Here is a 72,089-nt window from a genome sequence, read left to right on the forward strand (position 1 = left end):
TCCTAGTAAAGTCTTAATAGCACAAAATATGTAACTTATACTCCAAATATTTCTTAGTCCTAGTAAGATACAACTATATATTGTATTTTCCAAGAAAATAACACAATATTATGCGATAAGTCATAGCATTATACTAAAACATTCAATAACAAATAAAGATAATAAAATTGCATAAAGCAAATATTGCTAATTAATAAGCCATAATGAAAATTTACATATATATGTCATGCTAAAATAAGTAGAGCTAATAAGTCTATATTACATAATTAAGCACTAAAGAAAAAGATAAACTAAGTTATGCATTTCATTACAAACCAACGCAAAACAAAAAATAGATGTCCAACAATATTATCATTCCTAGTGTTGAATTAAATTTCTTTTGTTAGCATTAGTAGTGATTAGAACTTTGTTTGAGTTACTACATTTATGGGCTATAAAATTTATTTACTATTCAAGAATGTTAAGTCTCAACTTGAAATAATGCGTTAAAAGATAAAACTATGAAAAAGTTTAAAAATCATCTATAAATTACATTACAATAAATATTTATATGTATAAAATACTTTTAAAAATTATATAAATGTAATATCAGGTTGATTTGGTTTCAGTTTGACTTTTTAAGTTAAAACCAAACAAAGCCAATTATGGTCAGTTTTTTTTTCCTCTAATACCAAATCAAATTAAACCAAATTACAATCGATTTTTTTGTTTCGGGTTTGACTCGGATATCGGTTTGGTGCGGTTTATCGGTTTTCTTTGTACATACCTACTCACGAGACATAGATAGGGTGCTATTAACATGCAATGTTCATGCATATGAGGGCATGCAAGCAAATGCGGACCAAGAATTTGAAAGTGACCAATGCCCTATCGAATTTTTGATCTTAAGGTTTTCAGGCAAAATATATAACCTTTTTAATATACATACACATATCCAAAACATTTGCTGAGGTTAACCGGGGGTAATGAGATGCTAGTGTTGAACAATGGAGACATGCTCGAGCATTGACACATTATTCGAAGACTGGTTGCGGGTGGATATCAAGTCTCGATCTTAAAAGCACAATTTGGTTGCCCAGATATGACGAATTGACGATCTTCTATAATGTTCGATCTTGGACGCTTAACTCTCAAGTGTTAACAACTCTTTGACACTTTACTTTTGACTTTTCTAAGCCCTTCGAATTGAAGTGGATTTTTTCAAACTCATATACAACGTCACTGAATTCCAACTTTCCTATAGGAGCTCGTTTCTCCAACGAGAAAATTGTAGTTCTAAATTTACATAATACAATCTAGAGATTCCTTACAACAGAGTCAAAGCAAACTATTCTATGTAGATAAATATTTATTTTTCCCAGTATTTACACAAAACTAATGAACGTACATTAAATGTTTGTATAGGGTTTTAATCATTTAACAATTTAAATGTATATATTATCACTTTAGTTTATATCTTTTTATAGGAGTATTGATTATTTGATTTGATATAAATCTCGAGTACAAATAATTTCTTACTTTTTATTTTGTTGCTAGGGGCGAAAGGACGGTAGAAACTACAGATTCGGCCGAACTCAATAGTTTTGGTTCAAACTATATATTTGACTTAAGAATAACATTAAATATGTATAAATTATTACTAATTTAGAATTCTGAACCCATAAATTATAAATTCTTATTTTGCCTAGCGGCATTGAATATTGGAGTAGCCTCCTCTTTCAATCATGTATATGTATATCCAAATGATGCCCTCATTTTTGCAAGAAATCAAGGGAGCAGATACTCTCAAGTCTTTTTTTTCTTAGATAAGATAATCTCTTATTTAACCTAAAATTATGGCATTTCAAATTGTGAGTTTGTGACATGAGTCAAATCGATTATTTGCTGGCCCATAGAGGACCAAGTATGACAAAAGTGGAAAACAGATGCAAGGAATTGAGAAAAGAAAACAATGAGAGCAGTCGCAGAGTCGCGGGGCCAAGCGGGGCGCGTCTGCCCATTTCTCAGAAAAACACTTCAGAAAGAAATACCCACACGTGGCAGGACAAACCCGTTGAGGCGGTCTAATGATATTGGAGCTCTGACGTGGTCATGGGCCCCACTTTAGACGCGCTCAAAATTTCAATCTTAGTAAAAAACTCAGTAGTTAATGATAGGTGGTAAATAGTTATCACATTCTATGTTTATATCAAGACAAATAACTTAATTTTAATATATATATATATATATATATATATATATATATATATATATATATATATAAAAATTAAAGTAAATGTACTTATTATTTAACTATAATTAAATATTAAAAATATGTAATAAAAAGTATTATTTATTTGTATAAACATTAGATACGCGTATAGGCAAATTCATAATTTTAAAGTTTTGGTTGAAATCACACGGAATCAATTTGACCAATTTAGTTATTATGCTCAAAATTTAGAACTGATACTTATATATTTCATCATTATTATTTTATTTGGCAAAATGCGAATAAATATGGAGTCTAAAAATAACAATAATAAAAAACAGTATAATCTTTCTAGTTGAGTTTGAAAAAGATACTGTATCTTATACTTCCTTTAAAACGGATCAGAAAGGAATATTGGGACATAAAATAACATAAAAATAATAATAAATTTCTTACCACATGTATATAAGATTTGAATTAAAATTATTGTACTAGGCGCAGCGGCTAGCACTATACTAATTTACTATTACTCCTTATCATTTTGCATTTCATTTCATTTCCAATTGCATTTGCCTTTCCATTTGAGTTTCATCTGAATTTGCATTTGAATTTAGGTGGAAACCAGTAAGACACACAAGTGGTATGTATTGTAGTGGACCAGATTTGAAGTTTTGACTTTGACTAATATAAACCAAAGAAGAAAATTAAAAAAGAACACACCAAGAAAGAAGAAAAGTCTCACTTTCCTCTTCCCTTCCTCCATTTTCCTCCGACTCATATATACCTCTGAACCCCTTCAGTCTTCTCTTCACAAAAAACTAAACATAACAACCTATTCTTTCAACTAATTCAATATCCTCTTTTATTTCTTCAACTTTCTACAAGAAACAAACTTTATCCATCTCTAAGGTACTATTTATTGCTCTTATTTTTTTTATTTAGAATTTTCTAGTATGGGTTTTGGTTCTTTTATGTAAATACTGGTGATGGGTATGAAGTCTTTTGAAAAAATATGATAAAGTTTCAATTTTTATTGACTAGTTGTATGTACTTTCTTGATCTAGTTGAAACTTTAAAAGAGTTCACATGAGGTTTCTTATTTTGAAGGTTTTACTTTAAAATAATTGATGGGTTGATTGAATTAATAAAAAGAGTTACACTCTTGATTCAGTATTTCTCTAGATGTATGGTTTGTTAAATTTGTGATTTTATATGGTGTTTAGTTTAGCAAATCTAAATCTAGGAACAATTTAAATTACTTGAAAAGTTACATTTTTTATTCATAATTGTTTAGATATGTACAGTTTGTTACTTTTGGTATTTGAGATTTTATATGGGTAATGATTTAATACCAAATCTAAATATAAGAAGTTTTTTGATGACTTGCAGGAATTGATGTGCAGTAGTTCAAAGAGTAAAGTTTGTCCTTTTGATTTAAACATGGATAAGAAAGATGGGGCTAGTAGAAATTGCTCTAAATTGCTTGAATTGTCAGCTTCAGATGATCTTTCTGGCTTCATATGTGAAGTGGAGAAGGGTTGTGGTGTTGATGAGTTAAGCTTTTGGTATGGTAGAAAATTCGGTTCGAAAAAGATGGGTTTTGAAGAGAGAACTCCTTTAATGATTGCTTCTATGTATGGAAGTACTGAGGTTTTGAGGTTTATTATTGGAACTGGGAAAGTTGATGTTAACAGAGCTTGTGGATCTGATGGTGCAACTGCTCTTCACTGTGCTGCAGCTGGTGGATCTGAATCGTCGATTGAGGTCGTTAAGATCTTGATTGATGCTTCGGCGGATGTTAATGCTTGTGATTCAAGTGAAAACAGGCCATGTGAAGTGATTGCTTCTTACCCTAAGTGGTTGAGGAATTCGAAAAGGAAATCGCTCGAGCTGTTGTTGAATGGTAGCTTGGCTGAGCTTGCTGAGCTGGAGGAAGAAGAAGGAAAAGCAGTGATTCAGACAACGAAAGAAGGGAGCGAGAAGAAGGAGTACCCTATTGATACTTCCTTGCCGGATATAAACGATGGGATTTATGGGAGTGATGATTTCAGGATGTATTGTTTCAAGGTTAAGCCTTGTTCTAGGGCTTATTCTCATGATTGGACTGAATGCCCTTTCGTTCATCCAGGGGAGAACGCGAGGAGGCGTGACCCAAGAAAGTATAACTATACTTGTGTCCCGTGTCCTGAGTTCAAGAAAGGTGCCTGTGCAAAAGGTGATTCTTGTGAGTATGCTCATGGTGTATTTGAGTCATGGCTTCATCCTGCCCAATATAGAACACGCCTTTGCAAGGACGAGACCGGGTGCTCGAGGAAAGTTTGCTTCTTTGCTCACAAGCATGAAGAGCTGCGCCCGTTGTATGCATCCACTGGTTCAGCTATTCCTTCCCCAAAGGCTACCCCAGTCAGTTCTATGGACATGTCAACATTGAGTCCTCTGGCGCTCGGTTCGTCTTCCATGATGCTGCCTACTACCACTACTTCAACACCTCCGATGTCTCCTGCTGCTACGTGTTCGTCCCCAATGGGCGGAAACATGTGGCAGGGCAAGGTGAATCTCACCCCGCCTGCATTACAGCTTCCTGGTAGTAGGCTAAAGACGTCTCTGAACGCCCGAGACTTGGACTTGGATATGGAAATGCTTGGCTTGGAAAGCATCCGCACACAGCAGCAACTAAGGCAGCAATTGATCGATGAAATGGCTGGTCTCTCTTCCCCATCCTATTGGAAGAACGATAACAGGATGGGTGATATGAAGCCTACTAATCTTGATGATGTTTTTGGATCCTTGGATTCTCAATTGTTGTCCCAATTGCAGGGCCTATCTCCAAGAATGACATCAAACACCAATTCTCAGTTGTATTCTCCATCGGTTTCTCATATGCAAGGTGTCTCACCTAAGGTGGCAAGTAACACCTCCCAGCTGCAATCTCCAACCGGGCTTCAGATGCGGCAAAACATGAACCAATTTCAAGGAAGCTATTCTAACATGTCTCAATCATCATCTCCCTTGAGAAAGCCCTCGACATATGGATTCGACTCTTCAGCAGCAGTGGCTGCAGCTGTCATGAACTCAAGGTCTGCTTCTTTTGCAAAGCAGCGCAGCCAGAGTTTTATTGACCGTAGTGGAATTGGCCATCGTTCTGGCCCCAATGGCGTTGCTAATTCACCACCTTTGATGTCATCTAATATGTCGGATTGGGGCTCCCCGACTGGGAAATTGGAGTGGGGCTTTAATAGCGAGGACACGAACAAGCTCAAGAGATCTCAATCTTTTGGTTTTCGCGGTGGAAATGCTGCTCCAACAAGATCACCAATCGCACCATCTCAAGTCAATGAGCCAGATGTCTCGTGGGTTCATTCCTTGGTGAAAGATGTGTCCTCCACGGGTACCGGGCTATATAGCTCAGAGCAGAAGCGCGGCAGTGTTCATGACGCCATTCCACCATGGCTGGAACAAATGTACATAGACCAGGAGCGGATAGTGGCTTAATCTAATTCTATGCCATGAGATTAATCCAAAGTTAATTCTTTTCGGATTCTTATCAAAATATTGGATATATTTTAGCCATTAGTTTCAAGATAATAGCAAGAATACCCCTGTTACTTGGGGAGAGAGTTGGATAGGAAGAGTGACTGATCACATTGTTTCAACAATTAAGTGATTGAAGAAAGAAGCATTTGTTATTAACTCAATGTAATTTTTTCATATTCTTATATTTTTTACAATAAGATTCCTTTGGGATTTTGTTCTCTATATTCTTCAATGAGTTGAAGTTGTATTTCAATATATCTTTTCAGTTGTCGCTCATATTGAACCTCTACATGTTTTCTTGAATTCCTTTGGTGCAGAATTGAGTGTGTGATTCCAAGTTAGGCTGATCAATCAGTACTAATAGTACTTTTGCTATTAACCTTAGATAGGCTATGCTTTTCAGCTAATAGAAGCTTGGATCATACCAGCACCCCTTTTGAAGTTTTGATGCAAAATCTTCTACATATATTTGCTTTATATTTACTGCATATCTCCAATACTTGATGAAAAGAAAAATAAGTTCCTTTCTCTTCAATTTTGGATTTTGTTCTCTTATTAACATTTTCCATTTTCCTTGTAGGCCTATTGCTTATACCAGCAAAATAAACTGGATGAGGGTTTAAGTTAGTAGCAAGATGTACTTTAGCTATTGATATAATTGTCTCTATGAACTTCAGGAGAATCGTAAGCATCTTTGTATTTTCTTATTTGGGTTAAACTTTTTGTTGGTTTGCTAACCGTTTAGTAAAGAAATAACATGCCATCACAGTCAAAAGTGCTTGTACCTTGGGAGTTAAAATGTCTATAAAGCTTCTATATCTTCTTATTTTGGGTACTGTAAATAGAGTTTACAGCTTTTTATTATAAGCAAAGGAAGTTCTTTACATATTCCAATTTCCCGGATCATGCAAATGATGCTTTCGTGTCAGGAACTTTTTCTTTTGGTTCAAAATTTTACTTGCCTTTTCTTTCAAGTCATTATGTCCCTTTTTTTTTTGTGGGGATGGGGGGAGCTTTAAATAGGGGGGATTTCTATACCAGGGTGTAAATTGTAAGTTTTGTTGTATAGGATGATTTCCTATCTATATTTCGTATGCAATTTTAATGTGGTTTATTAACCGTTGCTAGAGATCTTAGGACGCAAAAAAGTGAGAATCGTTTTAAATTCCTGTTTTATGGCTATAAAACGTCAAAAAATAAGGAACAGTCATGGCCAAACAATGAATATTGTTCAGTAGGTTATTTTATGACCCCGCAAAATTTTAGAAGATTCAGGGTCGGTTGTCCGAATTCATGCAGATGGCGTGGACTATAGCAAATGAAATTTTGGGAATCAACTTGAATTCCTATTTTTATCGCGAAGTGATGACTATTGTTCATTATGTCATATTAAATGGCCCCACAAATTTTAGGAGATTCGGAGCGGGTCGCCTGAATTCATGTAGATTGCATGCACTATAGCACACGAAGATTTGGGAATCGTCTGGAATTCCCGGTTTATGTCACTAAAACTCCAAAAAATGAGAAAGGGCATTGAGAAATGGTTACTATTGTTCATTAGGTTGTTTTTATGGGCACACAAAATTTTAGGAGATTCATGGCCGATCGTTCAAATTCATGCAGATGGCGTGGATTATGCACACGGAAATCTGAGAATCATTCTGAATTCCTATTTTATGCTCCTAAAATGCCGAAAAAGAGGAATGGTAATGGTGAAGCAATGACTATTGTTCATTAAGTCGTTTTTGATTGGCCCGTAAAATTTTAAGAGAATCGGGGCTAACCGCCTGAATTCATGCAGATGCCGTAAACTATAGCACACAAAATATTAGGTCGTTTTTTTGGGCTCGCAAAATTTTAAGAGATTCGGGACTGGTCGTTCCAATTCATGCAGATGGCGTGGACATAACACACGAAAAATTGAGAATCGTTCTAAATTCCTGTTTATGGCCCTAAAATGTCAAAAATGAGGAACAATCATGGTGAATCGAAGTATATTATTTATTATGTCGTTTTTTATGGGCTGAAAGCTTTTAGGAGATTTAGGATCGGTTGCTCGAATTCATGCAGATGACGTGGACTATAGCACACGAAAATCAGGGAATTATCCTAATTTCTAGTTTTTCACCCTAAAACGCCAAAAAATGAGGAACAATCATCGCAGAGTGATGACTATTGTTCATTAGCTCATTTTTAATGGTCCCGCAAAATATAGGAGATTCGGGGCGGATCGCCCGAATTCATGCAGATAGCGTGGACTATATAACACACGAAAAATTTGAGAATCGTCTATTTTCAATAAAAAATATCTCATTTTCAATTTTTTTACCACTCATTTTCAATTTTTTTACCACTCATTTTCAATCACCTGACTTCTTATTTTGTCACCAAGGTTTATTGACATTTTACCCATGGAGTTTATAGGGCCTGTTCGACCCGATTTTTCTGACCCGACCGAGCCGCTAATTTCAGGAGCAGTGTGTCTTATGTCCTCACGGGTAAAAATGGCGGCATCGTTGAGATGGGTACTACAGCTACACAAGGACGTACCTAAAGCAGCAAGATTTTACTCAGAAGGCTTAGATTTCACCATTAACGTCTGTACTCATAGATGGGCCGAGCTCCAATCTGGGCCCCTCAAACTTGCTCTCATGCATTCACCCAGGTCTTTTATCTTTATCCCCTTTTTTTCCAATTTTCTTGAACACCCATCTAACCAAGCAGTTGAATGCTGATCAATTTGTTTTAAAGTTCACATTTTGGGTTGGGGTTGGATAGTTTAGTGTGGTTATATTTGAAATTTTAGTGATTTTTGAGAATTTCTGTATTTTTTTCATTTTCTAGGATAGCCATGTAATCAAACAGTTGATATTTGATCAATATATGTTAAAGTTCACATTTTGGGTTCTGGGGTTGGGTAGTTTAGTGCGGTTATATTTGCAATTTAGTGGGTTTTGAGAATTTCTGTATTTTTTTATTTTCTTGAACACCCATGTAACCAAACAGTTGATTGTTGATCAAGTTGTGTTAAAGTTCACATTTTTGGGTTCGGGGATTTGAAAGTTAGTTGGTTTTTAAGAATTTCAGGATTTCTTTTCCATTGCAGCTGTTTCGCCCCATCCAAAAGGGTAAAATAGAATTAATTTGTTCAATTAATCCTCTAAACATTACAGCTGATGATTATGATCTTGTAGAACCAACTGTAAGAGATCGATTAGTTGATGGTTCGGAATAACTAGTTCCGGCATAAAATAATAAATTGTTTAATTGGCTGCATAAAAAGAAAATAATTGCCGCATAGCTAATGCAGCGTTTGGTTTGACGATGTTTATGGAAATTACATACAGTGCTTCGATTCAATTGTTTTTACCTAATGTGCTAGTAATTTTGCTAGGGGCATGTCTTCTTAGATCATTGGTTAATATACTTTAAGAAAAAAAGAATTATATCTTTAGTTAGACTTAATGGGATAGAAAATCTTTTGTTTTTACATCATAGTGAGCTAATTATTTACTATGTTAGCTTTTGATCAAGGAATAATATATGACCAATTCTAATAGGAAATTTGGTTTGTGAGAAGGAATACATAAAATCAACTCTTATTTGACTAGGCATTGTATATTAATGATATCAAGGTTGCCTTCCAATCATTTCTTTTAATGATGTCAAGGCTACTCGGTGAATCTCCTTTGATAGAGCATAAGGCCAGTTCAGTGTGTATTGGGATGATTTGCCATTTGATAGAGTTTGTAATTGTCAAGAAATTTCTGCGTCACCCTTACAGTCCTGGATATGCCTTCAGCTTCGTTAAGAGTTCTGTTTAGTTTGTATTTGAATATATGGTAGCGTAGTTTGATATCATTTGCTTACTGTACCCTGTGGCTTGTATTTAGCTGCATTTTAAGTCATTGCTCCTCTATACAATCATCTGTCTCTTAATATGATCTCAGGAGCTGAGAATGTGTGTGATGACCCTACAATCCTTTTTTCTTTTTTGCTCTTTTGTCAAAACTTCATTAAGTAGCCGATTCACAATGTTGCGTGCAATTGTTCAAGTTTTAGTCTGCAGCTCAAACTGGCACATTAACTATGACAATTGTCTGTCTTTGCTTACTGATTAAATTTAGTTTGTATCAATTGGTCGCTTATTTCTGTTTGTGATTCTGCTTTTTTGTTATTGAACATCATACAACTGGTTAGCTTCTAACTTTAGTTTTACAGTGACGTTGTTGTGCAGAAGGGATACTCATCCCTCCTGTCCTTTACAGTTGCTGATATAAATAACTCAGTGACTAAGCTATTGGCTTTAGGTGCTGAGTTGGATGGCCCCATCAAATATGAAATCCATGGAAAGGTAACCAATATTTCATAAGGTTACTCTTCTACTCTTATCGTTGCTTTTAGTCATTAGTATCATCGTTATTGTACTAATATTATTACTGAATAATCTGAACTAGCTGTCCTATTTGCTAGCTGTGCTTATTCTCTTTCACCATTCTGGCATTCTTTTTCTTTTTCATTTTTTAGCATGAAAAGAGATTGCAAAATCTGCTGTGAACTAGCATAAAATGTGAACTTTGATGTGCTGTTCTAAACCATTATAAGTTGAACGGACATAAGTTTATTTCCCATGTTATAAAGCTGTGTTATTGCTATTTGGATTGGTTCATATCTATGTGGTTGTCTTATAGTTGTTAACCAGCAATCCATTACTGGTTTACGCTTGCTGTCTACATATTGATTCGGAAATTTGTGCTGCAATCAGCATTAGTTTTCCACCATCATTCACAGACCATACATGGCTCTTGTAGGTTGCTGCATTGAGGTGTGTGGATGGGCATATGCTGGGTCTTTATGAGCCGTCCTAAGACTTACAAGAGACAACTACTTGAAGGTACAGTAAATGAAATCTCGACTTCTGTTACAAGGCAAATTGGACAAATTTTGCAGTTGGGTATTGTTGAAAGAGAGATTTCACTCTTGTTCATGGAGGTGAAGCACAACAAGAGAGGAGATAGTCATTACAGTACCAATTGTATACAGCAAGAGACAAGCCATTACAATAGTTGAATTCCTACTGTATTTGTTTTGATGATCCATTCTGGTTAACTAAACTAACCTACTAGTAGCTTTCTCGGAACCTGTATTCGAGCATTGCAAATCAATGTTAAGTATAGAATGAAATCTCTATGAAAAGGATGTACAATCAGACCTCTATAATATATAAAGACCTCTATAATATATAAAAGCCAAGTTTTCCTAAGAACCGACTTTTAAAGTTATATTTTACCTTTCTATAACAGTTTTTTTTACCTATAACAGCAACAATCATATTTATAGCAGAACGCTATTTGTAAAATTACCACTCTATTACATCCATATAGAATCTTTAAGATTACTAATAATAATTCTAAAAATATGCACACAATCTTTTTCATTGAATAAAGTTTCTATTTTGCATAAGACAAGATTTCAAGATTTGTACATGATATATTTTCTATTAGATAGTAGATTTAACTGTTAAACTCTTAGATTGTCTTCAAGAGAAAGCTATTAGATACCTTTTTTTTGAAAATTTGGACACAAATCTTCACCAATTCAAGCGTTATATCGCTAGTAAGATAATGAAATCTACGAAACAAGCTACAATTACAAAGTTTTTCCATTAATCTTGGAAGAATTTATTTTCCTAAGTAGCTTTAAAATGTGTGCCTTGGAGTTTAAATCTTTATACGTTTAGTTATAAGTTTATTAATACTGTATAGCTTTCATCAATATTTAACAAGTGAATATGCATAACTTTTGAGAATAAATTTGGATAATTTTCTTATATTTAATATGTAACATGAAAAAAGGAAAATAGTTGATTTCTGGATAATTTTTAGCTATAACGGTCAAAAAATATTTAAACATCAAATGTTGTTATAGGTGTATAACAATCATTCACTATAAAAGCCAAAAAATATCAGAACAAACGAGGTTGTTATAGAAAGGGTTGACTGTAACAAAAATAAGGACTGAATGCTGAACCAATTTTCGCCATTTACTATTATTGTTATTGTTATTGTTATTATTATTTCTTATCATTAATCTTGTTCCAAAATAGTATTTGAGTTTTAAGGTTGCAGATTCAATGCAGCTGCAATGGGTTCTGCATTCCATGCGAAGGTCCAGATATTATCACTGGATTCAACTTGAAACTTTGTGCTCTTTTTCGAGGTTTTCTAGGATGTCAATGCATCTCTTGAGCAAAGACTTAGCATGCTCATTCTTTTCCACATCATAGACTTGCACCTAGCCCTACAGCCGGCCCTGCTCATGAATAAAAGCAACTATGCTAGTATATTGAGAAGTATCCTGAGAATCAACTGTCTCTGTGTGCAGCTTTGAGCATAGCTCCTTAATTGAGGAAAAAACAGACACTTTAACTGCAGAAAGGAAACAAGCATATGAGGACAGGGAAAAATATTACGCTCTTGGTAAGGATAAAGAATGTTACGAGCGGCATACCTGCCCATGGATAGCTAGGTGAAAGTGAAATTAAGAAAAAATCAATCAACTTCTTCTGCTGTTGAATAATATCAGTTGTGTGCGCTATGTGAATGCTTGCTGTTACACAATTTACTATCTTGTCATGTGCAGAAGAAAAATCCTCCTCGTCTCCTGAAAATTATAAAAAGACATAATCAGATAAATCATTTCTCCATCTTTTCCTTTACATAGGCCTATAGGAAGGAATCATTTCTCCATCTTTTCGAGGGTCTACCGGAAAACAACCTCTCTACCTTCACAAGGTAAGGGTAAAGTTTGCGTAAATACTACTCTCCCCATGAGTATGTTGTTGTTGAGACCTGTAGCCTTTATAAAAATTGATGAGGGAGGGGCACGGATAAACCCACAAGATAGGTAAAGATGGCAAGTGAGTTGCAAAAGTTTATTCAAATTCAAGGTCTAGGCTGATGCACCCATTGCCCAGGGCACAATTGTACTACAAAGTCTTTCACCATTAATTTGGCAAAAAAAACTAGGAAGCTCTAAAACTAGAACTCCTTTTTTTCCCACAATGAAGCATGTTGTGATGCTTAGAGATTGTCTTTTTAATAAAAGGGTACGAGAGGGCAGAGGGCAGCCTGGTGCAGTAAGCTCGCGCTAAGCGCGGGATCCAAAGAAGGATAGTCTATTATACGCAACCTTACTTTGTATTTCTGCAAGACGTTATCACAGTCATGCAAGAGGTTATCACAGTCAACTCTTACCGATGCGCTAAGGTTCCCACTCTGGCTTAAAAGAAGGGTAGGGGAAACTATTTATAAAGCTTTTCTTCCTCCACCAACACCCCAAAAAAATATATTAAATAATAAATTAATAAATACCAAAAGTAAAAGTAACCAGAGGTTTCACAAAGATGCTAACTTGAAGACTTATAATCAAGAAGAAAGTTTTGGATGGGCTGAAACTGAAATTTAAAATATTAGACGTAAAATGGATTCAAACACGCAAATATGCAACACTACCTATCGTACATCTTTCATGAGGCCAGTAACAAACAAAATAGTTCATGCAATACCTTTAATTTGCAGACTGCACACAGTGGCGGACCCAGGATTTTGTGCAAGCGGGTTCAATCTTAGAAGTACATAACTTTAGTCGTAAAATAGTAGTTGTCAAGCATACATGATATATGGCATATGGAAGGGAAGGAATGAAGCACTGTGGCAAAGCAAAGTCCCAAGGCCACAGAACTTATGCAAGCAAGTGAAGGAAGAATGCATACATCGGATGAGAGACTGCCTGGATCGAAGGAAGAAGGATGATGATAGGATATGGCTGAGAAATTTTTATAACTAGAACAACATTAGGCAAATGTAAATAATCTGTAGAGTTTTAGTTTTATAGGAGCTGTTTTATAGGTGCTGTTATTTTCTGTTCTTTGGCCTTAGCTGATGTATATCTCTTGTCTGGTGATGAATAAAAATTTTTCTCTCACCAAAAAAAAAAATAGTAGTTGTCAAGTGAGTTTAGCTAAAATATTTATACAAAATTTACGCAGCTTTAATCCTAATTTATACATATACACAGTATAATTTTTTGATGACCGTTTGCCACCACGTGCGTCCGCCACTGACTGTACATGTCAAATAAGTGTGGAAAAGCTTTATTGAAGAAACAGTGTAAAGATCATCAATATCAGCATCCAACGTATGTACTAAAATCCACCTATCTTGGCCAACTTCTATCCTGAAGAGCATTTAATATGCTGCAACTTTCATACAGCAGTATAATATTGGTTTGTTGCTTTTTCAACTATACCTCAATCCAAAGCAAGTTGGGATTGGCTACATGAATCCTCACTGACCATGTTAACTATACCATATGAACTAACATTTCCTTCAGATAGAGAGCTACCTCTGAAACATTATCCTGAATTCATAATTGAGTACTCCCTTTTGCTGAAAATCAGTGGCTTAACAATGAAACAAGTGTTCTATTTGAGTGATAGCTTCATTTTTAGTATAACAAGCTATATCTATCCGGTTATCCACTTCTTGCAGTTGCAGCAGAAAAATTTTCACCTTTAATCCCTTTGGTGTAAATTGCTGAACATAGATTAAGGTTTTTGAGCATTCTTCAACTTTTGGGGGGTCCTTTTTTCTGGAAGAGGGATGTGGGAGGGAGTTCAATTCAGCTGAAGGTTTGACGAAAATTAAACTGCCACAACTTTTGGGGGTCCTAAAACTTTTATTTGACCTTTTCTCTCACAAGGGAAGAAAGTGCTATGTCTTGAAATGACTCTTCCACGTAATCAGTGGTCAAAAAATGAAAATAATTCATCGAAAAATATCCACACAAATGCTGTTAGACATTTCAGGCAAAAAAAATTATGTGCTCCTGCCTGCATGAATAAAGGTTCGTAAACATCCAGAGTGCTTATTTACCTGCTCAAGACAGGAGAAAGCTGCTTCGTGGTACATTTTGGCTTTTTTTGTGCATGCAGATAGATAATATGAGACTCAAAATGGCATTTGGAGAGTCAGGATCAGCAGCAAAATTTCCTTTATGACACGACATACAGAGTGAAGATAACGCACAGAGTACTGCGTCCTTTCCCTGCAACATATCAACACATGATTTTCTTGTTAAATCATCACTTCTCACAACAATGAACACGATAAAGCTTAACTAAAACGATCTAGGTGATAAAATAACCCTTCGGGGATTCAAAACACCCTAGAATGAATAATCGTGTCCGACTTGTTATTTGATATCTCAACCCAAACTTTTATCTACTTCAATAATATACTGTAACATGTAGTATTCGAATAATTATTTTTTCATTTGGAGTGTACTGATATAGTCAATACACATAGCTTTGGATGGAGAGAACAAGAGGAAATAATTCCAGTTAGGCAAGAGAAAAAATACCAATTCATCCTTCAAGAGAGATGAGAGCAGAATATGGTGCTGTCACATAGCTTACTGATTGCATGAGAAAATAAGCAGGATAGTATAACTCCAGAGACTACCCAAAATACCTTTTCCGTTAAGGTGCAAAGGGGAAAAATGCAGGTGGTTAAATTTCATGTATTCGTCTAGGTAAAGGAGTGAATATAAGAACATCATTAATATCAGCATGTAAGAAAGGGAAATCCTCAACCCCCTTCGGTAAATTCAGAAATTCAAAGAGGAAAAGAAAAGTGGAGGTAGAAAGATCAGTAAGTTCAGAGTTCACATTGACTACATCAGGCTGTTCGGACACTAGAAGTTCAAGAACTTCACTAATTTTCTTCTAAAAATAACATATACAAAAAGTTCGTTAAAAATGGGTCCTAGATATCTTGTATTATCAAAGAGTCATCTCAGTTGTCAAGCCACATAGCTTCCTTTTTCAATGAGATAAATTGCAACAACAGCCACAAAGATGAAACATTGCTAAATTCAATGATCTGGTCCACCAGCTAAGAGGCTTGTGAGTTGAAAAGAAAAGAGGTGACTTTCAATGTATATAGCCAACAAATGAGGCACATGCTTCAAAACCACTAAGGAAGAAGATATCAGGATCATTTGAATAATATTGCAAAATGAACTTCAAACAAGAAGTAATAATGCCAATAATTAACCGGAAGTTGAAGGACACGACACTTGACAACAGAAAACGTACAAATTTTGGCGGATGAAATAATGAAACAAGAAGGCATATTCTTATAGAGAATTGATAGAAGAAACTGAAAAATTCGCCAAAAAGAGAACAAAGAAACAGTATGTAATAATGACGTTAAAAGCAGGTGTTACCCTGACCTCAAGCTAACAAACTTTTCCCAAAGATCAAGACTATGAGAGTGGGTCAATAAAAATTGCCATTCATGTGAGGAGTCGAGAACCCATTTGTGGTTCTTTTGGATAAGTGTGACGAAAATGTGTATTTAAAAAAAAGAGTAACATTTTTATATATAGCGTTCTTTTAAAAAGCGCTATGCTTTAACGGAGTTTTGGCCGTTAAAGTAAAGCGCTCTTTAAAAAAACGCTATATATATATATATATATATAGAACACTCTTTTAAACCGCGTTATATACATAGCGCGGTATATAACCGCGCTTTACCTATTTTGTGGGCCCACCAATAAGTCTCCTGCGTTTAACTGACATAACAATAATTCAAATAGGTATAGCGCTCTTTAAAAGAGCGCTATACCTAAAAAAAATTCAGCCCACCGAGCTAGGCATTGCCTTATTTAAAGGCGTTAGGATTTTACAAAAATCCATTCAAAAATATTCCTAACTCTCATTCAAATTTTTCTACTTGTTAAATTCTCAAGCATTTTTTCATAATGTATGAAGAGCGAAAAGTAAGGGTTTCATTATATTGGGGGGGTGAGGTTGTGGTGGCGAATAACTCTGTGAGCTATAGTTTATCTCCACAGTGTCATATTAAGTTGTCACTTACAATGGAGTACGATAGATTGGTATCGTTGTTATGTAATAAAATGAGTGTGAGGAAACGTTCGGTGAACCTTAAAGTAACCAGAAGATATCCGTATTCCGTCACTCCGCAAGGGGTTGCTTGTTACGCCGAGTTTAACATCGACGATGATGAAACTTTGAGGAATTTTTTGAGGACTCCGGATAAATACCGAAAATTTATTGTGATAAAAATATTGAAAATGCATGTCAAGGTCGAAGACGTTGGCAATAATGAGGTTGCGCATAGTAAGGATAACCCTCAGTCATCGGGTGGTTATTCTGGAGCAGTTTTTGCCGGACAGATTTCGGATGAAAGAGTTTGCCCTGATTTAAACTTATCACCACAGGCGAATGAGGAGCGAGGAAATAATTTCTCTCCTGCTTTACATAATCTACAAGACGAGTGGTAAACTTCAATTTTTCTTAGTGTTACGATGTATATTTTTGTTGTATTGAATTTGTATTAACACTTATATATTCCACAGGGGGTACCGGCCAGATATGACTTTTACAAGTTATGAACCCACGCCCAGTTGGAATATGCGTAGTTCTGGTGTGTTGGATCATGGTGTTCCATCCGGGAGTCATCACCACCATGATAATGTTCATCAAGGAATGTCAACACGTTACGACTTGTAAGTGAAGTGATACAGCTATATGGAAAGTATTTATTAATTTCAGTAGCCTATTATTTTGTTGTTTGTGCAGTAAAAATGAGCAAGTTGAACCACCTGTCCTCACTCAATTGCCTGAAGATGATATATTAAATCGGGATCTGGCAGATGCACAGAGTGAGGAAGAGAACAGTGATTATGACAACAATGCCGATGATTCCGGAGACGACACACCCTTCCCTCGTGAGGATGGTGACGAGAAGGAAGAGAATGAAGGACCTGATTTGACGAGGGAGTATGCTCCACCCCCCGTTAGACCAAGAGTGTACGAGTCCCAAGTGACGTTTCATTCAAGGAAGATTCCCTACCTTGATAACTTTCCAAGTATGCCGGATGTGGATGCTCTCACAAGGGATTTTGATAAAATTTGGACAGCAATGTGGGATATTTCTAAACCAACGGTGCTGGCAAAGGGCATGCTTTTTCCTGATAAAGTGCACCTAAGCAGGGCGGCAAAAATGTACAGCGTAAAAGAGTGTCGTGAGATGACGGTATGGGAGTCAAGTCCGGATGTATACAAGGTTGTTTGTCGCAGATGGTTTACGAGTTGTCATTGGATGCTGCGTGCGAGCAAGAAGAACACAGGTCTGTAGAAAGTGGGTAAATATATTCCCACTCACAGATGTGAAATGGACACATTCAATGGGAATCACTACAACTTGGATATTGACTTGATTTCTCTTGTCCTTATTCCATACCTTGAAGCGTCCATAAGGTATAAAATCAAAGAGTGCATTACATCAGTCCACCAGGAATATGGTCATACTATTACCAAAAGAAAGGCATTTCTCGGGCGCAAACATACGTCTGAAATTGTTTATGGTAACTGGGATAAGTCATTTGCAGCTCTACCCAAGTACATGGCCGCACTGCAACACTTTAACCCCGGGACGATTGTTGAATGGAAGCTTGAGCGTAGTCCGAAAAAATCAGAATATATATTCAATTATGTGTTCTAGGCATTTAAACCAGCAATTAATGATTTTCCGCATTGCCGACTGGTAATATCCATAGACGACACTCATGTCTATGGAAAGTATGATATCAAGTTGTTGATAGCCATTGCAGTAGATGTTAATGGACAAATATTTCCTCTAGCGTTTGCTATTTGTGCCAATGAAAGCCAAGAGGCGTGGACGCTATTTTTGAACCATTTGAAAGAGCACGTTTTCAAACAGTGTTCCGGCATTTGTCTAATATCTGATCGGCATGGTGGTATCTTAAGTTCTGTAGAGAACTTGCCTGCATGGCAAGAATCTTATGCCTACCACCGTTACTGTGTGAGGCACTTTAAGGCCAATTTCCAGAAGGCACATCCCAACAAGGATCCGCATAATTTGATGTGGATGGCAGCAACAGACCACCAAGAGCATAAATTTTGAAGGCACATGGAATCTATCAGGCAGGAAGACGAGAGAGCCTATCATTGGTTGATGCGACATGAGTTTCAGAAGTGGACTTTGCATGCGGATGGTGGAAAAAGATGGGGAATTCTGACTACAAACGTGTCAGAGTCTTTCAATGGGTTATTGAAGTCGGCAAGAGGATTGCCTGTCACTGCCATGGTGCGGATGTCATTCAAGCAGATGGCGGAGAGGTTTATTGAAAGGACTGCAGCTGTAACGTCATTGATGGAAAGGGGTGTTGAATTTATGCCACTGCCGATGAAGAGATTTGAGAAATGCAGGCGGCGAGCACATTGGCATTCATTTTTGCAGTATGATCACTACAGAAATATTTTTGAAGTTCGCACCGCTAGCCATCAAAATTAGGGGAATAATGTACATACCATAAATGAATCTAGAAGGTTATGCTCTTGTGGGAAATCGTCCATCTACCACATGTCGTGCTCACATGCCATCAGGTGCTTTCAACACGTGCTGCATATACTTCAGTTGACTCCCTTTCAACAAGAGTTGCATATACTTTAGTCGACTCCCCCTCAACAGGAGTTGCTATCTGTCCTGCAATGTACAACTTCTTTTTCCCTCTTTTTGACATCAGCAAAGAGGGGATATGCATATATACAGTTGAAATTAAGTAGAAGCAGACACATCATAGGCAAATATTTACAAATTATAGGCATGCAGGGTTTAGCAAAAATAAAGAAAAATATCCGGCGACTGGTTATCCAGTCCAAAACAACAAAATAGCAAAAAGAGATTGTTTGAAACTTCCACAACTAACGAAGAAAGAAATGAGTAAGAGTGTTGCAAATCACCTCCTTCAGACGTTCAAAGATGGCATTGGCTGAAACTGTCACCCCATCAATCCTGTCATGTACTTCCTTGAAGGCTTTGATTGCATTTTCTCCAAGTTTTAGAATTTTTACCCTTATCTTTAAAACATCGGAGCCAGTCTCTTTGGAGATTGCATGGATGTCCCCAACAGTGGATTGAGTTGCACCAAGAAGGTCCTTGATGATGGTCAACTTGTTATCAATAACAGTCAGTTTTCCATAAGATGAGGATCACCTACACTATGATGGGAAACAAAGGCTTTGGTCTTGGGATCAGGCTGAACTTATCAGGCTTGCAATGATAAGTAAGAGTTTTATGCAAATCTTCGCTCTAGCAAGCCTGATGATGGTCAACATTCTTGACTTCACCTTCATGTTTCTTCACCCAGAAACCCTTAACACACACACATACCCTATACTGGCGAAGGCTCTAGAGTTGTAGGACTTTGAAACAGATACAAATGGGTATTATGAGATAGAGATGTTGTGAGCTTCCAAAATGTGGGTGATAGCCATACCATAGGGTAAACTGGTGGGATCATCAACACTCTCAATCATGAAGTTTTGTGACCCATGAGGATAGTTTAACCTTAAGTTTGGTCAAAAGGCTGTAGACAAGAAAGGTATCTCGTTGAGAGATGGTGGAGAATGATCCAATATGAGAAAGAAGAGTAGTTGCAACAATGTGGGTCAGAACTCGGATTTCAAAACTAACATAACTGGGACCTAACTGGTTAGGAAGGAAATCAGATGGACATTCAGCAATACAACGTTTTGCTTAATCAAAAGAGGTTTCAAAATCATTAGGCCAAGTATTCTTGAACAGCATAGGAAAACCGAAGCACTTACACTGAAAAATTGAGTCAAACATGGCACAATCAAGGACAATGCGTTTTCCTAGAACTAGGAATTCTAACTTATCAGGCTTGCTAAAGCAAAGATTTGCATAAAACATTCTCACTAAAGGTTCATAGACTTTGGGAGGGGGTACAGAGAGGAATTTAGACCATCCTTGAAAAACAAACAAATCCTTTACTTTATAATTGAGGGCCTCCATATCATCATAGTCGATTACTCTACCATGAGCAATAGGCTTGTCTTTCAGAGCAACAAAGAAATCCCTATTTGGGGTATCCCAGAAATTGAGGTCGGACTCTAGAGAACTCGAGAGGTCTACTTTGGATTTATTGGGGGTAAAAGATTCATGGGGGTCTTCCATAGGCCTTTTTCCAAGAGCTTTTTCTCCTATTTAGTGAAAGTGGTCTGATAGTTCTGCTTGAGAAGAGGCAAACCCTTCTGAGTGGACAGACCCTAGGTCTACTTGTTTTGGAGGCTGAGAAGAGGGTTTTCTCTCGGAAGGAGTACTTTTTCTAGTGGAGGCAGACGGATTCTTAGAGTGTTTATCCATTGAGAGATTTTGAGGAAGGGTTTCTGAGTGATAAGAACAATGAAGACAGAGAAGAATAGTTCAGGGGATTAAAAAGAAGGGATTTTGACGGTTGAGTGCAGGAAAGGAAAAGGTGTAAGGAAGGGTCATGATGATTGATTTTCCTTTCTTGAAAGCTACGGCTGATGGAAAAAGAGAGGGAAATCGAAGGCGCTAAATTAATGCATACTTACAGATAAAAAAAAAAATTAAAAACATTAGACACACAAGAATTAAAACTAACACATAGGTCCTAATTTTTATGATCAAGCGAAATAATACCAAGTAGTTCTCTTAGGGAGCAAAATCTATCTTAAAGTAAAGGCTTAGTAAAAATGTCAGCTAATAGATCAGTGGTGCCAACAAATGATAATTCTATATCTCCATTGAGCACATGATCTCTAATGAAATGATGTTTGATGTCTATATGCTTAGCCCTAAAATAATGCACAAGATTATCTGAGAGACATATAGCACTAGAGTAATCACAAAATATTTGAATAGGTTTAAAAAATAGTTCATAGTCACCCAGTTGATGAGACATTCATAGTAACTATGCACAACATTGCCCAATGGTAATATATTCTGCCTCCATTATGGATAATGCAATTGAGCCTTGTTTCTTATTGTTCCATGAAATTAATGTTTTTTCCAGCCTTCCAGCTTAAAATTGTTAGAACGTGGATACCATAATCCATAAGAAATAGTTCCGATGAGGTAACTAATTATTCTCTTTACTTTAGTCAAATGTGATTCCTTATGAGCTGACTGAAACTTAGCACATTTACACACACTAAACATAATATCTAGTCAACTAGCAGTCAAGTAAAGCAAAGAACCGATCATTCCACGATATTTAGTTTCATCAATTGGATTTCCTTTTTTGTCCTTGTCGAGACTTGTTGATGGGCTCATTGGTGTACCAATTGCTTTAACACTGCTCATGCCAAACTTTTGAATTAATTTCTTTGTGTATTTTGTCTGGCATATGAACGTTCCTTCTTCATATTGTTGAATTTGTAGTCCAAGAAAAAACGTAAGCTATCCCATCATGCTCATTTCAAACTCACTTTGCATAAGACTAGCGCATTCCTTGTACAAAAGAGGGTTAGCACTTCCAAAGATAATATAATCAACATAAACTTGAATAATAAGATTACCCCCTGATGATATTTTCATAAATAATGTAGTATCTACTTTACCTCTTGTAAAGCCATGATCAAGTAGAAATGAACTAAGACTTCCGTACCAGGCTCGTGGAGCTTGTTTGAGTCTATACAGAGCTTTAGTCAACTTATACACATAGTAAGGGAATTTTGAGTTTTCAAAACCAGGAGGTTGTTTTACATATATCTCCTCATCAATAAAGCCATATAAAAAGGCATTTTTGACATTCATCTGAAAAAGTCTAAATCGTTTGAAGGATGCATATACAAGAAGAATTCGTATAGACTCTAGTCGAGCTAATAGTGCAAAGGTTTCATCGTAGTCGACTCCTTTCTGCTATGAGTAGCCTTGGGCTACTAATCTGGCTTTGTATCTCAAGACCTTTCCATCTTCATTAAGCTTATTTCTGAAAACCCATTTTATTCCAACTACAGTAGCATTTGCAGGCTTAGGTAGCAGTATCTAGACTTGATTTTTATCAAATTGATTGAGTTCTTCCTACATTGCTTGTACCTACCTAGAGTCTTTTAAGGATTACTCAACCTTCTTTGGTTCAATCTTAGAGATGAGTGCTACATTTGCCTTTTTCTTAAGAGCTCCCCTGGTTTTTATTCCTTTACTTGGATCTCCTATGATAAACTTTTGAGGATATTCCAGTTCACTTCTCCGCTCATTTTTACTTGTTGCAATCGTATGAGTAGTTGACTCCTTTTGTGATTTTGGTTGACTGTTGACAGGATCATTAGTTGATTCTGTGACACTGTCTATCTTATCAGTCGACTTTTGAGATTTGCTTGACTGTGATATTTCTTGACTGATATCTTCATCACCTACAATAATTCATTTCTCGACCGTAATGTTATTTTCATCAAATATGACATGTGCTGATTCTTCTACAGATAAAGTACGTTTATTATAAACTCTAAAAGGTCTACTGTTTATGAAAATACCAGAAAAATACCTTCATCACTTCTTAGATCAAATTTTCCAAAATTGTCCTTACCATTGTTGTGGATAAAACACTTGCTGCCAAAATGATGAAAATAAACTATGTTGGGTCGTTTACCTTTCCATAATTCATATGGAGTTTTCTTCAAGATAGGTCTTATAAGACATCTGTTGAGAATGTGGCAGGTTGTGCTTACTGCTTCTGCCAAAAAATGGTTTGGCAGGAAATATTCCAATATTACTGTTCTAGCCATATCTTGTAGAGTTCTATTTTTTTGCTCAACTACTCCATTCTGTTGAGGTGATCTTGGAGCTGAGAATTTGTGAGTATATCCCTGATCATTGCAGAAATCTTCAAATGCCACTACTAGAAATTCGGCAAAAACCGACCAAGGTCGACGGATCAACTTTGGTCGGTCAAAAAACCGACCAAAGTTGGTCGGTTTTTCAAAATATTTTTTCTTAATTTTTTTTTTAACGAAACCGACCAACTTTGGTCGGTTTTCTTTGGCGCAAAAATGCGGGAAACTATTTTTGAGTCCCGCAAAATTTATGTTTCAAGAAACCGACCAACTTTGGTCGGTTTTTCAATTAAAATAAATAAAAATTAATATTAAAAAAACCGACCAAAATTGATCGGTTAATTCAGCGGGTCATTTAAAAAAATCGACCAACTTTGATCGGTAATTTTACTTTTTAATAAAACCGACCAACTTTGGTCGGTTATTTTCGTGCGAAAATATAATTAAAGAGTATAAATCAAATAAAAGACAGTCTTAAAATAAAATGTACCAATGGTCTAGTGGTAGAATAGTATCCTGCCACAGTACAGACCCCGGTTCGATTCCTAGATGGTGAATCTTTTTATTACATAATTAAAATACCGACCAACTTTGGTCGGTTTTTTTTACAATATTTTTTTTTGAATTTAATTGACCGACCAAAATTGATCGGTAATTTCCGACCAACTTTGGTCGGTATTCCTTTCCGACCACAAAAATACCGTCTACATGTAAATGGTCGCGTTTTGGTCGGTTTTTGACCTTTACCGACCAACGTTGGTCGGTTTTTTTGGTTAGTTTTTACCGGATTTCTAGTAGTGTGCTCTGCTTTTGAATTCTCCTCCATGATCACTTTGAATGGTTGTAATAAGGTACCCCTTTTCTCTTTTAACTTTCTTACAGAAAATCTCAAAGTATTTCAAAGCTTCATCTTTGTGAGATAAGAAAATCACCCATATAAAACGTAAGCAGTCATCAACAATAACAAAAGCATATCGTTTTCCTCCTATGCTTACAGTTCTGGTGGGTCCAAATAAATCCATGTGGAGCAATTATAAAGGCTTGATGGTAGACACAATGTCTTTACTTTTGAAGGAGTTTCTGGTTTGTTTGCCAATTTGACATGCATCACATACATGATTTCTAGAAAAATTGAGTTTAGGGAGACCAATAACTAAATCATGAGGAGAAGCAAAAAAAGTGAGGCAAATTTTTTTTTTGATTTCTAGAAAAACTTTTGCCTCAATTTTGGCCAAATATTGAGGTGTTTGGCCAAGCTTTTAGAAAGAAAAAAAGTATTTTTGAGGAGAAGCAGAAGCGGTTTTTGAGAAGCAGAAAAAAGTAGCTTCTTTTCAAAAATACTTTTTTGAGAAGCACTTCTGAGAAAAATACACTTAGAAGCAGTTTTCAAAAGCTTGGCCAAACATTAATTACTGCTCAAAAGTGCTTTTTAATTTAATTAGCCAAACACAAACTGTTTCTCACCAAAAGTATTTTTTTGAAATGTACTTTTGAGAAAATCACTTCTCAAAATAAAGTTGATTTTAGAAGCTTGGATAAATAGGCTATATGAAGGTATTTTCCTCTAGTTGTGAGCAAGAGAACAAGAGTGTTTGAGCACTTCACGAATATAGAGAACCTCTTTTAGGGCCATGGCTGGAGGAAATTTCATCTACTTTCGACTGGCTAAGACTGAAAATCAGGTCAGGAGAAATATTTAGATGTGAAGATGATGACTCCTTGAAACACAAGTTCCCCACAGAAATAGTAATTCTCTTAACTGTTTTCACGTCATCACCAGCAAGCAGCTTGCTTAATTTTTCACGTAAGACAACCGATATAGGAACTACAGTTTTACACATGTTAAGTATAAATTATCTTGTAACATGCTTCACATACTGTGATTCCATAGTGACCTCAAGAAATATACAAACACACCTGAATTGGAGTCTATGAGCAGGAGAGGCAATGGGATACAAGGTCCAGTATGGCCCAACGCTTGCATTGCAATGATTCATTTCTTGGTATCCTGTGGGAAGTTAGAGGATGCAAATAATCTGTTTGATATGTTAAATTCTATGGATCGAGCTATGTAAACCCTAGCTGAGAAGAAAAGGAAGAGAAGAAGGGAATGAGCTGAAGTAGAAATGCAAAAATTAATTCTGTTAAAAACTGAAAATACACTGTACAAACGACCCCTATTTATAGAAATGACTAACCGACTTGGACTGCTAACTACCTAGTGTTAAATAGACTAAACTACCCTTAGTTTGTTACATATTAAGTCACCCCTCTCACAACTCTCCCCCTCAAGCTAGGTGGTGTAAACACATCAAACACACCTAGCTTGGAACTCAGGTTCTCATGCTGAATTCTGCTTAATCCCTTTGTCAACAAATCAACATGTTGTTCTCTTGTTCCAACATACTTGGTCGCAACCAGTCCTTCCAATATCTTCTCCCTTATAAAATGACTATCTATATCAATATATTTTGTTCGTTCTTGAAATCTGGATTTGCCGAAATCTGTATTGCTGCCTTGCTGTAACAATGAATGTTCACAGGCAGCTGAACATCAACTCCTATCTCCTTTATCAGCCCCACTAGGAAAACCAATTTAGCAATTGTGACTGCCAAACTCCTGTATTCTGCTTCAGTAAAACATCTAGATATTGTTGTCTGCTTCTTAGATTTCCAGGACACTAATGAACTACCTAGCTTGATCAAGAAACTTGTTACAGATGTTCTAGAATGTTGGCATGCAACCCAATCTGCATCACAAAATGCCTCCAATGTGCCTGTGGTTTTGTTGGACATCAATATGCCCTGCCCAGGATGGTTCTTGACATATTTAACAACTCTCAGTGTTGCATCCATATGTGATCTCTTTGGTTGCTGGAGAAAGTGACTTAGCATTTACACATTGAATACCAAGTCAGGCCTTGTCATAGTAAAATATAGCAGTTTGCCTATTAATCTTTGATAGACACCTGGATCTAGTAGTAGCTCATCTACAACATTACTTGAAGTACCAAGGTGATCATCATACTCCTTGGTAGTCAACTTTGCATTCACTTCTAGTGGAGTAGCTACAGGCTTTGCTGCTCCAAGTCTAAGTTCAGAGATAATCTCTAAAACATATTTTCTCTTATGCATAATAATCTCATCTGCAGATCTGGCAAACTCTATTCCTAGAAAGTATTTCAACTCTCCTAAATCTTTCATTTTAAATGCATGTTGTAGTGTTGTCTTTGTCTCTTCAATTAGATATAGAGAGGTACTAGTGACTAGCATGTCATCTACATATACTAGCACTATCACTATGCCTTCAGTAGTCTGCTTGATGAACAAAGAGTGATCATATTGGCTTTGAACAAAGCCAGAATGATATAGAGCTTCTGTGAGTTTCTCATTCCACTATCTAGGAACCTGTTTTAGGCCATATAAGGATTTATGAAGCTTACACACTAGTTGAGACTCCCCATGGCTTCTGAATCCTGGTGGCAATTGAGATCACCCTGAAGAAATGCATTATATATATCCATCTGATGAATGTACCATTTATGAGCTGCAACTATTGATAGAACAGTCCTCACAGTCACCATTTTTACTACCGGTGAAAATGTTTCTTGATAATCAATCCCCTCCTTTTGACTGTACCATTTAGCTACCAACCTAGTCTTGAATCTCTCCACCTCACCTGATGCCTTGTATTTGACCTTATATACCCATTTACAACCAATTAGAACCTTGCCTTCAGGAAGTGAGACAATGTCCCAAGTGTGATTGCTTTCCAGTGCTTAAATATCTACCTTCATAGCCTCTATCCACCTAATCTTGACTCGCTTCAACATATGTAGCAGGTTCTGCAATAGAGGAGAAGGCTACAAGGTAAGCTTGGTATTGAGGAGACAAGCCATTGTAGGAGACATAGTTTGCAATTGCATATGGTATAGATTCATGTACATTTAGTGACACTAAGTCCTTCATCCAAATAGGAGGATTCTTTGGTCTAGAGGATCTTCTAACTTCTTCTTCTACAGCTGAGGGGATAGCTGGCAATTGTTGAGTAGATGGAACCTGCACTTGACCCTGATCAGAAATTTCTCCAGTTGGATGAGCCAAGACTAATTCTCCTTCACCCCCACATGCAACATCATTGTCATGAACATCCTCATTTATATCACTAGGCACATCTCCTATATCTGAGTGTGTTAACTCAGTCTCATGCTCACTGTTGTGTCCCATATGAGAAACTGTTGGGACCCCTGACAGTTGAGTATATTCTGCAAGAACATCTAACTGTAGGAAGATTGGTAGATATTTATTTCTTGTCTATCTAAAAGGAAAGACAGTCTCTTTGAAAACAACATCACTGTTAATAAAGAAAGAATGATTAGTTAGGTTTAAAAGCACATAGCCTTTCTGAGTTGCATCGTATCCCATCAATACTGCTGGTATAGCTCTTGACATGAACTTGTCCTCCTCTTGAACTGCTTTGGCATAACATAAGCATCCTAGTACTCTTATATGTTATAGTGAAGGTTTTCTGTTGTGCAACTTCTGGAAGGGTGACACTCCATTAGTAACTAAAGAAGGCATTCTGTTGATTATGTGTACTGCAGCTAATACACAGTGTCCCTAGTATTTCATAGGTATATGAGCTTGAAATCTCATTGCTCTAGCAACCTCTAAAATATGCCTGTGCTTCCTCTCAGCTACACCATTTTGCTGAGGAGTATATACACAGGTTCTTTGATGAATCATTCCAAGGTTGCTAAACAGATCACTGCAAGTTGAATTTACAAATTCCAATCCATTATTTGTCCAGATAATCTTAACACACTTGTTATGATATATTTTTACATAACACAAGAAGAACTTCAAGACCACACATACATCTGACTTATACTTCAGCAAAAATAACCATGTCATTCTATAGAAGTCATCCACCAAAGTTTGAGAGTATTTATTTCCATCAAATGTAGACACCCTATAAGGACCCCATATATCTGCATGTATCAAATCAAAACATTCTGTGCTTTTAATACTACTATTAGGAAGGGGAAGTATAGTATGCTTAGCTAATGGACATACATGACAATTGTCCACAATTGTGACACAATTATGAGTTTTAAGAGGAAATAACTTCTTTAATACTACAGAAGATACATGTCCTATGACACAAGTCAATATCCTGCTTCTCCTTAGGTTCTGTAGTATCCTTGATTATTAGTGCTATTTTTGGATTGCTCTTATTTGTGTGAAGGATTAACATATAAAGGCCATCATGTTCTTTACCAATCTCCTTCAACCTCCCACTGTAGAGATCCTGAAATAGGCAAAAATCAGGATAAAACGTAACACAAAATTGTAAGTCTTTGGTTGCCTTGGATACTGAGAGTAGATTATATCTGAATCGTGTAGGACATTTTTTAGTATAATTATTGCTAAAATTGGGCTAGTACCCATGTGTGTAACATAGACTACATCTCCATTTGGCAGATATACCTTCTTAGGATTACTAGGTTTGATCTCTTCTGATTTAGATAATAGCTTTAAATCAGACACCATATGATTTGTAGCCTCTGTATCAATGATCCACTTTGGGGGCTTATTACTCACTAAAAAGACATAGCTAGTACCTGTTGTGTGTGCCATGTTTGCTGAAGGAGCAGTCAGAGAACTTTTGTTCAGCATTTGCAGGATTTATTCATATTATTCCTTAGTAAATGTACAGGCTACTGGTTGTCTTCCTGATGAGCTGTCTCTTAAGGTCGAGGGCTACCTCTACATTTGTACTCCAGACTGAGCTGAAGTCTGCATTTGTTGAGACTGATTCTGCACCTGCATGAATGGTTGTACCTGAGTATAGAAGGTATGATTTGGATCTTCAATACAAACATTATAGGCTGCAACTCCCCCTTTCTTCTTAGACTTGAAACCTTGTGGATAATCAATGATCTTCCAACAATTCTCCTTGTTATGACCCTTCTTCTTACAGAAGTCACAATAGTCACCGTAGGTTCTCTTCTGCTTAGAGTAATTTCCAGACTGTTGAGAGTTGTTTGGCTAAAAGCTGGATTAGAAACCACTAGATCTGGAGGAATATAGAGCAGTTAACTCATAAATTTCAGCTGGAATAGGTGATGTCAATCCTAAATTTCCTATTGTGGCAGCTATAGACTTCTGATTTTCATCACTCATAATCATAGAGAATTCCTGATTGAGTGTAGGTAAAGGGTACATCAACAGTATTTGATTCCTTGCTTGAGCATATGAGTTGTTCAATCCCATAAGGAATTGATACAATTTTTGTCTCTTCATAAAGGCAACATAATATCTAGGCTTCTCACAATCACATGGAGCAGAGACTAATGCTTCAAACTCATCCCATAGGTCCTTCATCTTAGTGTAATAAATAGAAACATAAGATGTACCTTGATATATAGGGTTGCAATTTCCTTGTGTAGATTGAATGACCTAGATCCGTCTACTTTGTCAAATTTCTCTCGCAAATCCGGCAAAACAGCCTGTGCACTAGCTCCAAATACCACTCCTCCAACTAGCTGTGGAGTTACAACATTCATCAACCATGAGAGTACAATTGCATTGCACCTCTCCCATTGTTCCCATAGATTTTCATAAATTTTTTTCTTTCCTCATGTTCCTTCTACCAGCCCTAGCTTATTTCTTCCTAGCAGAGCTATCGTCATAGACCAATTCCATATAGTGTAATTGTTAGTACCTATTAATTAAAAAGAGATCAATTGTGCTTCAGTCGTATCTGCAGGTCCAAGGTATAATGGATGATTGTGAGGCAAATAAACGCTGAATTCCTTATTGGCTAGAGTATTTCCAATTCCTGCATCTACACATGTGGCTGCATTAGCCGTGGTGTTGTCAACAGTATCTCCCATGGCTACTCTGCTTTAATGGCTTCGATTTTTCGATTGATTTTTCTGAATCTCACAATTTCACTAATGGCGATATGAATCGATGAATGAGACCAGTGATTCTTAGTCTTATGTCTCTGATACCATGCTAAATTATATGGATCGAGCTATGTAAACCCTAGCTGAGAAGAAAAGGAACAGAAGAAGGGAATGAGTTGAAGTAGAAATGCAGAAACTGATTCTGTTAAAAACTAAAAATACACTGTACAAACGACCCCTATTTATAGAAATGACTAACAGACTTTGGACTCCTAACTACCTAGTATTAAATAGACAGAACTACCCTTAGTTTGTTACACATTAAGCCACCCCTCTCTCAACATGATGAAAGTTTTGTGAGGGACCTAGTTTCTTGGAATTCATTAATTAATGGTTATGTTAGGAGTGGGAGACCGAGGGAGGCGTTGATGGTATTTGAGAAGACTAAAATGGCATCTGTGGAGCCCGATGAAGTTACTATTATCGGAATAGTAGGGGCGTGTGGTCAGCTTAAGAATTTGAAGCTAGGGAGAAAGTTACATAGTTATATTATGGATATAGGCTTGAATTTTAGCGTACCACTTTGCAATGCAGTCATAAACATGTATGTGAAGAATGAGATCGAGTCTACATGAAGCAAAGGGTTTGTTTGATAGGATGGAGGAGAGGACTATGGTAAGTTGGACTACAATGATTAATGGGTTTGCTAAGTTTGGGCTTTTGGTTGAGGCGAGGAGGCTTTTCAACAAGATGCCAGAGAAAGGTATTATACAATGGAATGCGTTGATTGGAGGTTTTGTCCAAGCTAAGCGTGGTAAAGAGGCACTGCCTTTGTTTCACGAAATGCAAACCATGAATGTAAAACCTGATGAAGTGACTATGGTCAGTTTCCTATCATCTTGTGCACAACTTGGCTCACTTGATATTGGGATTTGGATTCACCACTATATAAAATAACATAAGCTTTGTCTTACTGTTTCACTGGGAACCGCGCTTGTTGATATGTATGCCAAATGTGGTAATGTTGAAAAGGCACTTCAGGTTTTTCATGAGATGCCCGTCAGACACTCATTGACTTGGACAGCTGCAATTGGTGCCTTAGCGGTTCATGGAAATGGACGTGATGCTCTATCATATTTTTCAAAGATGGTTGACAGTGGCCTGAGACCAGATGATGTCACATTTCTCGGGGTCTTATCAGCTTGTTGTCATGCAGGTTTGGTTGAAGAAGGGGGACAGCTTTTTTGCTCAAATGAGCGCAAATTTCAAAATTCCTCCTATATCTAAACATTATTGTAGCATGGTGGACCTTTTGGGTAGGGCAGGGTTTTTGCATGAAGCTTATAAGCTTGTCCAGAGAATGCCAATTAAATGGCGGCTGATGCTTTAATATGCACAGGGAGCACTGTTTTTTGCTTGTCGAATTCATGGGAACGTCGAGATGGGGGGAAACGCAGTTCTGAAACTTCTTGAGTTTGATCCTGGTGATAGTGGAACTTATGTCTTACTTGCTAATATCTATGTTGAAGCAAATATGCAGCATAACGCACGAGATATTAGGAAGATGATGGATGAAAGAGGATTAGAAAAACACCTGGTTGCAGCTCCATTGAAGAAAATGGAAAACTTTTTGAGTTTATTGTTAGAGACAAGACACATCCACGATCCGATCAGATTTATGAAAGTTTGATTCACTTAACGAGACATATGGAAATAGTTAATTATTTTCCATTTATCGGATATGACCTCCTACTTGTTACTGATGATTACTGCGCAATATAAGAAATCTGTCGCCAAACATACTTAAGCTACATAAAAGCTTAGTCCCACAGACGATGTTCCAATGATTAGGAGGGGACAGGAGTCGACCTGCAATCGTCAGGCCATGAGCCTGACTACTTGATCAACTCCTTTTCCTGCTGAGGTATTGTGACTTGCATTTGAACACTCCTGCATTACTCCATGGCTCATTTTAAGATCATATTATCTGAATATTTGTTGGTATCTTGCTAGATGTAAATTCGGTTTCTTTCTAAATTAGTTCCTGTTATGTTGACCAACTCTTAGGTCATATTTTAGCGGTTTAGTTATGCAACTCAACTCGTTGTTTCAAGCGTAGTGGTCATCCTGATCTTTTAAGCTGAAGATGTAATCAAAATCCTAATCTTTGTTCTTGCTAAGTCAGTGAAAGAAAGTTTACTCCTATAGTATCATATGATAGCGTAATTGTAGATTTGGAGAGACAAAGTTATTAAAATTTAGCTCTAAAAGTAGTTCGATTGTTGCTTTCTTAATTCTTAAACTCTTTCTCATAGTTCCCATTATGGGTATCGTCGTCCTAGATTATGGAAAACATATTAATGGGTCTCGAAGATTCTAGCAGCTAATGCTTGCCATTCTTAAGGGGCCGTTTGGAACAATGGTGGGATAGCTAATGCTTGCCATTCTTAAGTGGTTGGAACAATGGTGGGATATCCCACCATTGTTCCAAATGGCCCCTTAAGAATGGGATGGGATATCCCGCCTTCTCTATGGGATAACTAATCTCATTACTTTAGTATAAAATTTATCTCCGGATTAGCTAATACCTCTAACCAAACATGAGATAAATACAATTTCAAATTCTATCTTGGGGTTATTATCATTATCTCATATACCAAACGACCCGTAAGAATTGTAACGAAATATAGTGTCACAAGATCGTTTCGTCTAGAAGCAGACACGGGAAAAATACACTGTGTAACTAGGTAAAAAAATAAATTATATGTATATATACTATATATTGACTCTCCTTAATTTCCTGGTATGTTTACTTTTATATATTTTGACACCTCTTAACGAAAATTCTGGCTCCGCCACTATCCAGAAATATATTATATGATCAAACCATTAGCCATATGAAGGTTTAATAAATCTCATAGCCTTTTGTTTCTATCCAAGACATGGCCTAAGTATTCTGTCGCCATTTCTCCTCTCCCTTTTCTTTTCCCGCTTCATTGGTGCCAGTTGCTGACATCCCACAAGAATAGTATTTTTTGACTATGTTGCGGAGACTAATTGGCAGAATTGAGCAACTGGAGAGCCTAAACGTCATTGAGGATGAGTTCATCGGTCAACACACAAATTCTATCTACAAATTAAATGCTATTATGTTGGATCAGTCGACTTGTCATGATTGATTGTCTCATACAACTAGATCAGACAAGCTTGGAGAGTTTGGAGATTTCAAATAATGTTAGTCCCTTCCCTAGAGAAAATTAATAGAAAAATCAAAGATTGACCATCAATGTAAAAATCAAATGAATGAGCCTGCTGTCAAAAAAGTATAATGAATATTATTATGTATTCACCATTAAATTATTATATGTAGGACATATAGCAAGATTCTAGTTCTTTTAATTTTATTTTTTATAATGTTGATCTAAGATAATTTTAAATGGGGAATATTGTGTGAGGTTTCATTGGCAGAGACTAATTGGCAGAATTGGCCTTGTTGATGTAGATAAGCAAACGGAATAATATGGTTTTTCCCCTTCCAGTTTAATTCCAAAGCTCACTAGTCTGAATAATTCTAATTTATGCCAAGTGAGTTCACAAAAGAGGTAAATCGCTCCCTATTAAATGTTATCCATTTTGAGGGCTTGAACCAAGAACGCTAGTTAAATTTAGAGGAAGTTCAACTAGTCGATTCAGTTGTGGACATGCAGCTGCGGAGAGCGGAAATGTGAAGTACAAATGAAGTGAATTTCGGATATTGCCTTGTTTCCTTTCCTCTTAATTTTATCAAAATCACACTTTCACTAATACCCAACCGTTGTCTCTTTACTTTCTTTCCAATTCCATTTAGACCAATCACAGATGTTTTTGTCGAATGCTTCAGTACATCTACACAAGCCCTTGTAAAGCTCAACAGAGTTTACCCAATATGAAATGCAATTCAACTGCAAAATATCATTTTCAGAACAGGTCTCACAAGAATCTATTTGAGGCAGAAAAAGAAAAACAAACGGTTCATTCCTCTTCGTATTTTTGTATTTCTCCCAGGCAACAATAGTAGGACAGTGAAAGTAGAAGTAGACATCCTTTCTGTGACAAAGTTCTGAGATTATGGCTAATATTCAAAACAGAACATGTGGTACTAAGCTCCAACAACTAACGAAACTGTCAAACGCGGTGTTTCTTTCTGTTCTTATTGACCACTAGACTATATTTCTCTAATGTAACACAGAAGCAACGGGAAAAATATGCTCTATAAGGAGAACGTGAACGAAAAGGAAAAAAGGGAAAATGCTGTGACCAAGAAGAAAAGTATGAATCCAGTTCCCTATAGTGCTTGTTATTCGCTTCACCACTTCGATGTATCAATTGCCACTTCCGAGTAGCAAATTGGGCAAGCCTAACACATTAATGAATGACTTAGCAATAAAGTACATGTTAAACATTTAAGGAAATTGTTTTTCGAGGGTTCAATTGATTACTTTGTTGATACTTAGCCATCTACTGCCACAACCAGCATGATAGAGATGTTTGCAGGGAAGAGTGATCTGTCGGTCATTTCGTTTGTACTCCATCTGGCAGATGACACACCTGGAAATAAGAAGGAAAATCTGTTGTGATCAGTGAAAACGCTTTGATACAATACCTTGCCCACAATACTAGGCAAAGATAATCATGATAGACAATAATAACTTTTTTCGGGATATAAGTAATAGATAATTATGGCAAAGATGACATTTTCATTCAGTTATCTCAGAATTCAATTACCTATGGGGAAAATAAACAAACAAATAAACACACGCACCAACAGATACATATATTAAACTCCACAATATGCAGAATATAACATATCTCAGAGGAAATCTGGAAAAGAATATGTGCAAGCGAAACATAAAAGGACATTGATACCACTCAAGGTAATATAGAATACTGTGATAAAATATCTATACTTAACTTCAAAAGATAAAGAGTAGAAATCTATGGACTATTCAGATGAAGAAGATTGTTGATGATAAACATAAAAGACAAATAGTCACATATAGAAAGACAACCCACCAGCCTATTATACTTTGAAGAAACATAACAATCAGCACAGAACAAGAAGCATAAAAATAAAATTAATATGTCAGAGCTATAGGATTATTAGACAATTGTTCATTTTTCCATTAGTTGCCCTTATTTATAGGAAGAGATTCTCGATGGGTTTGTTCTACCTTTCCTTTCTTGATTTCTTTCTTGAGAACAAGCCACACTTAAACTTTGTGATTGGAAGCAAGGAGATTTGATCTTGGGAAAGACCTCTGCTTTGAGTTCCAACAGCCTCCCCCAATTCAAGTAATTCCTGTAATTCAATCCAAATAGAATTAAAATTACAAGTTTATCAAGTCTCCAACATAAAACATTACTTACAGATCATCACTTAAACAAAAGGAAACAATCATTAAAAGAAAAAATCATTTATTTTCTTTGATGAATATCTGCAGAGAATAAAGTGAACACTGGACAGTATGTAATGCAGGCCCGTCAGTTACACTACTCATCAGCTATAATATTTCTAATATGATATCAAAATCAATTTGCTTAAATAGTATCATGATCATGACTGTATGTATTGTATACAAAAAAATGGTTCAATGATGAGAACGACCTGATATGAAAACTTCCACAGGAGCCGTGAGCATCAAAACGCTCTTTAGCAAAGAAGAATAAACTCAATAATCTCCTGATTTTGCATAATCCTTCTCTTCTTTTTTTCTCTTTCTACATGTAGTTCATGCAAAAGGATTTTTCAGAAGTTGCAGATCAACTTATGATCTGATGCAGTTGGAAATCTTATCATACACTAGCTCGGGTATTAGTAGGTCAGATATTTCCCTTTAAGTTACACCATATTAGTAGGTCAAAAAAGCTTATTCACTCAATTCATGTCTTGAGGGAAGCTCTCAAAACAAAGCTTTGCTGGTCATTGGCTGCATGGAGTAATTCATTGTTCAGAGGACCTTAAAAGAATTATAAAGATGATCAATTCGACATCGAGAATGACATTATCAAAATATCAGTTTCATCTTCATCCGACACTAAGCCACCATTCTCGTCAATGATGCACATCACATGACTACAACAACAACAACTAACGATCTATCCCAAGATAGCTGGGGTCAGCTAGATGAATCCTTACTATCCATTTCGCTCCATCTCGACTCGTAGGTGATAGAGATCCCAGAAAAATATACCGTATCTTACAGGGCTCCTCATGGCAATAAACATTTCATATTAACCTGCATAACTTTGACAACTAATTCTCTGCCTCTAATAACCAAGACATTACTAAAAGAACTGTGACATGAGATTCTTGATGTCTCAAATGGATCACAAGATAATGATACTATTTGATGATGCACAAGATAATGAAAATACAAGTCTAATAAGTGGAGATTGCAGAAATTTTACAAATCAAACCTCATAGGTCATGTTGTCAGGGTCGATATTATCTTGCCAAATAACCTGCATTAATTTAAAAAATAGATGAATGAAACTAGTCAGTGATTCTAATCAGGACAACGACCCATGCTTACTTAGCAGCCAGAAACACTTCCTGAAAACATCAGCAGGAATAGAAAATGCAAGACCCCTCTTGTTACTGTTACATTTTTTCCTATTAGTTGAAAGAGTAGTTTAAAACTATTTAAAACATCTAGCTGTTATATCATTTGTCTGCTTTGAAATCATTACTGTAGTTACAACCACAACACAGAGAGCAGTTTTGTCGTAGTATGCAGATACTATGAATAAGAAAGTAGAGGTTATGGTGGTTATACATCAGCTGGACTAATGACCATGGCATGAAAGAGAAAAGAAACATAACTTAGAAATAAAACTTCATACCTCACTGTCACGAGTATTAATTTGACCCCTAGGACCTGAAAAAGAGCAAAGGGACATGCTTAGTGATAACCTAATGTATCGTAAGAGTAGGAAGCTCTTTATGAATAGGCACAAGCAACAGCAGCAGAAATGACGACAAATGAGACTGCAATACTCAAAGGCATAAGTCCAACACTGACATATTCCATACAATTTTTGCTGCGTTCAGATCGACCTATTTACTTTTAAAACTCTATTCCATCACAAATTTCAGATGTATAATCGATACAGATTGCAGCACAGAATGCATAATAGAGGAATGTACTAAAACATGCTTCTAGACAGCTGCCTTACAGAAGGAAATTATCATTATTAAGTAAAACTATGTTTCTTTGGGTAGTCTGATTTGCAGCTAAACAGTTATAAGCATTACATTGCTTCCTTCTTAAAAAAGCACTAGCCAATTATTTGCTCATTTCATCTTATATGCTCCTTAGGTTACTTTTGCCACACACATAACTTTCAGAAATTGATATATGGAAAACAGAAAGAAACTTGTAAGTTGTAACCAGTTATTATCATAAAGAAGAAAAAGCCACTGAGCTTTTCTGAATAACATTTATATTGAAGCAGAAGGTTTTTGAGACTACAGAAACAGAGGGAATCAGATGTAGAGAGTGTAACAAAGCAACCTTAGCACCATCACTTTGACTTAGGAATGTATAATGTACTAATATTTTGTTTATTTCATAAACGAACTCATTTTATCACTCCCCACAGACTTTTTAACATGTATTTACAGGCAGATCTTCAATTTGATAAAGGATCTGTCCCATCTAGAATGTTGGCAGTGTGACCAACCATCTATCGTCTATACAAAATTGGTACTAAAAGAGATGGTCTTCAGAAATGCTGTAGCAGAGGTCTCTTTTACTGAAACAGCAGGAAAACGTCTCAATGCCTTCAGAGGATCAATTTGAGTCAACTACTGCAGACTATAGGCTACCATCAATCTCATATGATGAGAAAGAATCAATCAAAGGAATTATCAGACAAGAGGAATTTATTTATGGTGTTGGATGCCTTCTTCTAACCCATCCAAGTCAAATTTTGTTGGTTGACTAATGCACTTTGAGTGGCCATTGCGGAACACTCGTTCAAACATGAGGCTTATAGCTCAACAGCTTTCAAGACAGCAAGATAACCACTGGAAGTTGAGTGCTGTCATTTCACCTTTTTAACCAGATATAACTATGAGATGCAAAAGAACAGTAGATCCCTGTCCTTGATGCTCAGAGCTATAGGAGTAAAGGAGGGAAGGTGTAAAGACATAGAATTATGGTTTTAAAGGGTTGATCCTAGTATACAAATGGCTGTGAGATTCTGTAATCTCGTGTTTATTAAATAATAAAAAATAATAGCAAATAAAACAAAAAAAACACAGGTAGATGTCTTTACAGTAGAAATGAACTGCAAGGGTGCTATAACTAATGCGGATATTCATGGTTGTTTTTTCATCAATTAGCAACAACAACAACAACAACAACAATAACAATCTAGTATAATCCCACTAGTGGGGTATGGGGAGGGTAGTGTGTACGCAGACCTTACCCCTACCCGAGGAGTAGAGAGGCTATTTCCGAAAGACCCTCGGCTCAAGAAGAAGAAAAAAAAAAGAAGAGAAGAGAAAAGAGACAATATCAGTACCACCAACAGATACCATAAGAAAAAATTAACAACATCATGAAAGCCAGAAAATAGGTGCAGAGCAAAAGCGGTAACCATTACATAGAGTCGGCTCTATGAAAAACGAAAGAGTAGTAAGACACAACATTGCCACTAGCTGTCTCAGACAAAAACTCTACCAAGCTAGCCTCACAAATGTACGAACTAAGGAAAGACTCAACTATTTCCTAACCTACAACCCTAATACTCGACCTCCACAGCTCCCTATCAAGGGCCATGTCCCCGGAAATCTGAAGCCTCGCCATGTCCTGCATGATTATCTCTCCCCAATACTTCTTAGGCCGCCCTCTACCTCTTCTCGAGCCTTCCAAGGCCAGCCGCTCACAGCTCCTTACCGGAACGTCTGGGCTTCTCCTCTGAACATGCCCGAACCATCTACGCCTCGCTTCCCGCATCTTGTTATCAATGGGAGTCACACCCACCTTCTCCCGAATATCATCATTACTAATCGTATCCATCCTAGTGTGCCCGCACATCCACCTTAACATCCTCATCTCTGCTACTTTCATTTTCTGGATATGTGAGTTCTTAACAGGCCAACACTCAGCCCCATACATCATGGCTGGTCTAACCACCGCTCTATAAAACTTACCTTTGAGTATCGGTGGCACTCTCTTGTCACCCAGGACTCCAGATGCTAACCTCCACTTTATCCAACCCACTCCAATACGGTGTGTGACATCCTCGTCGATCTCCCCTCCCCCTTGGATAACCGACCCAAGATACTTGAAACTGCCTCTACTCGGGATGACCTGTGATTCAAGCCTCACATCCACGTCCACTTCCCTCGACTCAGCGTTGAACTTGCACTCCAGATATTCCGTCTTTGTCCTGCTCAATTTGAAACCCTCGACATCTCGTTAACACCTGCTTGCGACTCATCAATCAGAACTATATCATTAGCGAATAACATACACCATGGCACCTCCCCTTGAATATGATGTGTTAACGCGTCCATCACCGGGGCAAATAAGAACAGACCGAGCACAGAACCGTGGTGCAATCCCATAACAACCGGGAAATGCGCAGAGTCGCCTCCTACTGTCCTAACCCGAGTTTTAGCCTCATCATACATGTCCTTAATCGCCCTAATGTAGGCAACCGGCACACCTTTAGCCTCCAGGCATCTCCAGAGAACTTCTCTAGAAACCTTGTCATACGCTTTCTCCAGATCAATAAACACCATGTGCAGATCCTTCTTCCTCTCCCTATACTGTTCCACCAGTCTTCTAATAATGTGTATAGCTTCCGCAGTAGAACGACCCAGCATCAACCCAAACTGGTTGTCGGATATAGACACCGACCTCCTTACCCTTGCTTCAACCACCCTCTCCCAAACTTTCATTTTTTCATCAATTAGCATTCAAAAATAAATATTCATGGTAAGTGATCATTAAATCGTTCCCGGTGCATTTTCCTAACAATATTTAGTCATATACACAATGCAAGTAGAATAAAGAGAGAAACTGTGAAGATGTTTCCGTACACATAGGTACATTCTACTATTTTGAGAATGGTGACATATTATACATTCGTAGCACAACGGCTGTGCTAAGACATTCTCTACTTTTGTTGGGATATTTTCAAAAACTTGTGCATATCAACTGCAGTAGAAAGAGAGTGAAAAGGGTACTTACATTCCACAGAATTAGTGCGTAAATTGGAGCCTGAAATTGCTTCTCTATGCACATTTGCAGCTACATTCTGGTCACCGGTGGCGGTTGAAGGGTTCTCTAAATGTCTATCATGCTCTTTGATTCCAGATACATGATCATTAACCACGTATTCATGACCATATTCGTAATATGAGAAACTACCTGCTTCAGAGTACCCAAATTTGTAGGGATTGGTACTGATGGATGAGTATAAACTCTCCTGCAAGGATCAGAGAAGTCATATAGCACTGTTATTCAAAATCTTGCTCTACATTTCCATGTGACTGACAGTTTGATATAGACGAAACCAAAGATGCATGAAGAGAATGTACATGTTGCAGTTAAATGATATCCAAAGGTACCTCTAAGGTCCTCATATGCTTAGCAATTAGTAGCAGAGTTCCTTAGTTTGCTCGAGCAATTCGAGAGCTAGTGTCCATTAAATGCAGCATAGTTGATAATTATGCAGTTGATACATGTAGTACATGTGTACTAAGGCATGGTTCTGAATCTGCTCTTTGGACACTACTAGACAAATGTATGTACATAATAGAACAGCACATACTTGATAAACAAATTTCCACTTTCTCACGGTATTTCTTTTTTCATATTCATGAGTACTATTTGTAATATCTGCTTATCCAATCATGATTTACAACATGTCCAGGGTCACGCAGTTAATTCTACTAATTTAAAACTGATCAGTGTTCCAGTTGTACCCTTACCCTCATCTGTACAGGTTATTTTGCACAATCCTGCGTAACAAGGGTCAAAGGCAGAAATTGGAAATGCAGGAACAGAATGAAAGTAGGTGAATGCACAACAAGGGTGTAGACCGAAAAAAAGATCAATTTCTGTAAAACTACTGAATGTACCTGACCATATGGAGGATCGGCAAATATATAATTTACATGGTCATATGTAACACCTCCAAAGAAATCCATAAAGCTTCCAATTGAATTATAAGGCATAGCAGTGTTCGTGTAATGAATTTCCATTTGCTGATTCCAGTTCATGGTGGATTACTAGTCTGCAACAAATTGGTATATTCTTCGTATCAACTCTTTAAGGTAAAGTAGCTATGAAGACTACAAGATTCCATAAATCATGTTTACCACTAATTCTTCAGGAAAACAGAGAGATGAATAATCAACATATGAAACTCAGATTCCAAGATAAGCGATGTGGATCCGCTTCAGATTTGACAATCCTATTAAAACAAAACAATCAGTTTCTTTTAACATGATCTGTAAACCAAACCAAAAAAAGATTAGAAGACAAAATACATATACTATATCGCTGTAGGTGCAAGAAATGTACAAATATAAAAAATTATAGTAATTAAAATTTTAAAGCAGAAAATTACAACTAATGGAAACAGTTATTCTGATCCTTATTTCTCTTCAAAAACAGTATAAATATTTTCCAGCACTCTCTCAGTAACCAAAATGTATTGTGACAAGTCAACAATAATTCATTTAAAATTAACAACATAATGACACATTATACTTGAGAAATTCAGCACTAACAGCAAACTGCTCAATATCAAGAAACTTCAAATAAATCAAGCAGTCATAATGTAATGCTGCAAAAAACTCAAATAATGCACAGTGAAATTTTCCTCTTCTATTTTTTCCGTTGGAACAATTTCCAGCATTTTCTCAGTAGCCAAACAGATCACAACAACAACTCAACTGAAATTACAACCATATTGGCACATTATACTTGAAAAGATTCCGAGCAAAACCAAATTTCGACTGAATCAAATTTCTTTAAATTTTGCAAAAGAACACAGAATGCACCCGAAAATTTAATTTTTTTTCTTCTTTTTCCTTTTTTAGGGAAGAATTTACAGCATTTTCTCAGCAACCAAAATATGGCAACAACAATTCGTATGCAATTACCACCACTTTGGCACATTTGCTTGAGAAACTTCCAATAACAACCAAAATTGCTCCATAACCTATTGCTACTAATAATTCCTTGATTTTGCTATATATATAAATATATATAATTAAAAAAAAGCCACATTTGACACATTTCAGTTGAATAATTCGGACAGATCACAACAACAACAAAACAACTCAGAACGAATATAACACCGCATTTGCACATTTCAGTTGAAACTTTTCGGAGCTCAAAAAATAAAAACTGCAAATGCACAAAAAAAATTAAAAAAAGTTCGACGCTTTCCGGTGGAAAGAGTTTCCAGCAATTTCTCAACAACCTAACAGATTGCAACAACAATTCGAACGAAATTAACATCGCATTCGGCACATTAAACTTGAGAAAATTCAGATTAAAAACAAAACTGCTCTATAACCTTATCATTAATTCCTTAATTTTGCTTTAAAAAATACAGAATGCACATAAAAGGGGGCACATTTTCTCAGCAACTAAACAGATCACAAAAAACAATTCGAATGAAATCACCACCGCATTTTGCACATTTTCAGTTGAAAAATACATAGCCCACCATACAAAAGCGAGTAATAATAGCTAAAACTGAATCAAATCGAATGGAACCGAATTAAGATGAAAGGAAGATAAAGAGTTGAAGAAAGGAACAATATATTTTGTGATAATAAATAAAGAGAACCGACATTTGCTTTTCCTTTTTTACGCAGTCGTCAAGCTCCTCATCAAAGTCACTCTCTTTCTTCTCTCTCTCTCTCTCTCTCTTCTTTTTTGTTTCCGGTTTTGCTGTGTCTCTTTTGTGTGAAAATGGCATGAGAGAGAGAAGAGGAAGAAGACAGCGTTGCAATTGAGTTTTTTTCACCTTTTTTCTCTCTCATCAGTTCTATAAAGATGGATATGGAATAAAGTACAACCTTTAAAGCTCAGTGTACTATAGCTGCTATTTTTCTCCTTATCTCTTTTTCAATCTTAATTTTTTAAAATTGTAAAGATGGACAGAGTTACCTGCTTTCGGTTATAGTTTAAAACGAACTCTTATCTTTCGACACAAAGTATATATTTACGTATAAAAACTTACTAAAATCTCAACAAGTATTAGATTTGAACTTATAATTTTAACAGTATAATAAATTCAATATTAAAATTCTTAAACGTTGAACTCATTAAATTTAATTTCTGGATCCGCCCTCTAATTACTTGATACATGTGCTAATAGAAATATCAAATATATTAAAAAAATTAATCGAAGTGGGCATAAACTGATCCAACTATATGGCTATTAAAAAAATCTATTAACCCCATTGGATTTAATTTGTCTATCTTTAGTTGATGATGATGATTTATATGGTAAATGAAGGGTCAAATCCATGCAAAAACTTCACTAGTAGTGCACCTTTTACTTGAACAAGTCAATCGATAAATTGCTAAAAGGTACTATTACAAGGGAAATAAGACCTTCAACTCGGGAAATTGAGTTTGAGTCCACGTGAGAAAGGAAAATTAAGGAAACAATTTTGCACCCACGAGGATATAAGAGAATTTTTGTAAATACTTAAGCATGTAGTGATTACGTTAATTCAAATAATTTAACCTTGATAAGTGAAAATTAAAGTAAAAGTATATAAATATTATTCAACCATGATTAAGTGATTAGACATATTGATTAAATGGGCAATCCAATACACAAAACATCCTACATTGACGCAGGGTCGTGGAAGGGTCGCACCGCACCCCAAGGGATACAATATAGGCACCCCTAATGCAAGTATTATTGACTACTTTCCGGGGCGAAGCTACAAGTCTTAAAAGGTGGTCAATTGACCATTTTTGACGAAAAATTACACTGCATATATTAGATAGTATATTGAATTTTAAAGGTATATAAAATATATTAAACACCCTTAATTTGTCGGAGAATTTTTTCACTTCTTTCAAGTTTGAACACTTTTGGAGAAATTACTGCCTTCAACACTGGCTGTTTCCACGGCTCGAACCTATAAGTCACACAGAAACAACTTTACTGTTGCTCCAAGGGTCCCTTTCTATATATATATATATATATATATATATATATATATATATATATATATATATATATAAATTAGTCGAAATGCGCACAAACTAGTCTAAGCACATGATTATAAAAAAAATTAATAACCTCTTTGGATTCAAATTATCTATTGTTTTCGTTAATTTAATGAAAGCATTTAGATAAATATTTACAAAAATTACTTTCCTCTGGAAATTTATAAACCATTTCACTCCTTTGTTTTTCTCACGATGTTACTCACACATGGTGCGTGAATAGTGATATGTTTATGTAGCAGTAGGACAATGTTCATTGGTTGATGTGACATGAGCTTCACAAATGGACTTTACATGCGGATGGTGGAAGAAGATGGAGAATTCTGACTACAAACGTGTCCGAGTCTTTCAACGGGTTATTGAAGTCGGCAAGAGGATTGCTTGTCACTGCCATGGTGCGGATGCTGTTCAAACAGATGGCGGAGAGGTTTGCTGAAATGGCTGCAGCTGCAACGTCATTGATGGAAAGGGGTGTTAAATTTATGCCACTGCCGATGAAGAGATTTGAGAAATGCAGGCGGCGAGCATATTGGCATTCATTTTTACAATCACGACAGAAATATTTTTAAAGTTCGCACTGCTATCCATCAAAATCGGGGGAATAATCTACATACCATAAATGAATCTAGAAGGTTATGCTCTTGTGGGAAATGGTCCATCTACCATATGCCGTGCTCACATGCCATCAGGTGCTTTCAACATACAGGTTTAGGGTCAACCAACTATGATGATAAACAATGTAGTGTTGCTGCTTACTTAAACACCTATAGTGGGCAGTTGCAGCCAGTGGATGCTGAGCATTATTGGCCGTCGGAATCATTTAAAATGGTGTGTAAGAAGGACTATTTGCGTCGAATACAGGTGCAGAAAAGAACGCGTATACGGAATCAAATAGATATTAGCGATACCGTTTATGCGCGTAAATGTGGTATATGCTCACAAACATGATACGACCGTCAAAAATGTCCTTCGGCTGGTTTGGGTGGCAGTGGTAATCAAGCTCGTGGTGGGTGTTCTTCTAATGTGCCCAACTATCAATGAGTTTATGTTTTAATAAGTAGCTGTTTTGTTTATGTTGCAAGATGTATCAAATAAAATTATGTTTCCATTGTTGTTAAATCTTATTGATATTTAACATTTTCCAGTTGAGTAAATTAATGCATTTCTCCCTCCCGTTCATGTAATAAAAATAGTATTGGATTAAAAAATGGAAAAATATGTGAATATATTTGATAAATATAATTCAAAAATAGTTGAGTCAAAGGTAGATTTCTGATAAATATGTGAATACACATAGCGCGGTTAAATACTACGTTATGTGAATAGATATAGCGCGGTTAAATACTACGTTACGTGTATTGTCTTGTCGAACTGAAAAGCTGCCCGTATGAGAAAAAGTTGTTTTGTATCCGTAATCATCTTTAACACGCAAAGCATAGCGCGGTTAAATACTACGTTATGTGAATATATATAACACGGTTAAATACTACGTTATGTGAATATATATTATATATCGCGGTTGAATACTACGTTATGTGTATTGTCTTGTCGAACTGAAAAGCTGGCCATCTGAGAAAAAGCTATTTTGTATCCGTAATCATCTTTAACACGCAAAGCATAGCGCGGTTAAATACTACGTTATGTGAATATATATATATATATATATATATATATATATATATATATATATATATAAGCGCGGTTAACTACTACGTTATGTGTGTTGCCTTGCCTATAAATAATGGGCGCATTCTAGTTATTTTCTGCGCTTAACAATAACCAAAAGCAAATGTCTGAACGCCTTTATGTACCAAGGTGCCAGTGCGGCAAAAAATATTTGATGAATGACTGTTGGAATGGTGGTGAAGTTAGACGCTGCTACTGGATGTGTGTGAACAAGTTTTATAGGGTTCCCGATGAACTTTTTTATAATTTTGAGGTATGGATTGATGAACCTTGTAAGCAGAAATGCTACAAACGATCTTTGCAGTATCTTCATGATTTGACCTTAAAACAGTGTGAATATGAAAAGGAATATAAACGAGAAATTGCGGAGTTGAAGGAGAAACTGAAAGAGGCAGAATTAGAAAAAAATAAGATGGAAGAGAAATTTAAGTGGTTGGAGCAGAGAATAATGATCGGCAGTGACTAAACAATGACATGTATGCGTTGAGTGTACTACTTTATCTTTATATTTTTCGTGTCATGTATTTTCATTAGTTGTACTGAATTTAAATTATGTTAAGTTGTTATGTTTTGTGTTTGTGTTGTAGTATTAAAATAAAGAAGGAACGGAAAAATAAAAACATAATGCGCATATTATGTAAACATAAAAAATTGCTGTTCTTATTTACATAAAATAATATTTACATAAAGTACAAAAACAAAAATAAAAGTCAATGTGTCCCACAGCCTGTGTGTTTCAATACAGCCGTTGGCCTGAGGCGCATCCTATCCCGCCCGGTTACGCTATCAGGATCATCCTCATCACGGCGCCTCTTTATAGGAGGATGCGCTGCATCATGATCATCAGTGATGCTGGAAGGATCGGTAGAAGGGGCCGTCGGTCCAGTAGAAACCTACAAAAGAATAAGTCAGCTCAGTATAGGAAAGTATATATTAAGTCACAACAATTTAAATTATCTTACCATGGTCTCGTCGGACTCCTGAATATAATCATCCGTCACAACCATGTCAGCATCGCACAAATGGGCCTCTGTGACGGGCGGGGATGAAGCCTTAATAAGAAAATTAATAAAGTTATGGAAAATAAATGAGAAAAGAAAAATCAAATTTAAATTTAATACTAATAAAAACATACATGCGCCTGTGATGATGAGCCATAACTCAGGCGGCGCCAACTATCCAAATCTCGGGTCGACCGATCCTCAGCAGCGGTCGATGACCTTGGGAAGTATGCTTCCCAATCCTCTCCGGTAAGGCCTGTGCCCGTGATCAATAACGGACCTGGCGGGGTCACCTGCGAAGTCCCTGGAGTGAGCTGCATCCCAAGGCTGTATGACGGCATGCTGGTGGGATACCCATCTGACTCATGTAGGTCACCCAACAGATCAGCATCAACATCATCAATAAGGGCCTCAACGCCCCCTCGCTGGGGACCACCTCCTCGCCGCCCACCACGACCCCGTGCAGCAGCCTTGCCTTATAGGGCAGCCCTGCCTCGTGGGGCACCCCTACCTCGAGGGACACCCCTGCCTCGTGGGGCACCCCTACCTCGCTGGTACTGTTCTGGCGCCACATATGAAGGGTCGTGTCCCAAGTGCTAATCCTCTCGATCTCGCTTCAGTGTCCGGGCAGCCACCTCTGCAACCTGCCGACAATAATCGTGCAAAGCGGCCGCTCCCTCGCCGGCATGTCGTTGCATCTGCAGTCCCATCTGGTAGACTATATGTAGGCTAATAGCCTGCACAACGTATCAAATATGAACTACAGAATACTAAGTTACAGTTATATAATTAATAATAACAGAAAACATACCAGGGCCTCGTGCCGCCTGGCGTATGGAACGTACCGACCGCCAGCTTGATGAATGGGATTCCTGACAAAAAGTCGGGTAACGCGGCGGTACCAGGGCATATAGAGCTGAATAGTCTCCGTCTGGATCTGTGAAGGGGGGAGGGGGGCGAATTAGGTCAGCTCGACCATCCCAAGTATGGACCTACGCCTCTAGCCATGCTACATATGCGTCGTCTGCCCTGGAACGATCATCCCACTGATAATGTGTGGCCTCCCATGTAGGCCTCCTCGGTATATACTGCGGACGGCCAAACTGGCGAAGTACCCGCTTCGTGGCATGATGCTCCACAATATCGAGGCACATGAGCGGGACGAAAGTGCTCCAAATCAGTCGGTCGGCCGAGCAATAATCGGGCAGACCACCTATCAAGTCGTCGCTGTATGGTGTCCAGATGAACTATCAAATAACAACAGAAAATGTGAGTATGCGCAACACATGTGAAGCTATACCAAGTAAGTTTAGGTACACATTTACGTGTGCGCCCTCCAGCATATCCAACACATCCCTGCAAAGGGGGAGATTATGCCGAGCCTCGTAATCTCGTACATATCCACGCCGGAGAACCCACCTCCTAGCTAGAGGGAGAAACATAGGTGGTATATCCGGAGGTAATGGTGGTAGAGGTGGCTGCAACTGCAGGAACCGCTCCCAGGCCCAAACCTAACATACAAAGTTAACGTAAAGTTTAAGAAAAAATTTGACTAGATAGAATTGGAAGGAATGAACAGAGTATTCGAATATGTTGTCACCTGTAGAAGCGACAAAAATCCACATACGTCATGCTGGGTGCCCATGCTCGCCCGACACAGATGCCTGTACAAGTAGGCGAGAACAGCAGCACCCCAGCAGTACTGGATAAATCATCTAGCAGCTGAAGATGATGAGGAAATCACAAGCTGACTACGTTCCCCGAAGTGTTCGGGAACAAGATCCCCCCAAACAGAAGGAGCAGTAGCAACCTCGTATATCGATGAATATGCATATCATCTGTCTCCCCGGTGATGTCGGGGTGCAATATCTCCAGATGCTGTCGAATAGCTGTCAAACTCATACGACTGGCCCCTGAGTGTGCAGTCTCATCCTGTGGCCTGAAACCAGTGAGCTGCTGCAGCATGTCCAAATACTGCCTACGCGTCATCTCTCTCATGGCCTGTGGCAATACAACGGGCAGTCCATCAACAGACATCCCATATAAAAACCTCCACGTCCTGTAGCGTGATGGTGGCCTCGCCAATGGGCAGGTGGAAAGTGTGTGTCTCCGGTCGCCACCGCTCTATCAGGGCCGTTATCAAAGACCAGTCGAGCTGCAGCCGCCCGATCTCCAAAATCATGTAGAAGCCCGTATCCCGCAGGCGCTGGACTACACAGGGATGGAGATCTCTGTCCTTCATAAAATCCCACATGTCGTCCACTCTCCTGGCGCGGAGAGTCTGGGCCAGTAACTCTCTCTCCCATACGTAGACGGACCTATGATCGCCCTGTAACACTAATAGCTCATCGGAGACAAGTCCGGGATGCATAGGCGGCACGTCCATGTCGTTTACTGTAAATTAAACAACATTAATTGTATGTTTGATCTGTAAATTAAATAATTATTTTTTTTATAATTATACAATATTTAATTGGACAGAGTATATATCTATGGGTGCCAGGCTCCATATTTGATGTCCAGTAGGACCAAACTATCCTGAGTTCTTGTATGTGTCAATTTTATTATTTTCGTAATTTTGCATGTTTGTTTTGTAAATTAAATAATTAATTTTTATCATATTTAATTGGACAAAGTATATACCTATAGGTTCCAGGCTCGATATTTGAGGCTCAGTAGCACCAAGCTATCCTGAATTCTTATGTGTGTCAATTTTAATATTTTCATAATTTTGTATGTTTGTTTTGTAAATTAAATAATTAATTTTTATCATATTTAATTGGACAGAGTATATATACCTATGGGTTCCATGCTCGATATTTGAGGCTCAGTAGCACCAAGCTATCCTGAATTTATAGGGTTCCAGGCTCGATATTTGAGGCCCAGTAGCACCAAGCTATCCTGAGTTCTTCTGTGTGTCAATTTAAATATTTTTATAATTTTGTATGTTTGTTTTATAAATTAAATAATTAATTTTTATCATATTTAATTGGACAGAGTATATACCTATGGGTTCCAGGCTCTATATTTGAGGCCCAGTAGCACCAAGCTATTCTGAATTTTTATGTGTGTCAATTTAAATATTTTCATAATTTTGTATGTTTGTTTTGTAAATTAAATAAATAATTTTTATCATATTTAATTGGACAGAGTTTGTGTTTGATCTATCAGTATAAAAAAATACTTAAACTACAGGGATTCTACGCTAAAAGGCTCTATATTTTACTACGCTAAAAGGGCACTAGTCTTTAAGAAAATAAATAATCTAAACTAGATAAAAACAACAAATATATTTTAATCACAAAACAAACACAAAACACTAATATTTTAGTCCGGATAAAAATAACATACTAGTTTAATCGCAAAAAAAAAAATACAAAACAACATGGAAACACATTTAAAATAACTAATATGCATTATTATACGAGTTTCAACATAAACTAAATCGGAATATCTCGATTTATGTTTTTCAGAAAGTCGATGAATTGAAAATTTGAGTCTGAAACGAGGAAACCACAATAATAGAAGGCTTTGGCCAGGATGTGGGACCTACAATCTTATCTTTTTGTGTGACGGGTGGGGTCCACTACAATGTTTTTAGAAGCAAATTTTTGTGTGTGTGTGTGTGGGGGGGGGGGGGGTCGGTTAAATATTTTGAACTTGGGGAGGGGGGCGTCTGGTTCGACTGTGGGGAAGAAAGAGGAAGACCGTTTATTTATCTATGTATAGCGCGGTATATAACTGCGCGATACATATATAGCGCGGTTATATACCGCGCTATGGATAGCGCGGTTTATAGTAGCGTTATATATATATATATATATATATATATATATATATATATATATATATATATATATATAAGTATAATAAGTATGCACTATACTTTAACGGCCAAAACTCTGTTAAAGTATAGCGCTCTTTAAAAGAGTGCTATATATAAAAATGTCACCTTTTTTTTAAACACACATTTTCATCACACTTGTCCAAAAGAACCACAAATAAGTATGTTACTGATCACGTAAAAAGAAAGTAACCCTTGCACATCAGTGCATGATCAGTTAAATCACCGACCAATCAAATCACGGGTTAGACACGTGTCACTTCTGGTAACGACATGTACTTTGTTACAGGCGGGTGAGCTAATTTCATAACTGGGTAATCGGTTTCCAAATTAATACAACAACATATAATTCCAGTATAATCCCACAAGTAGGGTTTGAGTAGGGTACCATATACGCAAACCTTACTTCTACCTTTGTGAAGGTAGAAAGTTTATCTCCGATATATAGATCCCCAGCTCAAGGAAAGCATAATCACAACAGTTAAAAAAATTACGATAGCAAAGAAGCCATGGAAAAGAAAGCAATAACAACAGCAAAATGATAATAAAACTGAAGCACAATAATATCAGGTAGTAACATAAATCTAAGAATAAGAAAATACAAGAATAATACTAGTACTACTGGTAAGGAAAGAAAATATACGCTCGACTACTTACTAACATTCTACTCTAATTATCGAACTCCATACTTTTCTATCAAGAGTTATATTTTCGATAAGCTGAAAATGAGCTTATCGAAGCTGAAAATAGCAATTTCTTGCCTAATAAGCTCTCCCCAATACTTTTTCGATTCCCAAATTAATATAATGCAAAAAATAGGTAGCCCCACTTCGTTATTTTATGGTAGCACAAGAAAAAAGTAGAAAAATATGAGAAAAAGGCAATTACCGATTTCTTGTTCTTTACTTCTTTCATACCGGGGAAAACTATAGCTTTATCTTTTGGCTTTGCCTTTACGGATTGTCCAATATTATATACTCTATTATCTATACTATATTAAAAGTACAAAGGTCATTACTAAAATATTATTCGCTTTTTTTATCATTTAATAACAGTCTTTACAACGGACAAACTTGTAATTTAAATTATTTTTCTAATATTTAGGACTTTATAAAATTAATTAAAATTTTGCATATTAAATCTTTCCTTATCAAACTAGGTAAATTTAAAATTAATAAATCTTTTACCTTTTATAATTTGTACTAATCTAAAATAACTTCTTTGTGCAGTCTTATCAAGATAAGAACTAATACGGTGACTTCAATGATTTCTAATAAAATTGTAATATGGGGACATAAAATTGCATATTAAATTAAAATTATTTAATACAATAACATCTAAAATAAAATTATTTCAATGCAAAATAATTAAATATTTATTTGTAAAATTCTCCTTTCAGCCATACAAAATAGTTAATCCAATTCGATTAAGCACCCAAAATAATTATTTTGATACCATATTTAATCATACAAAATCATACAAGCCTAAATCAATGTTATAAAAGCACGTAATCTCTATACGAAATATTGATAGAATGTTTTACCTTGAAAAGTAAATTTCATATTGAATAAAAATATTTTACTAATATTTAGGAATTTAAAAATAATTAAAATTTTACTTACTAAATTATTTCTTATTTGAACTACGTAAAAAGTCCAAATATTTAAGACTTTAAAATGAATAATATATATAAAAAATGTCTATCTTAATATGTATGGACACACTCAATGAATTCAATAGCTTTTCATAGTAACTTGTTCGTCCTATTTAATTTTTGTCGATGCACGTTTCGACAAAGTTATGAAATTATAATTTTTTTTCTTTTTATTTCAGCTGCTAAAATCTCAGTAAATGAATAATATTAAAATCTTTGAATGAAGATAAATGAGAAAACATAAGACTCAAAATTTTAATTTATGTTATTTGACGAATTTTTAAAGAATCGTAACAAAAGTCTATACCTTATTATATTTTTTCGAATGAACTTCAAAATATAGTTTGAAAAAAATTTCAGAAAAATCTAAAATCACTAAGGCCTATGTGTTTTTTAAGAAATTAAAAAAGAAGCACAAGAACTTGTGAAATTGAACAGATAAAATTATAAATGGGACATCATTTAAGGTGAATGACACAAGACATTTATGAACAAAGTTTTTCCTTTATTGAGTTTATGATTAGTGGTCATCAATTTTATAAGCTTACACTTTATTTTATAACTCAAATACAATTTTTAAAAAATATATGTAATTTTGTTTTAAAAAAATTACTTATTGAGATGGGAACACGCGCAACGCGCGTACAATAAAACTAGTATATAAGAAAAATAAGAGATTTTCTAAACCTCTAATTGGCTGAAGAAAAGGAAAAGAGAAAGTGACACTTCTATAAAACATGGTACTACTAGTTTTTACTGTGGATTATCAATTCATGAAAAATAAATAAATTTGATAATACATTAAAGTAGTTAACCAAAAACCTATAAGAAAATCATTTTTCCTAATTCATTTTAAATATAGAAATGAGTAAATTAAATATAGAAGGAGTACGATACAAGATTAACATGATACGTTTTGATATCAATTTTTCAAACATAGTATTCAAATAGGTAATTGTTATTTACGAATTATGAGAATCCAAAATTCCCGAATTTACCAATAACCTGTTACTCCGTAGTACTCACGAATAGTTCATTTGTAAATGTCACGAAAAAATCTGCAAACTTTATAATGGTAACATATTAGAATGTGTTAATCTCTTTTAAATGTATATTTCACAATTTTGAACTTGTTATTCTCTCTTCAGTCTTAATGAGAGCTGCATTTTAGAGAAGTCTAATAATGTTGACTAACAATTTTCTACCAAGAACTAAAGAGCAGTACAACTTTGGCTATTGGAAAGGGAAGCGCGGTGCATTAAGTATTTTGTATTTATGCAGGGTACGGAGAATGATCGCATCTCGAGGGGTGTGATGTAGATAGTCTATTTTAATGCAAACATTAATGACTGTCACTGTTCGAACTCATGACCTTTAGTTCACACGTAAACAACTTCACTGTTGCTCTAAAACTCCTTCCCAACTTTGACTTTGGACCCTAGGATTCGAATAAGTAGTTGGCGTACTTGTCGCTTATTTTCTTTGATATATGGGCCATATGGCAGAAAAGGAAGATAACCAAAGAATGATTCTTGGCCTAAAAGTAAGTTAGCAATTGGTTATGGTTCGTTGAGAATTTAGCCCCACATGCTTTAATCAAATTCAAGGGGATCGAACTTTCCATACTTAGTTGTAACTAATCTCCTAATTAAGATATGGCATTCTAGGATGTGACGTATTAGCTAATCAAAATTGCTGTGATTATGTTTTTCTTGAGTCCATGGTCTATCAGAAATAACCTTTCTATCATCATAAGGTAAGAATTTGTATACAATTATCCTATTCATACACCACTTGTGAAATTATAATGGGTATGTTGTTAAATATTGTCTTTTCTATATAGCTAGAAGCCAATGATCGATGTTAAGGGGAAAAAATTACTAAGTTTAATGTAAAAAGTTATTTATATAATCATGTAATCAAAAAACTAATAAGTATAAGTAATAGGTAAATGTCTACCTTGATTAGCTTGTAACTTAATTAGAAAAAGAGTGGGTAATTAACGTGTTTTGAGTTTGTCAGAGTACAATAAACATGTAAAAGCTTTTTATTAGACCATAATTAATTCACATGATCCATTTTTTACATATCTATTTATTGAGAAATGATTAAGTTTGACTACAGTGAGGTGATGATATGGACTTTTAATGGTTACGTTTTAGGTAAAACGACTTAATTAGCAAATTATTAAATGGTCAACTAATTAGAGTCATTGAGTGCGTAGGTAAAAGAAAAGTTTATAAGGAAAAACTCCTATTTTATTTTATTTTGTTTTGGTAATAGTCTATTCGCTAGCAATCTAGATCTTAAGAACTACCATAATCCTAATCCATGCATGCAAGTCTTAAAGACTTATAGGTTTAGAATATAAGGAAGAGAATGAAACCAAATTAAAAAGAAAGGGGAAATGATAAAAGAAAAAACTTAAATCCTTTTGTGTGACAAAATATCGTACGTCCTTTTTGTATAGGGTAAAATATGCAGTGCCACGTGGCCGCCCAAAAGAGGGACACGTGGAACCTAAGACGGGGGATAGCCAGAACCGAAGGCAATTGTCCCGTCTGTCACCGGAAAGAATAACACTCATAAGGATGCAATAATTACTCTTCGTCCGGTAGTATTCAATGGAGAATATTCCACATCATTAAGTACGTTGCCCATTATAAGAAATTTGGTATTTATGTTCACCATTACATCTTCATCAATGACCCTCATAATTGACATTAAATGGCACGATCCTAGGACCTCTTTCCCTAGACCTAGCTATAAATAGTGAGCTATGTTATCATTGTAAGGACACGAATTTTCTGGCAAACTAATACTACAATCTACTAAAAGCTCTATACAATTTTATTTTCTTACTTTATGTCCTTATTATTGTTCTTATTACTGTTACGCCAGGAGGCTTCATTATCAGAATCTTTATTTCTGTCATTTCGTCTTCCTATCAAGGCTAAGTGTTATATATTTCCTCAATCATCTTATTATTTCAGGATCAAATTAATTCACTTATCTAGAAACTACATATAAATTCAACTGTATCGTTTTACGGGTAAACAGTTTGGCGCCCACCGTGGGGCCTAGACAGCCGTATAATTAAGTTGATCCTTGCCTCTTTTACTAACGGGTTTTGATTATTTGTCTTAGAAAAAAATCATAAAAATGGCAGATAACGGTGTTAACAACACGCACAATCTCGAGGTTCGAGGGGATCAACCTCATTTCGAGGATTCAATCAGTGACACCCACAACGAGAAGAATGATGCCACGCTGGTGCATGACATGCGATATCCTCGACATGTTCGGGAGACAACTCCCGATGATGCTGAATAGGAACAAGTAGTTGATATGGTAAGGGTCCTACAAGAACAACAAACGATCATTTTAGGTCATCTCACGCGGCAAGATAAGGTTATGGCGGAGTTGAAGCAGGCATTATCCCGGGCTTCCAATAACACAAATAGGCGAGATCTAGTTCTTCCGGTGCTCTCGCTAATCAAACAACACAGAGGGTCGACAACAACACCCCGAGGGGCGAAGTTGGCTCCGATAGAGCTGGGGGAAGCGGATCCGGCCCCAAAAGCGAAAACGACCCCTTTAAAAATGAACTTTTATGGTTTATGAGAGAGGTAAACGCCCGCATGGACCAAATCCCGGGCGTACCACCAGTACTTAAAAGACCTTACTCAAAGAAGTATACTCAGTTGACATACAAACCAAGCGCGACACAAGAATTAATCCTGAAGCGATTTAAAATGCCCGAGGTGCCAAAGTACGATGGAACGTGAAACCTTCAAGAGCACATAACCACCTACACGACAGTAGTAAAGGGAAATGATCTAGCTCCTCATGAGATTGAATCTATTTTGCTGAAGAAATTTGGAGAGACTCTCACGAGGGGAGCCTTAACATGGTATTCACTATTACCTGAGCATTCCATAGATTCATTTGAAATGCTCGCAGACTCTTTCATCAAGGCTTATACCGGGGCCAGAAAAGTATATGCCCGAAAGGCCGACATATTCAGGATTGCGCAAGGAGAGTCTGAATTGCTGCGAGAGTTCGTTATCCGATTCCAAAAGGAGAGAATGTTGCTCCCGGCTGTTCCGGATGAATGGGCGGTTGAATCATTCACCAAGGGACTAAATCCGAGAAGTTCAGATGCTTCCCAAAAATTGAAGGAGAGCCTGCTTGAGTTTTAAGCAACTACTTGGGTGGATGTACACAATCGGTACGAATCAAAGATAAGAATTGAAAATGATCAGGTTGGCTTTCCATCATCGACAAAGGGACGGGAGAAGAATAAAGAAAAATCAAAAGACGACTTCGACACGGATAGAAGGTCTTCAAGGGGCCAATTTTTGTCCTACGTAGAACAGAAGGCCGTAGCATAGGTTTCCGTTCGGCGAATAGATTCACTACCGACAGAAGGTATGATCGCGATCGGAACAATAGATCGTTGCAGGACAAGAAAGCACCAGGTACGCGGGATCCTTCCTACCCCATGCTGTCATAATACAATTTCAATGTCAGCATAGTAGAGTTGGTATCAGCTATGAGAAACATCAAAGAAGCACGGTTTCCAAAGCCGATGAGATCCGATCTCGGCCAAAGGTATCCCAACCTGTGGTGTGAATACCACGGGATGAATGGACACCGGACTGGGGATGGACGACATCTCCGGGAAGAAGTGGCAACCCTGTTGAAGAATGGTCATCTCAAAGAATTCTTGAGTGACCGAACTAAGAACAATTACGGTTGTAACAACGCGGAACCCTCGAAAGTAGGAGAAGATCCCCCGTGCCAGACGATCAACATGATCTTCGAGGGAAACGAGATCAACAGAGTCACCTTATCGGCAGCAAAAAAGATGAAAGTATCAATAACCCATAGCAAGAGGCTCCGAGAAGTCGCCGAAGATGATATCACTTTCACGGAGGAGGACGTAGGCGGATTGTTGCTACCGCACAACGACGTACTGGTAATTTCTTTAAATGTGCTAAATCTTAAAATTAAACGTGTTCTAGTGGATCCTGGAAGTTTAGCTAATATCATACAATGGAGAGTATTGGAGCAATCTAAACTCACCAAAAGCATTATTCCGGCCACAAAACTCCTCGCCGGATTCAAGCCCGCGAGCGTGACAACCCGAGGAGAGATTTTGCTACCCACGAACGCTGAAGGAGTGATGAAAACAACACTTTTTAAAGTGGTAGATGGTGACATGGGATATAACATTATTCTAGGAACACTATGGTTGCACGGGATGAAGGCGGTACCAATAACATATCATCAATTGCTGAAGTTTCCAATGACCGAAGGAGTTAAACAGATAAGGGATGACCAAACGAAGGCAAGGAAGATGAATGCAATTTCGGTCTCCAGTAGCAAAGGAAAGGGAAACGTGACATAGCAATTACAGGAACCTGCACCCACTCCAGAATCGGACGAAGTTGGCCCGGGGGAAGAAGTGTCGGAATTTTATCAGGTGCCGAGATATTTTCAAGTTCCAGAAGAGACAGACGCAACAAAAACCACAACAGAAGAGCTCGAGCAAGTTGCATTGTTCAAAAAGTTCTTAGAAAGAAAATTCCACTTGGGGACAGGACTACACCCCGAACTCAGGTCTGACTTTATTGAATTTCTTAAATCTAATGCCGATTATTTTACATGGTCGCATGCGGATATGACAGGTATCCTGATAGAGGTAGCCATACACAAGTTAAGTATGGACCCCAACATACGTCCAGTAAGACAAAAGAAACGCCCTATTGCGGAAGTTAGGAATAAATTCGTCAAAGAAGAGGTAACTTGCTTACTTAATATCGGAAGTATCCTGACTGGCTAGCTAATGTAGTCATAGTTCCTAAGAAGAACAACAAATTTCGCATGTGTGTAGATTATAAGGACTTGAATAAGGCGTGCCCGAAACACTCGTTCCCACTTCCAAACATCGATCAAATAATCGACCTGACGGCCGGGCACGAGTTAATGAGTTTCCTCGATGCTTATTCCGGGTACAACCAATTTACGATAAACCCAAAGGATCAGGAAAAAACTTTGTTTATAACAAATTTCGGCATATATTGCTATAATGTGATGCCCTTCGGGTTGAAAAATGCCGGAGCCACTTATTAGCGGCTCGTAAACAAGATGTTTGAAAAAATATTGGAAAAACTATGGAAGTTTATATAGACGACATACTCGTTAAGTCTTTGAATGCAGTTGATCACCTTAAGCATATGCAAGAAACTTTTGACATCCTAAGGAAGCATAACATGAAGCTTAACCCTGAGAAATACGCGTTCAGGGTTAGCTCCGGCAAGTTCTTGGGATTTTTGGTATCGCAAAGGGGGATTGAGGTAAACCCCGATAAGATCAAGTCCATCGAGGATATCACGCTCCAAACCTGGTGAGGCGTGGCTAGCACCTGGTGCCGTACTGGCCCGAGCGAACCACTTTATAACTCATTTCTTTTTCTTCTGCAACTATCATGGGCCAATATGGCCATAACTCATAATGTATAACTATAAGTAGGCAAACGTTGTATTAATGAACCATTGTTCTTAAAACATGAATACATATGGGCCGTCATGGCCTCTTACATACTGTACATAATGAACTTGTGTCTATAAAGCCTCTAAGATTATTCGACATCAAATGGGACAGAGTACCGGCCTACCTATAAGTTTGTAACAAAACTCTGACACGATAACTTATAGACTCGGGTGCACTCCGAATGAGGTGGAGTCTTATCGATCCTTCGCTGAATGCTAACCTCGTCTACTATGAGGGCTCATCAAACTGATTACCTATACCTGCAGGCATGAATGCAACGTCCATAACAAAATGACGTTAGTACGAATAATGTACCGAGTATGTAAGGCATGTAAATCAGTGTATAAATGACATGAAAGAAACATGGAATAAAGGACCCAACCTGTAAGTCTGGATAACGCTGTAAATCTTGAAATATTTATAATGTCATGAATATGCGTATAAATGTCATATAATGCATATGTATGTGTGTACATAACTTCATCAATCCTCTGAGGGCATCCCATCATATCATCTCAGCCTCTGTGGGAAAAATCATCAACGTATACCAACTGATCAGGTGGTGGTGCGTATATAAAGTCGTAACCTTTTCCCATTCCCCATATACATATAATATACGTGTATATAACGCCATCTGGTCATGGGTAAATGCATATGTATAAATGAATGCAATGCATAATGAAGTAAGTCAATACGATCTCATGAAATGTGATGAGACCCATGAACATACGATATGATAGCAGGACACATGGGGAATCAAGAACATATGCACATCTAGTACGTCTACAAATAGAATCATTTATGAAAGTTGTACGTTTGCTTGTTTTGTTGTATCATATGGATCATGCCAAAATGAAATAAGGGATATCCTTAACATACCTTACTTGATGAAATTACCAATTACTTTCACTTGAGCTTTCCAAGAACAATTTTTGTTCCTTTAAATCTTTGAACAAGAATTAAGCACTTCTTATGATCATGGCATATTTCATGTTGCTGGACATATGGAGTATCATGGATGTATGTTTTTGCTATGTTTCTAAAGTAAGAGACTCCCTAATAATAGAAGGAAAGGTTTCAACCTTCTTTATACATCTTAATTGCAAAAGAAGTATAATATGAAGGATTAAAGGCTTGCATTGTCACGTGTAAACAAGGCACACCAAGTGCTATGACTCATGTGCACATTGGTGCCACCCTTGGCCAACTTTATGCCATGTGGCAGCCCACAATTTCCCCTAAAATGCCACGTAATCCCATAAACCAAAGAGTCACCATTTGGATGTTTGAGTCATTTTCACTTGTTGGGGGGGGGGGGATGTTCCCACCTAGCTTATCCACCAATTTCCTAAATGTGCCATCTTGATCTATGACTTAAGAGTCTTTTATTGGGATTTCCTTGGCTGCCACGTTGGGAGGCTTATCAAGTCAAGTCTATCCAAACATTTTAATTACTTATCCACCCCAATAATTTGATGACTAAGCCACCAAAACTCCCTAATCTTGCCACCTAGCTCCAAGACTTGCCTAGTCAATATTGAATTCCCTACTTGCTGCCACCTTAATCCTTATAAAGTTGATTAGTCACGATCCCCCTTATCCTCATGATTCCACATGGATTCATACAAATGACACTTATCTACTTATAACTAATTCCATATTCCATGACTTTATACCAACATTTAACCAATTATTCACACAATAATTTCTACGTCTTGATTCACTTAAATACTAATATATTTCATATACCTTACTATCATGATTGTGTGGTACCTTGTATGACACTAGTCCATAAATACTGAGTATTATAGTTTGGACCATATTTTATCCCAAAATATCAAATATCAACGAAACTCGCTTTCTTCGATTTGTTTACCCTATGACCTTCACAACACTTACTTATCACTTGATATAAATATCATAAGCACTTATAACCTCAAAAATAGTCTTGTCATTGAACTTATGTTAATTATCTTATGACAAATCCAACGTAGAAAAGTACGGGATGTAACAGAGGACATCTTGGACTAGCTGTCGAACGTGAAAAAAGTCCAAAGGCTCACGGGGGGGTTGGAAGCCTTGAGTAGGTTCATTTCTTGGTCATCAGAAAAATGTCATTGTTTCTTCATAGTGCTCAAAAAGAAAAACAACTTCGAATGGACCCCGGAGTGCCAGCAGGCTCTGGGAGATTTGAAAAGGTACTTGCCAAACCCTCCGCTATTTTCCAAACCATAGGAAAGTGAAACATTGTTAGTCTACCTCGCGGTCTCGGAAGTCGCGGTAAGTGTAGTTTTAGTCCGTGAGGACAAGGTACACAATCTCCCATTTATTACGTCAGTAAAATTTTAATGGGAGCAGAAACTCGCTACCCGCATTTGGAGAAACTAGCCTTAGCTCTAGTAGTCGCCGCTCGGAAGCTGAGGCCCTATTTCCAATGTCACCCAATAGCCGTGGTGACCACTTTTCCTCTATGGAATATCCTCCACAAACTTGAACTCTCGGGAAGGTTGGCCAAATGGGCCGCCTAAATGAGTGAGTTTGACATAGAATATAAATCAAGAACTGCGATTAAGTCACAAGTCTTGGCTGACTTTGTGGCCGATTTCAGTCTGGGATTACTGCCTCTGGCAACCAAAGAGGCAGTAATGGTGTCGGAATCGACATCGGGGTTTTGGACCTTATTTACGGACGGAGCTTCCAACGTAAAAGGGTCCGGGCTTGGTATAGTATTAATCACGCCTTCGGGGGAAGCCCTAAGGCAAGCCATCAGAGCGGTCCCTTTAACTAACAATGAAGTAGAGTATGATGCTTTGATTGCAGGGCTCGAACTGGCATGGGGACTTGATTCTGAGGTCATCAAAATCAAATGCGACTCACAGCTGGTGGTAAATTAGGTCTACGGGGTCTTCGAAACCAAAGAGGAGCACATGCAATAATATGTGGTAAAGGTCCAGGCTCTGTTGACGCGATTTCGGGAGTGGTCGATTACTCATATCCCGAGGGAAGAAAACGTAGAAGTAGACACATTAGCTAACCTTAGATCATCAACGGAAATAAAGGGATCAAAATTCGGGACGGTAGTACAATTGATGAACTCGGTCCTGGATGTAAATAGCTACTATGAGGTAAATACGATTAATTTGGTCTGAGACTAGAGGAATGAAATCATCAATTATCTCGAGCACGAAAAGTTGCCCGAAGACTCCAAAGCGTCTCGGGCATTGCGCGCCAAAGCCACACGATATAGCTTCAAGGCCCGCTGGCCCCATGCTTGGGGCATCCGAAGCTAACTATGTCATGCGAGAAGTCTACGAAGGGATATGCAGTAACCATTTGGGCTTAGAATCCTTAGTGTTGAAGTTGGTAAGGGTAGGATATTATTGGCCCCGCATGGAACAAGATGCTAAAGACTTCGTATGAAAATATGATAAGTGCCAACGCTATGCACCACTGGTACATCAATTGGTAGAACCGTTGCATTCGTTTATGTCCCCGAAGCCGTTCATGAAATGGGGGATGGACATCGTCGGACCATTGCCGCCGGCCCCCGAAAAGGTAAGATTTCTTTTGATTTTGACTGACTATTTTTCTATGTGGGTAGAGGCAGGTCCTTATCAGAAGATTGACGAGCGCGAAGTGGTGGTTTTCTTGTGGGAAAATATAATTTGCAGGTTCGGAATACCAAAAGAGATAGCATGCGCTAATGGACCATAATTTATCGGTACAAAAGCCACAAAGTTCCTCGAAGATTTAAAAATAAAGAGGATCACATCTTCACCCTATCATCCAAGAACAAACGGCCAAGCAGAATCAACGAACAAAGTGATTATACAAAACCTCAAGAAAAGTTTGGAAGCGGCTAAAAGAAAGTGGCCCGATGAATTATCCGGAGTTTTATGGGCGTACCGAACAACGGCCAAATCGAGCACAGGAGAAACTCCCTTTTCTCTTGTGTACGGGATAGAAGCTTTAATCCCGGTGGAAGTAGGGGAACCCACCTTGTGATATTTACAAGCAGATGAAGAATCAAACAATAAAGAAATGTTAGTCAACTTGGAGCTACTTGATGAGCGCATGGGACTTGGCGCATGTAAGAATGGCAGCTCAAAAGCAGAGAATGGAGCAGTATTATAATCAAAGAGCCAATTTGCGTTATTTCAAAGTAGGAGACTTGGTCCTAAGGAAAGTAACTCAAAACACCCGGGAGCTCAATGAAGGGAAGCTAGGTCCAACATGAGAAGGTCCCTACCGGGTTTTAGCTGTCACTGGTAAAGGTTCATATGAATTGGAGAACCAAGATAGAGAAAAGTTGACCAACAACTGGAACGTGGCACACCTCAAAAGATATTACTGCTGATGAACATCACCTGAACTTATAGTATGTGCTGCACTCTTTTTCCCTTCGTTCAGTTTTTGTCCCAATTGGATTTTTCTGGCAAGGTTTTTAACGAGGCAGCAACATAACACATACTACGAAGAAAGCTTCAACAACATCAATAAGACCTTTAATAACAAGGCATATTGTTTACCCGTAAAACGATACAGTTGAATTTATACGTGGTTTCTGGACAAGTGAATTAATTTGATCTTGAAATAATAAGAGACACTCAGCGTCATTCAGTGAATTTATACGTGATGTAGCAAGAACAGAATTATGAACTTCAACCCATTGGCTCTAGCCTCTTCAAATTAAGCCCTCAGCGGGGCGATCTCTTGGCTAAGGGTTTCCACCTCTTGTTCGCTTTGCTGCAAACGAGCCTACAGTACAACGGCTTCAGTGGCTTTGGCTTCCAGTTCTGAGAGGCGAGCGACACTTTTCTCCTATTCTTCCAAAAGCTGATCCCGTACGGAGGTAAATTCTTCATTTTCATGATTCAACCTCTAAAAGCCCTCGGAAGCAAGAAAGTTGGCCTACAAAGTAAGAAGAGCAAAACTCAAGATATGTTTAGGAAAAAATAGAAGAAATAATAGAGGAAGTAAGGAATGTACCATTGCGGCGATGTGCATGGCGTTGTTCAACAAGCACTCTCCGGAGAGAGCCTGAATCCTTTCCCAATCTTTTTTGGAAGCCAAAGGCTTTAGATAATTAGAAAATTCCACCGGCCAGGATACCAAGTTGCATTCGGAGGAGACCTAAAGAGTAGCATTCCTTCTCCCTTGCAGATCTTCAAAGGGGACAACATAATTTTGCCCTAAATTCCCATGAACTGGGGACTGGGGAAGAGGAATGCCTTCTTCTTGGTCAGGTGCGGCCGGTGAAGATGATGTAGCAATTGCTGATGGAAGAGCCGGGGAAGAAGGAGATGAAGTTGATGGAGATAAAGGATTAGAAGAAGTCACGACAAATGTGGTACTAGTTCTTGGATGCTCATCAACCGAAGACGGCAGGGACCTAGAACTCAGCCCCGCAGTACCGGGCACAGCAACTGGGGCCTGGAAACAGGAGTTGGCATTTTCTACCATATCAAATTCACCCCAAAGTGCCGAGACATCATCGTCGGTTGGTGTAACTAACTCAACAGATTGAGCATTCTGTTGAGTTGATGAGAATTGTCGCCTTCTATGTAGAGAAGCTCCCTCATCACTAGCTTCTTTATCATCGTTGATATTCACGGTGTCTATGACGGCCCGGGAGGAGGGCTAGTCATTACAACTTCCGGAGATGACTCGAGGGCAATATTCTTTGCCCTCTTATTAATTCCCCCGGCTGTAGAGGAACACCTTATTTTGGGTTGTTTGTTCTCCAGCCGGGGACTCCGTAACGAAACACTTGTACCCAAAGCAGGCTCGGAGACACCTGTTCGAATGAGCACTGCCTGAAGCAGCCTCGCCACTTCAGCAGCATCAGCCAAGATATATTCCTCGAGAACATCAACTGAGCCCGCAGGTAGACCTGATTTCAAAGAAAAGATAGAAGGGATCAATCAATTTCCTCACATGAAAAACTGAAACAAGGTTAGTCTGAATTACCATGATTTTTGGCCTTCCACTCGTATTTGAGGGACAGTTCTTTCCACGTACGGGTCTCGGGCGTAGTGACGTCCAATATCTTATGGACCCACTGGTCCAAGCCTTCAACCATAGGCGGAACCCATCGAGTTGCTGAAATGAACGTAGGATGAAGGATCAATAGAGATATGGAAGAATCCCTAATAAACGAAATATGAAATATTAAACAAGAAGCTTACGAGTGCGGTTCCACATTTTCGGAAAGGATGAAGTCGTTGTTGGAATGATGTCATTGGTGGCAACTGCAACGACCCGTTCTATCCACCCACGATCGTTGTCATTATCCATGCTAGATAACATGGCATAGTGGTTGCGTTTGCTGAAATTAATCATTTCCCCATAGAAGATTTTAGGGGAAATAGAGATTCATCACATGAGCTAAAAATAGCTCCTCTCCCGTCTCCTGGCACAGGCGCCGAAGACAAGCAATCGTCCTCCTCACAAAAGGACGTACTTGTGCCAAACACACTTGGTAGCAGAGGCAGAACTCCACAATGATGGAGACAAGATCTCCACTTAAAACATATGCACCCAAAGTAAAGGGATACATGTAAAAATATGTAAAACCCTCCTTGGGAAGGGTCAATCGCTCCGTTAGATCGGGAGCAACAATGTCTAAATCATGGCAGCGATAGTCTTCCTTCACAACAGTAATACTAGAAGGACGAATGGAAGAAGGGTATCTGCCAACAACCCACGTGCGAGGGAGAGCCGAAGGGAATTTCTCTTCGAAGTCTTTTGTGTAACAAGACTTCTAGGAATGATCGAATCCATCGTTGGAGGAGCAACGTCTTTAGCTTTGCTCTTGCCCTTTGAAGAGCTAACGTTCTTTGAAGAAGACGCTATTTAGATGAAAGAAAAGCTTTTCCATTTGAAGGGAGTTGTAGAAAGGTTAATTAAGAGCAAGAAAGATTTCAGAAAGTTAGGAAAGTTATGGAGTATTAGGGGAGAAGATTGATGCGTATAAGTAAAAGTTTTGGCGGCTAAAATTCATGGCCATGATTACCTCGATAATCGATAAAAGCTATGCTGAATCTTGGGATGACGCGTGTTTGGGGCATTAAATACGGAGAGACGTGTGTCTAATCAACCGTCAGAAGCCTTCAGAATAAATCATAGCAATTCCTTCCAAAAGAGTATTTCTACCAACTTCCCGGTGACACAAAGTTATATCACCGGAAAGCAAGGGGACTATCTCTATAGGGTAAAATATGCAGTGCTACGTGGACGCCCAAAAGAGGGACACGTGGAAACTCTAACGGGGGATAGCCAGAACCAAAGGCAATTATCCTATCTGTCACCGAAAAGAATAACGCTCATAAGGATGCAATAAATACTCTTCATCCGGAAGCATTCAATGGAGAATATTCCACAACATTAAGTATGTTTCCCGTTACAAGAAATTTGGCATTTATGTTTACTGTTACATCTTCATCAATGGCCCTCATAATTGACATTAAAGGACACGATCCTAGGACCTCTTTCCCTAGACCCAACTATAAATAGTGAGCTTTGTTATCATTGTAAGGACACAAATTTTCTGGTAAACTAATACTACAATCTACTAAAAGCTCTATACAATTTTATCTTCTTATTTTCTGTCCTTATTATTGTTTTTATTACTGTTGCTCCCGGAGGCTTCATTATCAGAATCTTTATTTCTGTCATTTTATCTTCCTATCAAGGCTAAGTGTTATATATTTTCTCAATCATCTTATTATTTCAGGATCAAATTAATTCACTTGTCTAGAAACCACGTATAAATTTAACTGTACCATTTTACGGGTAAACAATTTTTAGTCTTATTTAAAAATGTAATTTTAGCTCCTCTTTTTCTCTCTCTCTCTCTCTCTCTCTCATACCTTAGCATTGTTTTCTTCTATTTACATCATATCCTTGTTGAATGATTAGTAGAGTATCCCTTATAAAGTTATCTCCATGTGACCTATAGATCACGAGTTCGTGTTGTGGAATCAGTCACCAATGCTTGTATCAAGGTAGGCTGCCTACATCACACCCTTTATGGTTGCATGAAGATGTATGGCTTCAACTATTGGCAAAGTGGAATACCGAAGAATGGAAGCAGAAGAGTGAAAAAAATGAAGGCAAACAGAGCCTCCAATAAGGGTGGTTCATTGCACACCAGAGGTTCAATCAGTTTTGCGGCCCATTGATTGAGATTGGTAATATATTTATAAAATTTTACTTAGCTTTACTATATGAGATTCAAGTAATACACTCATATTTTTGATTTTTAAAGGAAAAGGCACATGGGGAAAATGTGTCTCATGTTACTGTCTTTGAGGAGACACGTGATCACGTCCAAAGCACACCTCAAAAGAGGTATGAAACAGTCATTTGCAATAATAGAAACACAACTAAGAATCGGGGTCGAATCTACATGGAGCTAAGATGAGAGTTATGGGTATATATTTCAATGTAGGTGATTGGATTATCTAGATTGCACTTCCACAATAAGATTTGTTTTCTGTTTCTAATTTTACTCTATTGATTGCAAAATAAAGGAAGAAGACTAGAGAAAATTGTTTTTAAAGTTTTTCCAAATGGATAAAAAGCCTAGGGTTGTGACCATGAACTAGGTATTTTCCTAATGGGATAAAAACTTTAATGCTTGTTTCGTTGATTGGGGTGCATTATAGCTATCAACTCTAATTTACCCACTCAATACCTCTCGGTCAGAGAGTAGTTTTGCCCACATTGGCTTTCTCAAGACCCAAAGGGTATCACCCAAAACAGTTGATAAGAGCTCAAGTCGGGTTATTACTATCTCTAGGTTGAACCATTTAATTGGGTTAATCAATCTCCCAGTTGACCCAATTCCTTGTTAGCTAAGTTATCCTACACTAATTCTCTCTTTCTCAAGTAGAGACTATGTCAAATAGGCATGAACTAATGTTTTCAACCATTAATTCCACAATTAAAACATGAACTAAGCTAAATAATAAATACCCAATCATAAATAAGTACTAAATTAGATAACACACTAGGGTTGAGTCACAACCCTAGTAGAAATCTAACTACTCATAATTGGGTTTGAAGAAAATAGAGAAGAAAGACTAATTAAACTTATAATGGAAGTTAAAAATGATTAAATCTATTGTAAATACACCAAAGCAAAGTAAAACTTCCTAAAATAGCAAAGAAAAATGGCTACAGCAATTTCAGAGGTTGAAATTTGACCTAAATTTGACCTAAAGTTGATGAGCTTGGCTAAGAAGGAATGCCAATCTCAACCTCCACCTGCTTCTGTATACTCTTTCATTTATCTATAATGTAAGAACTAGAAGACTCTTTTCTAGAATGTAACATAGAGGATTCATCAAATGTTACATCTCTGCTAATTATAAATTTTTGTGACGTGGGATTAGGATACCATAGTCGGTATCCTTTCACCCCAGATGCATACCCAAGGAAAATACACTTTTTAGCCCTTGGATCTAATTTTCCATCATTTACATGCATGTATGCAGGGCAAACAAATATCTTTAAATCAGAATAATTAGCAGGAGTACCTGACCACATTTCCTCTGGAGTCTTAAAGTTCAAAGGTGCAGAAGGATCTCGGTTGACAAAATAACAAGCTGTAGAGATAGCTTCTGCCCAAAAGGCGTTTGTCAACCCAACATTTGAAATCATACAACGAGCTCTTTCCAAAAGAGTTCTATTCATTCTTTCTGCCAAACTATTTTGCTGAGGTGTCATTCTCACAGTACGATGTCGAGCAATTCCTTCATTCTTGCAAAATTCGTTTAATTCATCATTACAAACTTTCAAGCAATTATCTGTTCTAAGCCGTTTAACTTGTTTTCCTGTTTGCTTCTCAATCAAAACTTTCCATTATTTAAAATTTAAGAAAACATCACTTTTATTTTTCAGGAAATAAACCCAAACTTTTCTTGAATAATCATAAATGAAAGTTAACATATACCTGACACCACCTTTTGATGGGGTATGTGAAGGACCCCAAAGATATGAATAAATGCAATCCAAAGTACCTTTTATTTTATGAATCACTGGAGATTTGAAGCTGACTCTTTTTTGCTTCCCGAACACACAATGTTCACAAAACTCTATATTTTCGGTACTTTGACCACATAAGAGACCTCTTTTGCTGAGGATGGAAAGACCGTTTTCACTCATATACCTCAATCACATATGCCATAATTTGGTGATGTCAGAATTTGATTTATCTGATATTGAAACTGCAGCAACACCTGTAGCAGCATATCCCAATAGAGGATACAATGTACCAGATCTGCGTGCTAACTTGTTTAATGCAACTCCTCATGATCTCTACACTACTACATATCACTACAGTGTATGCAAAGTGTACCACCCATGAGAGACGATTATTATGGGATGAATTAAGATCATGGAGTACAAAAATTCAAGGACCTTGGGCAGTAGCATGTCACTTCAATGTAATTCTTAGCGCATACGAGAAATTTTGCGGTAGACCATATAGTTTAAGCAAGAGCTTGGACTTTATGAACTGTATAGATGATTGTGGGTTACTAGACGCAGGCTTCTATGGAGCTAAGTACACTTGGTGTGATAACATGGGATCAACCAAAACAATTTGGAAGAGATTGGACAGGGTTCTTTTCAACACAAACTGGGTGGATGCATTGAATGAAACCTCAGTTCAGCACCTAACACGAGTTTGCTCAGATCATGCCCCATTGCTAGTGAATATGAAGACATCAACTAACCAAACCAAGGACCTAGATACTTCAAATTCCTGGACTTTTAGGTGGAGCACAAGGACTTTATTTTAGTAGTTCAAGAGGCATGGCAAGAAACTGTCTTGGGGAATCCTATGTGGATTCTACATCAGAGATCAAACCTATGGATACATTTATGAAGAGCCAAAAAAATTTGAAAAGCAAATTTCCGACTTGGAAGAAGATATGGTACTGGCTAATACAGACGGAAAGAGGACTGAACTAAACAAGCTCAAGGCAAAGTATATGTATCTTAAAATCCAGGATGATGTACTAACACAGAAGGCTAAGGCTAATTGGCTAAAATATGGAGACAAAAATACGGCTTACTTCCACGGCGTTATCCAGGGGAAGAGGAAAAAGCTCAATATACAAAGAATCCAGGTAGAAACTGGAGTGTGGATAGAAGGGGATCAAAATATAGCTATAGCGGCAATAGATCACTTTCAAAGGATATTCAGCCATAATGAAGCTTCAGGAGATATGTCAGTGCTGGACTATTTGAAACCACATGTTACATAAGAGGATAATGAGATGCTTACGACAATTCCAACAATGGAAGAAGTCAAAGATAGTGTGTTTTCTATAAGTATAGACAGTGCTCCAGAACCAGATGGCCTAGGAGCTCTCTTTTACCAAACATGTTGGTCCGTAATATCAGAAGAAGTCTATAATGCAGTGGTCACTTTTTTTCAAGGGGCTCCAATACCAAAATTCTTCTTGTATACCTGCCCGGTAATGATACCAAAAGTGTGTTGAATTTGACAAGATTAATGTGAACTAGTGTGAGCATTTGAAGCCTCTTTTTTGGAAGAAATTGGTAGATGCATTTTTCATGCATTTACATTGCATGATCACACTTAATATGATGTCATGCATGACATTATTAAGATCATTTCCCTTCTATAAATAGCAGGATTTTGTTTATTTGTAAACATCTCTCACTTGCCTTCTTATCTCCTAAGGCATTTGAATCTTCTTTCTCTCTTGGAGTATTTCACTTGTATTTTTAGAGTGAAATAAAGTTTGAGTTGATTGTGTCCGAGGACTAGGCAAAAATCAAATTTTGCCGAACCTCATTAATTTCTGGTGTTCTTTTTATTATTATCTCATTTACTATTTATTAGCTATCCTTAGATATAGTAGTTATGATTTAATCAATCTCTCTATATTCGGATTCTGCAACAAAGTGGACTTTCCTCAACAATTGACAGAGTTGAGGCTAATTAGCCTATGTAATGTCTCAAGCAAATTTTTTGCAAAGGTTCTGAATGCTGGACTAGCTCCGCTTTTACCTAGAATCATTTCAAGTAATCAATCAGGTTTTATTAAAGGAAGAGGAACCTCTAAAAATATTCTCTTAGCTCAAGAGATTATAAAAAATATTTCCAAACCAAAGAGGGGTGAAAATGTGGTACTAAAACTTAACATGGCCAAAGCTTACGATAGAGTCGACTGAAAATACTTATGTTGTCTTATGAAGAGATTGGGGTTTTCGAAAAAATGGGTGGACATAATATATAATCACATATCAAGCAACTGGTACTCTATGATAGTGAATGGGCAGAGGTTTGGGTTTTTCAAATCCCAGAATGGACTGAGACCAAGCAACCCAATCTCACCTTCTCTATTTGTGCTAAGTGCAGAACTTCTATCTACCATGCTTAATGACCTACATAGAAGAAGAAGATATACACGATTTTATATTGAAAGACAAGGACCACATGTGAATCACTTGGCCTTTGCAGATGATGTTATATTATTTACAAGTGGCCGCAGAAAAATGCTGAGACTGGTTATGAATACCTTAACGGAATATGAGAATATTTCAGAGTAGAAGATAAACAAGGATAAGAGTTGTTTCATGTTAAAGCCGGGGATATCCTTAAATGCAATCAATGGAGTTATGAATATTACCGGAATGCATTACAAGGAATTTCCAATGAAGTATCTGGGATGCCCTTTATTTGTGGG

General features: G+C 37.2%; 5 protein-coding genes, 1 long non-coding RNA gene and 1 pseudogene across 7 annotated transcripts; 4 read left to right on the top strand and 3 right to left on the bottom strand.

Annotated features, from left to right (window-relative positions):
• Positions 1-2,960: 2,960 nt before the first annotated feature.
• On the top strand, positions 2,961-5,947 carry LOC104114297 (zinc finger CCCH domain-containing protein 29-like). The gene is made up of 2 exons (XM_009624703.4): positions 2,961-3,100; positions 3,581-5,947. Exon 2 carries the CDS (start codon positions 3,587-3,589, stop codon positions 5,681-5,683), a length of 2,097 nt encoding a protein of 698 aa, XP_009622998.1. The 5' UTR covers positions 2,961-3,100; positions 3,581-3,586; the 3' UTR covers positions 5,684-5,947.
• Positions 5,948-8,121: 2,174 nt separating this feature from the next.
• LOC104114296 (uncharacterized) lies at positions 8,122-10,991 on the top strand. Its single transcript, XM_009624702.4, has 3 exons — positions 8,122-8,390; positions 9,947-10,079; positions 10,537-10,991. Exons 1-3 carry the CDS (start codon positions 8,137-8,139, stop codon positions 10,591-10,593), a joined length of 444 nt encoding a protein of 147 aa, XP_009622997.2. The 5' UTR covers positions 8,122-8,136; the 3' UTR covers positions 10,594-10,991.
• Positions 10,992-11,600: 609 nt separating this feature from the next.
• On the bottom strand, positions 11,601-13,313 carry LOC108948198 (uncharacterized). The gene is made up of 3 exons (XR_001972862.3): positions 13,293-13,313; positions 12,236-12,388; positions 11,601-12,153 (listed from the first exon to the last, which is right to left on the bottom strand). It is a non-coding gene; the product is annotated as an uncharacterized lncRNA (long non-coding RNA).
• A 12,059-nt stretch (positions 13,314-25,372) lies between these two features.
• LOC104114299 (pentatricopeptide repeat-containing protein At2g22410, mitochondrial-like) lies at positions 25,373-32,535 on the top strand (annotated as a pseudogene).
• A 1,816-nt stretch (positions 32,536-34,351) lies between these two features.
• On the bottom strand, positions 34,352-43,393 carry LOC104114295 (E3 ubiquitin-protein ligase BIG BROTHER-like). 2 transcript variants are annotated; one of them, XM_009624700.4, is made up of 9 exons: positions 43,220-43,393; positions 41,732-41,826; positions 41,492-41,646; positions 40,599-40,836; positions 37,237-37,271; positions 36,811-36,855; positions 35,565-35,692; positions 34,833-34,941; positions 34,352-34,750 (listed from the first exon to the last, which is right to left on the bottom strand). In XM_009624700.4, the coding sequence occupies exons 3-9, from the start codon at positions 41,630-41,632 to the stop codon at positions 34,700-34,702; spliced, it is 747 nt and encodes a 248-aa protein (XP_009622995.1). In that variant the 5' UTR covers positions 41,633-41,646; positions 41,732-41,826; positions 43,220-43,393; the 3' UTR covers positions 34,352-34,699. The 2 variants fall into 2 exon arrangements, with proteins under 2 accessions (XP_009622995.1, XP_009622996.1); XM_009624701.4 differs by having other exon boundaries at positions 43,093-43,222.
• A 4,508-nt stretch (positions 43,394-47,901) lies between these two features.
• LOC138891915 (serine/threonine-protein phosphatase 7 long form homolog) lies at positions 47,902-49,691 on the bottom strand. The gene is made up of 5 exons (XM_070175602.1): positions 49,356-49,691; positions 49,116-49,306; positions 48,906-48,969; positions 48,631-48,816; positions 47,902-48,042 (listed from the first exon to the last, which is right to left on the bottom strand). The coding sequence occupies exons 1-5, from the start codon at positions 49,689-49,691 to the stop codon at positions 47,902-47,904; spliced, it is 918 nt and encodes a 305-aa protein (XP_070031703.1).
• A 7,667-nt stretch (positions 49,692-57,358) lies between these two features.
• Positions 57,359-58,216, top strand: LOC138891916 (uncharacterized). The gene has a single exon (XM_070175603.1). It carries the CDS (start codon positions 57,359-57,361, stop codon positions 58,214-58,216), a length of 858 nt encoding a protein of 285 aa, XP_070031704.1.
• Positions 58,217-72,089: the final 13,873 nt, after the last annotated feature.

Source organism: Nicotiana tomentosiformis, chromosome 5 (genome assembly GCF_000390325.3).
Source record: "Nicotiana tomentosiformis chromosome 5, ASM39032v3, whole genome shotgun sequence".
In the NCBI taxonomy this organism is placed as follows: Eukaryota; Viridiplantae; Streptophyta; class Magnoliopsida; order Solanales; family Solanaceae; genus Nicotiana; species Nicotiana tomentosiformis.

Excerpts from the sequence above, each read along its gene's own strand:
- LOC138891915 (XM_070175602.1), bottom strand. The coding sequence starts at position 49,691 with ATGGACGTGCCGCCTATGCATCCCGGACTTGTCTCCGATGAGCTATTA. Across the intron at positions 48,970-49,115 it reads CATATTCATCGATATACGAG|GCATCTGTGTCGGGCGAGCA; the intron begins GTTGCTACTGCT and ends CTACTTGTACAG. Across the intron at positions 48,817-48,905 it reads GATTTTTGTCGCTTCTACAG|GTTTGGGCCTGGGAGCGGTT; the intron begins GTGACAACATAT and ends TTTGTATGTTAG.
- LOC104114297 (XM_009624703.4), top strand. The coding sequence starts at position 3,587 with ATGTGCAGTAGTTCAAAGAGTAAAGTTTGTCCTTTTGATTTAAACATG.
- LOC138891916 (XM_070175603.1), top strand. The coding sequence starts at position 57,359 with ATGAGAAACATCAAAGAAGCACGGTTTCCAAAGCCGATGAGATCCGAT.
- LOC104114295 (XM_009624700.4), bottom strand. The coding sequence starts at position 41,632 with ATGAACTGGAATCAGCAAATGGAAATTCATTACACGAACACTGCTATG. Across the intron at positions 40,837-41,491 it reads CCGATCCTCCATATGGTCAG|GAGAGTTTATACTCATCCAT; the intron begins GTACATTCAGTA and ends TGATCCTTGCAG. Across the intron at positions 37,272-40,598 it reads ACGCACTAATTCTGTGGAAT|GTCCTAGGGGTCAAATTAAT; the intron begins GTAAGTACCCTT and ends GCTCTTTTTCAG.
- LOC104114296 (XM_009624702.4), top strand. The coding sequence starts at position 8,137 with ATGGAGTTTATAGGGCCTGTTCGACCCGATTTTTCTGACCCGACCGAG. Across the intron at positions 8,391-9,946 it reads GCTCTCATGCATTCACCCAG|TGACGTTGTTGTGCAGAAGG; the intron begins GTCTTTTATCTT and ends TTAGTTTTACAG. Across the intron at positions 10,080-10,536 it reads AATATGAAATCCATGGAAAG|GTTGCTGCATTGAGGTGTGT; the intron begins GTAACCAATATT and ends TGGCTCTTGTAG.